The sequence below is a fragment of the Octopus sinensis genome, linkage group LG27 (genome assembly GCF_006345805.1).
Source record: "Octopus sinensis linkage group LG27, ASM634580v1, whole genome shotgun sequence".
NCBI classification, from domain to species: domain Eukaryota; kingdom Metazoa; phylum Mollusca; class Cephalopoda; order Octopoda; family Octopodidae; genus Octopus; species Octopus sinensis.
Genome location: NC_043023.1, coordinates 4,599,788 through 4,671,876, shown reverse-complemented (window position 1 = coordinate 4,671,876; position 72,089 = coordinate 4,599,788). Strand labels below are relative to the sequence as shown.

Genomic DNA, 72,089 nt, shown 5'->3' with positions numbered 1-72,089 from the left:
CATTAAACACATCGCTGGTGTATAGAAATTCTGTAGAGGTAACCTTAAAAAGTGATTGAATGGCACTGCTAACATGGTAGGACACAATATTGACTTTAACCCTTTAATATACTTGCTGATATATTATGGCTGCATAACTAAATATGGTGTCCTTACAAGTATTTAGTATATATATGTGTGTGTGTGTGTGTGTGTGTGTGTATAAATAGACAATTGCAACAGATGGATTGTGGTTCACTATAGCTGTTTCAGACATGTTTTTTATTAATGAACAGAAGAGTTACATCATGGATAAAAACCAAGTGAATACAGGTAGGAATTAGTAATTAGAACTTCTTAAGAACAAGTACATATTGCCAGATGACTCAGGTGACCCAAATTTGGTCAGAGTGAAAATTATAAGTATCAAGTTTATAATGAGGAATTTGCTAAAGGGCCTGGATCAGGGAGGGAAGTAGATTGAGAAGCATAAGGGAAGTGGAGAAAGAAAGACTGAAGAAGAGAGATGAAGTGAATGCATGATTTTGTTTGACCTGGTAAAGACCCTGTAAATAAAGAATGGTAATTTCTAAATAGTTACTTGTCATAAACTTGATGCTAGCTTAAACTTTGCACACTGAGATCAAATTTGGATTGCCAGAGTCATCTGGCATTATGTACTTGTTCTTAAGAAGTTCTAATTGTTAATTATTACCTGTATTCAGTTGATGAAAAGGTTTTATTTTTGTATGATGTTCATCAATAAAGAACATGTTTGAAACAGCTGTAGTGAACCACAAACCATCTGTTGTTATTGTTTCTCCTTCACCTAACTCGGAACTGACAATTTGTTTGGAGTACAATAGGTGCAGTGAGTGTGATATTGATGACTCATTGTATATTCAGTCAGCCATTTGTGAATGTATGCGTTACTGGAGAATAAATTTGTGTTTACTTTGGTGAATATGTATTCATTGTTAGACATTGGTTTCTACACAACAGTGCTACAACTGACTTGACCTTGGTGTTTTCTCTATTTAAATACCGGATTCTCCTGAATCCTCAAAATTTTTTAAACATACATTTATATATATATATATATATATATATATATATATATACACTAGACTTCCTGTGACACATTGGGTCACCAGGAAACTCTGAGTTTCTCAGCAATGGAGTTTTATTTCGTGTTTTTTTCTTTTCTTTTCTAGTTTATTTTGCATGCTTTCAACAAATGTGACATTGAAATCACATGTAAACAGCTCCTTTCCCCAGAAAAGGAAAGATTTGGCTTCTATTTCTTGCACACCCTGCTGCCGCGTAACAGCTATTTCGGGTCCTTTATTGCAAATAGCTGTTACATGGTAGCAGGGCATGCTAGAAATAGCAGTCAAATCTCTAAATAGCAGCCAAATGCTAAAATAATTTTATCATGAAGAACATTTTAGTATATTCTATACAGGGAATACATGTCTCTGATCTATAAACTATATATATGTGTGTGTGTGTGTGTATACATATATATATATAATAAATTAATAAATAAAACATATGCATATATACATATATGTATGAACCTACATCTACATGTATATATACATGCATATATGGGTACAGGACACCAAGAAAACGTCGAACACAATGAGAAACAAAAACAAACACAAAACCAAGGAACTGGACATTTTTCTTAAACAACGAAAAAATAGTATACAGGACAAATAACACAAGGAAAATTCCCCTTCTTCAGTCGCCATGGTTTCATCTACTCTGCGTTTCGAAGGTGAAGGCGATGCGCATCTTCGATAGAAACTTTCCTTCCCACGAAAAGCAAATTAAATAAAATTTGAGATCTTTTTGTGGAGGAGTAAAAATGGTGATAAAAACAGGACAGTAACGACAGTACAAAATATAAACAGTAAAAGACAGGACAAGGAGAATAACAAGACAAGAAGATATATATAGAGCTTATAGATCAGAGACAGGTATTCTCAGTATAGAATACACTTCACAGTGCTCGAGAGATTTTAACTTGCACAATTAGAGTAAATGTAAGGAAAAGCAAGTTAGGTAAGTCCATATACAAAAAATATTAAATACATTTAATATAATTTACATTGGACGGATATGTGTCCTCATCTTGTTTGTTGTTACCACAATGTTTTGGCTGATTTACTTTCCAGCTTTCATCAGGTATCCTGGGGAAATTTTGAACCCAACTCTGGGTTCTCATTTCTAACGTATTTTTTTGCTAGTGTTGTTGTTGTTATTTATTCAAGGCACTGCCTGGAACTGAACTTGCAATCTTGAGGTTAGTAAATTTTAAAATTCACACTATAATTGTCCACAGGTATATAGAATAATAGTTAAGAGTGCGGGCCACTAACCCCAAGATTGCAAGTGCAATTCCTTGAATACATAATAATAACAACAACATCAGCAAAAAAATACCTCAGGAATGAGAACCCAGGGTTGGGTTCAAAATTTGACCAGGACACCTGATGAAGGCTGGAAAGTAAATCAGCCAAAACATAGTAATAAACAAGATGGCGACACATACCTGTCCAATGTAAATAATGTACAGAATTCCTCATCTCTAAAATATAGAACAACATTTAATATAAAAAGTGTAGCACAGGAGTGGCTGTGTGGTAAGTAGCTTGCTTACCAACCACATGGTTCTGGGTTCATTCTCACTGCATGGCACCTTGGGCAAGTGTCTTCTACTATAGCCTCGGGCTGACCAAAGCCTTGTGAGTGGATTTGGTAAACGGAAACTGAAAGAAGCCCATCGTATACGTGTATGTATGTGTTTGTGTGTCTGTGTTTATCACCCCAACATCACTTGACAACCGATGGTGGTGTGTTTACGTCCCCGTAACTTAGCGGTTCGGCAAAAGAGTACCGATAGAATAAGTACTAGGTTTCCAAAGAATAAGTCTTGGGGTTGATTTGCTCAACTAAAGGCAGTGCTCCAGCATGGCCACAGTCAAATGACTAAAACAAGTAAAAGAGTATATGTATACATATAAAAAAAGTCCAATTCACACAGAATAGAAATGATATCAGGAATTAAAGGGGGTTAAGTAGGAGTTTTATGAGTCCAACAGCTGTTTCTTGGGGGTTGATGGTCCAAAATGATGATTTTATCTCGATTCCATCATTAGATAACACCAGCCTCCATCTTCGGAATTTAGAGAATGGAGTTTGAAGCTCCTACTCAACCCCTTTAATTCCTGATATCATTTCTATTCTAAGTCGGACATTTTATATGTATACATATGTACAATTTTTGTATTAAATGTATTTAATATTTTTTGTATATGAACTTGCCCAACTTGCTTGTTCTTACATTTACTCCTATACACACACCGTCATCAACCTTTAATGTTCGTTTCCCATGCTGGCATGGATTAGACAGTTTGACCACACCTGGCAAGCTGTACCAAGTTCTAGTTTGATTTGGTTTGTTTTCTATGGCTGGATGCCCTTCCGAATGCCAACAGCTTCATAGTGTGTGCTGGGTGCTTTTAACATGGTACTACGTGAGCACTTTTATGTGGCATCAGCACACAACTCTTGCAAGCCAATCTTCTTTGTCAGGAAGATTGGCCTTAACACTTCTGCTGTGAAGTCTCCCGTCAGAAAGGTCCAGCGTCGTGAGGTCGTCAGCATTCATCCACATCACATGACCAAACCACACTGCATCTAATTCCTCTATACACAAACACACACATAAATGTATAGTCATATATATATATATATATATATATATATAATATATATATATATTTCTTTACAACCCACAAGGGGCTAAACACAGAGGGGACAAACAAGGACAGACAAACGGATTAAGTCGATTACATCGACCTCAGTGCGTAACTGGTACTTAATTTATCGACCCCGAAAGGATGAAAGTCAAAGTCAACCTCGGCGGAATTTGAACTCAGAACGTAGCGGTATACTCATATATACATACTTATATAGACAGTTACGTACACACATACAACATGGCCACAGTCAAATGACTGAAACAAGTAAAAGAATAAAATAATATACTCACACATAGTCTGCGCCATCATAGTTGACACACCTCTTACATCGTTCATGCATCACAAACAAAGAAACGGTTCACTGACTTCTACGGGTTAGAGTACGTACCAGAATTGACAGTAACATATTCTTTAAATTGAATTTAAACTTTCTTGAAAAGTATGCATTAGAGAAAACCGGCAAAGTATGGGGCGGTCATTGCTGGAATGTAGGTGACCATAAATGAGGTACAAAATAACTCGGATAAGTTTTAAATCTGACTCACACCCATAAATTGTTTTGTGGTGTGTGTGCGTGTGTATACATACATACACACACACACATATATATTTATATATATATATATACACACACACACATGCATGCATGCAATACATTATAAATAGGTATGCACATGTACAGGTGTTGTATACGTACACATATAAGGATATGTGTCACATACAGAAGGGATGTGTGTGCGTATGGATATGTGCCAGAATATACATACATATTTATATATGTCTATATTTATTAAAAATATACCATATATACACACACACATATATATGTGCCTACCCCATTATAATATTAACTGCTCTACATTTTAGAGTGTGCTTCTCCGGATTTGTTTTTCTACAAACGATTTTATATATATATATATATATATATAGAGAGAGAGAGATCAACCTTCTCTATATATATATTATACATATGTATGTGTATATATATATATATATATATAAGTATATATATTCCTCTCTCTCTCTCTCTATATATATATATATACACGGACACCTGTAACTCTAAATGTACATATGAACGTTAGGCCCATTAAACAACACATCTCATAAACGTTTATAACTATATATATATATATATGTATGTATGTATATTATACTTACTCCACTGTGTAGAAGACATCAGTATGTTGTATGTTGGTAGTTATTAAAGTTTCTCTCTTTATCAAGTATTTGTAAAAGTCCAAATCACTTCACCAAGTCAGCCATGTTGGTTAAGGTGTGTGTCAGAGTGTCTTTCTACCTGTGACAAGGTGTGTGTGTTTGTATGTCTGTACGTGAGTGGGTCAGCTCCTGTTTGAGTACCTGTATGTGGGTGTGTGTGTGTGTGAAAGTTACTGCTTGTCTACCTGTGTGCGCGTATGTGAGTGTGTATACGTCTTTGTGTATGTGTGTGTGAGAGAGAGAGAGAGTACCTGCGTGCATGTTTTTGTATAAGTACCTGTCTTTCTGTGTACCTCTTTGTATATGTGACTATATTCATTGAGGGCTAATGCAGAATCGCACCTCTACCGCCACATTTGATTGACTAATATATTTTATGAATAAACGGATAGGGATAAATAAGATAGGCAGACAAATAAATAAATGGATGAAAAAGTTCAAAATTTAAAATTGGGGGAGGGCATGAAATTTGAGCCCTTTATTAAACTTTATAACATTAATTATTAAATATTAATGTTTGTTTCTCATAAAATGGTGTATATTCAACCTACGTTCAATTATTATTTATGATTATTGAAGGCAAACACAAGTAAAACGTAAATTCTTTTCACTTAAATATTTTTGTCTATATATAATTTCGATTTGCATGTTCGTCAATTAACTACAATCTCTTTAAAGTAAACAAAATCAAGATTGTTAGTGGGGTGGGGATGAAAATTAAAAAAAGTTTTTTTTGGCATATTCGTAATCTTCGACATCTAAACCGTAGGAATTCGAAAAAAAAATTTTCCCAAAAAATAAAAAATGCATTTTTCAAGGAGAGGTTCGATTCTGCATTAGCCCTATCTAGGGCTATTGTGTATGTGTATACCTGTATATATGTATGTGAATGCAATTATCTATGTACAACCGTACGTGATTGTGTACATGTATGTGTACCTATCTCTGTGTATTTGTATATTTGTTAACATATATCTGTAGATATGTGCGTGTGTGTCTCAACCCATTTGTGTGGTTATTACATGTGTGTTCCAGTGTGCACCTATTTCTATGGCTGTATATCTATTATATATTTGTAGTCGAACGGAAGAAAACCCTGAAGTATCGGGACCTAACTGAACTATCTGTGGCGTTTAAGACATTCGGATGGACTGGGCCACTAACCGCGAAGTTTTGGGCAGATCACCTCACCGAGGTGTCAGGTGATGCTCGTGAGGGCGCTTGGCTGGTTAATGAGGTCCACTTTGCCTTTCATCCTTTCGGGGTCGATAAATTAAGTACCAGTTACACACTGGCGTCGATGTAATCGATTTAATCCGTGTGTCTGTCCTTGTTTGTCCCCTCTATGTTTAGCCCCTTGTGGGTAATAAAGAAACAGGTTAATATAAAGATCTTCACCCGTTAACAAAAACAAAACAAAACAAAAAGAAAAACTCCAGCCTGCTGGGTGTTAACAATTGTGTAGGAAAGGAATATGCCAAGATAAAATTTGCGCAAACGAACCTGTCGGGTGGGGATAGGACTTTCGGAAAATTCACAAGATCCGATTTTTCCGTCATAACTTTCAAGAAAATGGATATATATATATATTTTTTTTTTTATGGAATCCCACGTTTTCGGTTATGGAGAATCCGATTCTGAAAAAAAACTTTTTCAAAATTTCAATTCTCAGGCAGGCTATCCACATGCTAGAAATAACAACCAAATCTCACAAAACTGCGATAACATAATGAAAGAATTATGTAATCTATCTTCCCACCTTTCTGCAAAGATTTCTTTCAGAGTAATTTCCCGCAGTAATAACACAAAGTAATTCACGTGAAATTAAAGTGTTTTTTTTTAAAAATATTTTTCGATTTTTAAAAATATCAATCTACGTGGGAAAATAGGAGAATATGAATATGGAAAAAATAGACACAAATTCAAATTTTAATTTCCAATTTTTTATGGAAAACTCTGACCCAAAATTCCCCGCTTCCGCCATCCTGCTATCTAAAAGTGAAAATGAACGGTTGTTTTGTCTGTTGCTGCATGCATTATAGTGAAACAGTAAAAGGATCAAGGCAGCGCCCGGTCACTAAAACGGAAAAAAAAGAAAACAGTCTAATATCCATATTCTGTTAAAATGTCTTATTGATGAGTTTCATTTCATCACTTCCCTGAAGAGAAGATTGTTTTACACCATTTTATTCCTTTGGAATAATACCAGTGATATCTTCGAAACATGTGTCGGAAGTAAAAGAATTTGGATAACACCTGCGTTTAACTCCATTTATTTATTTATATATATTATACAAAATATTTCATGTAAACCCAGAGTTTCTACCTTTAAAAACAAGGAGTTATAACCTTTTTACTTGTGCAATTTTTTGCTACCCTGGTAACTATTTATCTATTTTTTCTGTGTTAATTGTTAACAAGGGAAAAATACACACATCTATTGCCTTCGTCTTTTGTCTATTTTCATAAAGCTTCCCGTTATATATATATATATATATATATATAAGGTTCAGTCCTCCTATTTATCATAGTGTAGCTGAAAGTGTTAGCTGCTAGAATAAGAATAGCCTGGGCAAAGTTCAGAGAGCTCTTACCTCTGCTGGTGACAAATTGAACCGAATTCGCTGACTGGCACCTGTGCCTGTGGAGCGCTAACAGCTCCATCTGAGCAGGATCACTGCCAGAGCAGCTGTCTGGCTTCCATAGCAATATCATATCTTCTCCACTATTTTAGTATTACGTGTTAAAAGTGAAACAAAAACATTTCTCTATTTTATGTCAGATACTTTAACAATAAAAATTAGAGATAATAATAACAATTGAATTATATGTAGTAAGTAATAATTAAAATCAAACTAAAGTACAATATAATAGCAATTGGTATAAAATTGCATCAATGACTTGAACTTGAATAAGTGGTTTCATATGAATGGGAATAAATTAAAAATAAAATTAGTGTGCAAAAATGGAATAGTCCAGATGGAGCTGTGCACATACCGTTTACCACAGCTTTGATATTAGATTATCTGCTAATTAGCTAGTATTAAGTATCTATATGAAGTTTGGCTGTATGTAATGTCTGTTTTCTCGAACAGCCGCTTCTACTGAGTACTGCTGTTAGTTTATTTCTTATACATAAAGGACTATAGCTTCAACTGCGTACTGATTTTTGATTCACTGTAAGGTTTGTTGTTATTATTATTACTGTTTAACTATTGTTATCACGTTTGTTGGTTCCTCGTAAGGGAAACGTTGTTGTCTTGCATTTGTTAAATAATTGTAAACTGTAACCCTCCCCCTTTGGGAGAAGGAGCTTTGGTTATTGTTTAAAAATCAAATTGTGTCCCTGTTTGGGGAAATTGACAATATTTTCACCGTTTATACGGAGGCATTTTTGTTAGAATGCCTTCGATAGAAGAAAGTCCAAAAATGAATTTCGCTGCAGCCGTCGGCGGGCGCGACTCATTAAGATTAAAATGAAAGAAATGCAAACCTATTTCGGATTGATCACCGACAAAGACAATGAATCTAGGATAACACCACCAAATGAAATAAAAAATTAAATTAAAGAAAAGACTATTGTCTATAAAGTATACAATGTAGAGAAAAAAAAGATTTGAACACGTGGAGGAAAGCAACATCGAAAAGTGTCTTGGTGCAACTATGAAAGATATCTAACCAGAGGCGGTAAATTTGCCACAATAGAAGCAAGGTTCAAGTCAACGGAGCATGCAAGGGAGTACTCAACTTGAACCTTGCAAAGTGGAAATATTAGATTTTTACCTTTATATCTGGGACGTAGGATGTCCTGGATAAAAATTTAAAATGTTCCCCCAGAAGTAGAGGTAGGCTGGATTGTAACCACACTTCTATACAAGAGGGAGGACAAGATACAATTGATCGAAATTACAAGAGACAGGCCTACAATTCCAGTCTGTTATATATTTTGAGTATTGTTATCATTAGCGATATCAAGATATAACTTTGTATTTTGTATTTTATGTGTAGATGTATATATATAGATGTACATGTAATATGTACACATATATATACATGCACTAGCACTATGACCCGGCAACAACGGGCCATAATGCTAGTATATATATATATATATATATATAATAAAATATATATATATATTATTTATATTATTATATAATCAAACGCCACGCATCCATTTCCAAGTAAGTGTTATCTTAATTCTCATGTGCACTCTACAAATATCTCTTTTCTCCCCCTTTATTCCTCTTTCTATTTGTCTTTCTTCTCCTCCTCCCTTCACCATTCTCTTTCTCTCCTCTCTCTCCCTCACTCTTCCTCCTTGATTCTCTCATTGTTCACACATGACCAGTGGCCATCTCTCCCTTTCTAATGCCAAATATGCCAAAAATAGACAAATTGTCAATAACCATATAATTTATCACTATAAGCATGTGTCTCGAAGTAAGCATATTTTCGGCATATTTGACATTAGAATTTTTTTCTTTTGCCCTTGTTTATAAATTTAACCTTCGAAGGTATTTTTTAATATGCTGGCCATTGATAGAATTTTTTTCGAAAATTTTATCCTATATTAGATGTAAATTTAATAGCGTTCATTAACCCAAATGGTGCAGAGGTGTCATCCACCATCAACAAATTGTGGATGTAGCAACATGCTGTTGCAGCGCATTCCCCCATACTACTACTATATAAAAATTTCCCTGAGTAAAAAATGGGTAAAAGTCCACTATATTGAATTGGGTAACCCTTGCCACTACTGGTTTTTAACAATGTGATTACCTTGTTGATATTGTGAAAATTTTGGTAGGTAGGCCCACACCTGAGACAGAATAATGTCGCTCAAGCAGAGGCAGCACCACATGTGCCCTTAATATTCTTTTCTACTCTAGGAACAAGGCCCAAAATTAGATTGACCTCTGTACACAACTGGTATGTAATTTATCAACCCTGAAAGGATGAAAGGCAAAGTTGACCTTGGCAGAATTTGAACTCAGAATGTAAAGACAGATGAAATACCAGTAAGCATTTTGCCCAGCGTGCTAACGTTTCTGCCAGCTTGCTGCCTTTGCCCTTAATGATATTGCAACATAGAGGTAGTTGTATACAAAGCAGAGGTAACATCAAAGGACCCCAGGGGGTAGTTAGACATGCAGAAATATATGGGCACAACAGAAGGTTATTTCAGAACCAGATTTAACAACAACAAATCCTCCTTTAATATCCAAAAGTGACAAAAATATCACAGCCCTGGCTGAGCATGTATTGTCGTTGAAGGAAAAGCACCATGGATTACAATTTAAGTACAAAATCTTAGAGAATTGCAAGCCTTATTTTAATAGCAGCCAAAAGTGCTATATATATGTTTCTCCACCTACTTAAACTGCAGAAGTGAGATGTTCAGCCTGTGCCCAAATGAGAGAAAGTACATGTTGGCTTACTTACAGACCTTACCATAATTATGAATGCTAGGACTGCCCGGCAAGATTTTGACCAAGCCATATACACATGGACACAAATATATATATGCATCCAAATGCAGGGTTAAAGATTTGGGTACCTATCTTATTCTCCCTCTGCATCCCCTACGCAAATACCAACCCTTTCATCCCCTACATATATTTATCCACCAGGCTTTTGCTATATCACAACTCACTTATTTTTTGTGGGACCTAGGAACATAACTCTCAATAATCCTTCACATAATTGTCTCCGCTACTTTGTTTCATCCTTTTTACAGCACTCATCAACTGAAGGTGACACTTCTTCACTGCCAGTAACAGAGAGCAGTTGCCATATTGTTTCCATCCCTGCCATCTGTGGGATGACGTCAGCAGCTGGGGAGCTGACCGGAACTTGGGGCTGACTGGAAGGGGCAGCAATGATACGCGCGTAGCGAGGGTAGGATTCTGCCTTTTCGAGGCAGGTCGCCGAGTGGGTAAGACGGCGTCAGCATGTTGTTAAGGTTGGGAGAAGCAGCTGCTATTTCTAGCGTTCGGATCAGGCTGTGTTGAAGGATCCATTCCTGCTGAAGGGTCTCCATCTGAGCGAAGAGAAGGTAGGTGCCTTATTTCGAATCTCTCGCATACACCACACCATCCTTGCACATGTATTAGATAACCATATCATTACCTAACATCCATTGTGAAACTGATTGGAAAGAAGATTGGCTGTAATGGATCTATAATATGTATGCTTTGATTAATGTGTTTGTGTGTGTGTGTGTGTGTGCGCGTGTGTGCGTGCGTATGTGAGATTCAAGAAAGATTGCAAAATATTCTTTATAATAATTCTGTTATTGCAATGTCATGATATGAACCAGACATCCTTTGTTTTCAGATCTAATAATACAAACATACAAAGACTACATCAAGTTGAAGTCTAATTGTTGAGAAATAATCTAAAGTTTGTCTATTTGTTTTCGAGTCATAATTATGCCAGCGTACAATAGTAAGCTCTAGCATGACAGTTGCACAATGCAAACTCTGTGGCAATAACCAACACAGACTGAATATCTCTGCTGTTTCTATAATGAACTTGAATCCTGTGCTCCATTTCTCCTTCTTTCTCAGGACAGACCAGGAACCGGTTATACTGGACACCAACCAAAATTTTGAATTCGAGGGTGGTGGAAACTAACTCTGGCGAGGAATCCATTCCAGGTAATGTCAACTGCAACTAGTTCAGCCTGAGGCTCGTTTAAAAGTAGGTATTTCAAGTCCTGTAGTCATGATTCAGGCCACTTCTTCTTCTTCTTCTTCTTCTTCTTCTTCTTCTTCTTCTTCTTCTTCTTCTTCTTCTTCTTCTTCTTCTTCTTCTTCTTCTTCTTCTCCTCCTCCTCCTCCTCCTCCTCCTCCTCCTCCTCCTTCTTCTTATTCTTCTTCCTCTTCTTCTTGTGATGATGTTATCCAATGCTTTCTAATCAATGGTTTTGCTCTTAGCATGTTTGAGGTTGAGGCCCTGAAACTTCAGGTTCTGCTCAATTTACTTCACCCATGTCTTTTTTGGTGCACTGCACTGGATTCTCCAGTGTGTGGGTCGCTGGTACCACAAATCAAGAAGTTTGTCAGAGGATGAAATCGGAAATGGAAGAATACTGGAATAAGATGGTATCTGCTCTATCTCATACTTTGCTGGTCAAATGAAAAGACCAAGTCAGCTGGTGGAAACAGGAAAGCTGATGGCCTGTTTGTATGGTTGCTGGACAAGTGCCTTCAGTGTTGGAGAGATTTCTTTGAGGAACTCTTTCTTTTGATTTGTTGATGATAGAGGTCACTACCCACTACCTGAAGAGGAAGTCATCGAGGCCAAAGTGGCAGAATACTAGCAGCATTGCACCAGAAAGGAGCTCAAAGCTGCTACAAGTGGCATGGAATAACTGTTGTCTGTCCCTGCTAAGTGTTCTTCATTGTTCTCCTTATCCATAGTGGTCAATGAACATTTACGAAAAGAACAGGAGTCGTCCAGGAGTGGATAACCATGCAGTGAACCTCAGTTCATATTACATTTGTAGGGATTTCAATCCCAACTGCAAAATTATCAGTTCACGATCATGAGTAAGCTGCAATTGGATCATATGAGTTTCATGCGATCAACCTAAAAATCGTCCAATGACCCTGAAACTATGCCATAAACAGCATTTAGAATGTTCTTGAGATTCGTGTCCTTTCTCCTTAGTTAACCAGTTTGGTACGTAAATCACAGCAGAGTGATGTTGGCATTTAAGGAAGACAGATCTTTGCTCTTACATGACAGACTAAAGAAAAAAACCCATAATTTGTGGCAGTCTCATATCTTTTGTCTTTCCTTTTCTAGAGAGAAATTGGCCAAACAAATACAGTTCAATCAATTCCTAGATACTATTCTTGTAACCAGTGAGGATTTGATAATTTATATATATGTACATACCTAACATTCTCTTAATAAAATCTGTTCAAGCTGATCTTACATTAAAATACACAATCTTTCTCATGACAACTTAACCTAGTAAGACATATAAAAGAAAAAGACCAGCAGGATTCATAGAACAGTAAATGTTTCTCACTGGCATTCCCCTCAGACCATGCTAAGGATTTCCTGATGTAACCACATCTAGAATAAAGAAGTCACAGAAAGGTCTGGGTTGAGAATTCTCTGAGATATTACTGTGAGATGGTAGAATATGTTTGGCAATGGGATACACAAGGTCATGAAGAGAACAGAGCAGCTTCTCTTCAGGGAAAGCAAGAGGAAGAGATAAGGTAGGTATGTGAAAACAAAGTTGAAAACTATGTCTGAAGACCTAGCAGAAATGGTCTTGTTTTAGGAAAAGACTCATGAAGGGTCATCATAACAGCATTATAGACGTGTAACTGATTATGTTAAGATTGGATTATTTAATCTTCATGAGACAGTGTAACATGCACCATAAAAATCAACTGGCAGAAAAACGTTATTTCTTACAAATTTTATTTTCCTGTGAATTCAACTTTATGGTTTGTATAGAAAAGGCTGAAGTAGTTGGCTGTTTTACAGGGTAAGAGCAATGACAAGGCTTGTGCACCTCTGGTAACAACTGCATCTGTGCAGATGTTAGGAAGAGGGTGTTTTCTAGAAATAGAAAGATGTGTGGAACCTGAAAGTGAAAATGACTGTCCCCTAATATTCTGAGAGGGTTTATATTTATACATGTTGAATGAACATTGAACAAGTCATAACAAACTTCCGTTGGTATTTCTTCTCTTTCTTCAGTATGTCTACCCTTCAACTGGTTCAAATCTTGCTTGTGCTCTCCTATTTGACCTTCTATTATGTACATCATACTGCCTATTCTATTCGTCACTATACCACCCTCCCAACCTTGTCTCCCATTCTTATATATTTTGAAATGAAATTTATCTCCCACATTAAAATACTTTGTTGTGTTTCTTGAGTTTTCCCTATAATTTCTTTTGTAGATAACAATTATCAAAAATTGATTTTATCTTCCAGGCAAACATTAGCTCTGTGGGCAAACATTAGCCCTGAATGGGTGTTCAGGTTAGGTGTTACCCTGTAAACCCTTAAGAATTGAGTTAGTGCTGCATCATTGCCTAATTCATTTCCTGATTTTTTTAGTGTTTGCTTAAATGCATCTACAAACCTTTCTGCTTGCCCATTCGATCTCGGGTAGTAAGGCAGAGTAGAGATGTGATTTACTGCATAATTCTTACAGAAATTTTAAAATTCATATCCCGAAAACTGAGTTCTGTTATCTGATACTATGGTGTCTGGGACACCACATCACACAAAAAGTTCATGAAGTAAACTTATTGTTAATTTTTAGGTTGGTTGATTGCAGTTAATTATCTCTGGCCACTTGGTATAACTGTCTACTATGATCAGATAATACACACCGTTTACTGGTCCAGCAAAATCTATATGTAACCTGGACCACAGACTGTCTGTCTTAGGCAACAATTGGAATTTCACTGGTAGTGACTTTGCTGTGAGAGCACAAACTCTGCAGGATTTCATCAATTGTTCAATAGCACAGTCCATAGTAGGCCAATACACATAACTCCTCATTACTGATTTCATCCTTGAAATCCCTGTGTGGCCCATATGAAATTCACTTAATACATGGCTGCCACTACAACTCTTTGTGCATACATCAACACCTCATCACACAGAGAAAAATGGTTTGCATTTGTGTTATGTATATTTTTCTTTTCTTTTACCTTCAATGTTTCTTTCATCTTTGCAATGAATTTGTCATTCTCCAATTTTAATTTTATAACTTGAACAGTTACTGGCAGCTCCCAAATGACTTACACAAAATGGTTTTTTTATCGCATTTTCTGCTCACAATGTGGCAATCACAGTATCTTCAAATAGTTCTGTCCATTTTGGAATTAGCCTTGATAAACAATCCACAGGGCCTAACCTCTTGGATGGTATATACTCCATCTTAAAGTCATACTTCAACAATATCGTACTCCAGCATTGTAACCTATTTGCAGTATGGGTAGGAATTCCTTTCTTTGACCCCCAAAATTAATAATAATGTTTGGTGATCAGTTTGTAGCCAAAAACTTCTACCATGCAAAAATCAGTGAAATTTCTTCATGGCAAAAATGAGCTTCTTTCTCTATTTGACTATAATTTTTTTCTACCACTATCAGGAAACATGAGGCATGAACCACCGCCTTCATATCACTGTTTTTTATATTTGTGTAGCATTATTGCTCCTATGCCATATTCAGTGACATATCCCTTATTAATATCTTTTTAATATTATCAAACACCTTTTGACAATTATTTGACCAATTCTACTTCACATACTTTTTTAGCAAATTAGTGGAGCTCTCGATTCATGCATATTTGGTATATAATTTTGATAATAATTCACTAGACCTAGAAAAGCTTGTAAGGTCATTATATTAGTTGGAGGTGGCATATTTTTAATCACATCTGTCCTCGACATTGTCATCCATTCCTGTCAATAATTTGTCCTAAATACTTGATTTTAGGTAAGAAAAATTCACATTTTCCCTCACTCAGTGTGAAACCATAATCTCTTAACTTTTCAAAAACACATTTTACATGTTCAACATGCTGATTATGAGATTTACTTTTAATGAATATATCATCAAGGTATGGAATTTCGAATTCAGTTTGCTAATATTGCATCCATAACTTGTTGAAAAATTGCTGGTGTGACCTTTATACCAAATGGTAATCTTATATTTATATAGTCCTTTATGCATATTCACTGTTAGGCATTGTGAGCATTCCTCATCTACTCTAATTTGTCGGTACTCATCAAAGAGATTCAGTTTCGAAAATATCTTACCCCCATTTAAATTCACAAAAATATTATCCAGAGTAGGTAATGGATAGTGACATGTTTTCAGACATTCATTGAAGCCAGCGGAAAAATTGGCACACATCCTGATTTTATCATTCTTATTTTTAATACTGACTGTTGACCTTCATAAATTTATAAGTGCAAATGCTGAGAACAATAAAAAGGATCTGGTAGAAAAATCCAGGCTAGGGTTTTGATTCCTGGCAAAGAACAGGCTTTCGAAAACATTTAGTATGTCCAGAAGATTGACTATACACCTGTAAAGGTATGTTAAAAAGGTTCATTTTCGACCAGATATCGATATCGATCTTCCAGATCTGCACTATTTGGAAGATATAGAAAATATTTTTCTTCAAAATGTTGGAGCCATTTCTGTCTTGCATGTCACACCAAGTAAACGAGAATTATAGCCACAGACATTATTGTCCTGCAAACTCATTAAGATCTTTAAAAAATAATTTCAAGGTCAATGTAAATAAGAACACCACAGCTAACAACCAGTGTTGGTCTGTTGTTTACATTCTTATAACTTAGTGGTTCAACAAAAGAGAATGACACGATTAGTACTGAAGCTTTTCAAAAATGCTCTTAAGTAGATTCAGTCAAACACAAATAAACTCCTCAAGGTAGTGCCCCAGCATGGCTGCAATCCAATGACTGAAGCAGGTAAAAGATAAAAGACTATGCATTGTTCTCATTAATGATTTTGCGCATTCGTACAGGATGGTCATTACTGGAATGCCTTCTGTCATAGTTCTGTTGGTTGAGGTTTGACCTAAAACTAGCAACATAACAAGAAGCACCACCTCCACCACCACCACATGTATGTGTATCTTGATTGACCTGGAAACTTAATTTATGGAGGGACAAGATTCCACTTCACTGTTTTAGTCTATCATTGTCATACCATTAAATGTCTATTATCCTTACTGTCCTGTCCACTTATCCTATCTACTCTGACCTCTCTCTCTTTCTCTCTCTCATTTCCTGCCTTCGTTCTTTCTGTCTAAGGAACTTTTTCTATCTACCTACCTACATAAATACCTACCTACATATCTACCTATCTCTCTACATACATGAAACCCCATTTATCTATCTATCTGTCTGTCTGTCTATCTACCTTCCCATCTATCTGTCTATTTGACATTATATTTACCAATCTATCTAAATAACTATCAATCCATCTATCTTATACTAATCCACCTGCCTAGCTTACCAAGCAAGCTCTATACCCTTCTATCTACCTAACCACCTGTCTCTATCACCCCATCTATCTACACTGGTAATATATCTGTAACGGGGCAATGATTGTAATGGTAGATATTTGATTTGGTACACAATATTATGATGGAATGTTGGAGTCAGCAGTTGTGACGATAAGAGTTTGTTATTAAAACGGCAAGTGTAAGATGAACAATGCATGAAGTTTTAAAGAAATGTTTATTTACCGTTACGTTACAATACCAAGCCTCGACGGGCAGGTTGATAAATCCAAAAGCATGCAAAAGTTAGATGCAGTAGAATATTTGGTTTGGATTCCCTTTGTTACTAGTAATTGCTGAGAGAGATAGAATGATGTTGTAAGAACAGAGTTCGAGCTAGTGAGAGTGAGAGAGTGTGGGACATTGTCTGAAGTTGCTGGTAGGAATTTTAATTTCTCTCTCTGACCATTAAATGCTAGCAGTCCTTTCCTTACTAATTGAGTCATCACGAAATGCCTTGTTCAGTTGCCCACAAGTTACTGACTGATTTTTGCTTGGGATGTGCTTGCTTATATTAAGATCCAGAAGGATAGATATATCATTGAGAACAATAGATTTAGTTGGTGGTCTTGCTATCTAGCTTTTGGATAGTAGAAGAGGTTAGGAAGGGTCAAGTGATGAAGACATTGTATCGGGCCTAGCTAATGGCATCTGGGAAATGTAAAACTGCTGTCAGAGAAAAACCATTGTTCCATCGTGGGAAAAGTTCTGTAGCAGTGTTGATTTAAATTTGGCTATGGTGGATTGAATCCACTTCATGCTTGCAGGATTCGCTACATATCTATCATATTCTATGCTTCAATATCATTTTGATATCCTGTTATTTTGTTATCATTTCATTATATATATATATAACAAAACAGGGGGTGGTGTTTCCACACAGGAAAAAATATAGGAAAATGTGTTGTTGAAAATGCACCTAAGTTTCAAAAACTTGTAAATGTTTAAAATATGTTTATTTACATATATACCAAACTAGTTTCAACAATATTTTTTTTGTCTATCAATGGTAAAAGTTTAAAATTAGAAAAACATCTTCAAATGTTTTAATGTTAACAAATTAACATGTTCAAAACAGAAGGTTTGAATGTTCATAGCAGTCAAAATTAATTTGTTTGAATGTACAAAGTTAATTAATTTTAATGGTGGTCAAAAAGTCACACTGAAAAAAAAAGTGTGAAATGAAAATAGTAAAAAAAAGGGAATTTGGTTTAGAGTTTCTCTGATCCTCTTCTAATGCAAGATTTTGCTTGTAATGGTATGTTTTGGATCAGATGAATTTATAATTTTTTTCTGCAAGAGGATCTGATTTTTGATTTGTTAAAAATACTGGTGATGTTTCCTTTCCTGGTCAAGCTTGTTGTTCTGCTTGGTTGGTTTCCTTGTTGTCATAAGTCATTCCGATTGGTTGGTTCTCTTAGAGGGTCATTTCGTTGTATTCGCTGAAGTTCAGTTTTGATTGGTCTGGAGTGACGTCAACAACTGGTGTTTGTAGAATTTTATTGGATTGGAGGTGGGTGACATCGGCAACTGGTGTTTGTATGGTGATTCGAAGTTGTGTCTTGGAACCTAGGTAGAAGATTGTTACTAAAGTTTAAAAAAAAAAATTTTTTTGTTGTTCCTGGTTGTTTTTGTGTTGAAATTGAGTCATTTTTCTTTTCTTTTTACTGCTTTTCTTCTTTCTAAAGGATATTCAGCTTTGGTTTATATTTTTTAATCAGTCTTGTTTCGATGGGGTTCTTCTCTCTTTCTCAAAGGCTCTCATTACTTTCAAGACAGTACTTCTTGATACACCAAACATTTCGGCTGTTTTCATTATGCTAGTGCCTGCTATATGAGCACAAACAATTTGACCTCTTTGAAAGTCTGATAGATCTGTCATTTTAATGAATTTTAATTACCTTTTTCTGATGATATCTGAAAAGAAACAGCAACTTTGTTGAAACATATTAAGCAACACTAATAATAAAAAAAACAAAAAAACATAAAAATAAACAAGATTTGGACGGTTTTATAGATGAAAAGTGAAAAGATGAAACATCGTTTTGAATCTGATATTTTTATAAGAAATCATACAAAACTGAAAAAAATGAATAAACATGAAAACTGAAAAAATTAAACATCTTGTTGAATCTAATAACATTTTTATAACAAATCATAGCATTCCTTTTGAGGAGGCCAAACATCTACAATGTGTTGAAGTAGGGAATCAAAAGGATCTGACCCTCTTAATCCAATCTCCTGCTGCCACATAAACACAACTTTTTAGTGGGGAGATAACCCAGTTTTTTAATGGCAATTTTTTAATGGGGGTGAGATAACCAAAAAGTACCAAAAGACCAAGAGAAAAAGTAGAAAAAAAATAAGTACTGGAACTGATTCATTCAATTAAAAATTCTCCAAGGCATTGCCCCAGCATGGCCACAGTCTAATGCTTGAAACAAGTAAAAGATAAACGATAATGTGCTTGTGTGTCTTTGTGTCCATGTTTGCCCCCCACCACTACTTGTCAACTGGTGTTGGTGTGTTTATGTTCCAGTAACTTAGCAGTTCAGTAAAAGGACCTGATAGAATAAGTATCAGGCTTTAAAAAAAAAAGGAAATGAGTACTAGGGGCAATTAATTCAACTAAAAGTTCTTCAAGTCGGTGCTCCAGCATGATCACAGTCTAATGACCAAAACAAGTAAAAGATAAAAGAGCCGATAGAATCCAATAGTGAAGAGATAAGACACACAGGGACAACGCAAAAAAAAAAACAGTGAATACCCAGGGTACTTATGTAGGCCAACATTAACATAGAGATGGGAGGGGAGTAATTGTATTGATAAGAAACATTCACATGCACACATGCACATACACACACAAATGCTTATAAACATGAACAAATACACATGTATTCATACACACACACACACACTCATATACATACACATGCACACATATTCACACTTGTACACACATACACACATACATACACACACATGATTAACAGTCCAAACATATACACAGTGTATAAAGGCAGTGAATGGCTTGATAACACTCTCTCTCTCACACACACACACACACACACTCGCATGCACACAGAGACAAGATCAAGGTTAAAGCACAGTATTTATTTACTGACTACTGACAGCGAACATGACAGAAGAGAGAGAGAGCTGATGACTGTTAAATGAGCTGATCTCAGGACTGACACAATATCATTCTCATGGATTTCTACCCTGATTTCCCAAGGCATATAATATACAAGTAATGACAATAAGTGATTCATTCAAGTGCATTCTTTTATTTTACTAAGTGCAGGCATTACAATGTGACCAGACTGGAGTGCTGTTGATACATCAAAGGCTTTTTATTGTTCATTTCAGCCTCTGCTACCTCTACACTTGTACTATGTTGTATATCAATGCATATGTTCTCTTTTTCTTTTCAAATATGGAGTAAATTTTGACTGGCCAGCTATTTGATAGCAAGGTGGTGAAGGAAAGCATTTGTACATCGTCATCATCATCATCGTTTAACATCCGTTTTCCATGCAGGCATGGGTTGGACGGTTTGACTGGGGACTGGCAAACCAGGAGGCTGCACCAGGCTCCAATCTGATCTGGCAATGTTTCTACAGCTGGATGCCCTTCCTAATGCCACCCACTCCGAGAGTGTAGTGGCTGCTTTTTACATGCCACCGGCATGGGAATCAGTTAGGTGGCACTGGCATTGACCATGCTCAAATGGTGCTTTTTACATGCCACCAGCACAGAACCACTCAGGTGCCAATCAGGTGGTACTTGTCATCAGCTACGACAATGACTTCCCTTGCCTCAACAGGTCTTCACAAGCGCAATTTATTGCCCAATGATTGAAGAGTACTATTAAGTGGGCTGGTTATGCTGCATTGGTCTCACTTGGTTTGCCAGGTCTTCTCAAGCACAGCATATCTCAGCCACTTGTCATCACCTCGGTGAGGGCCAATGTTTGAAGGTCATGCTTCACCACCTCCTCCCAAGTCTTCCTGGGTCTACCTCTTCCAAAGGTTCCCTCTACTGCTAGGGTGTGACACAGCTGTCCTCATCCATATGCAACACATGACCATCCCAGTGCAGTCATCTCTCTTGCACACCACATCTGATGCTTCTTATGTCCAACTTTGTTCAACCTGTAATGATATTACAATTTCTAGCAACTTCTGCTATTTTGTGGACAGATCCATTATTCCTTGCTCAAATAATTTCTTGACCTTATTGGGGAAAAATTCTTCCAGATGAATTTTTGCATCCTTTTCAGATCTGAAAGTCTGTCTATTCAATGAATTTTAGAAAAACTCAAGCATCTGAAAGTCCAAGATCAAGCTAATATGGTGGGTAAGGGCTGAGGAAGTGATCGAGGTAGTCGCCGGGTCTCAATGGTCTGCCTTATGAGTTAAAGATTTTGGCCAAGGTGCTAGTGAAAAGGTTGGCGCAGGTCCTCTTGTCAGGGAAGTGCAGGATGATCCACGACAATCTCCACCTTATACACTACTCCTTCGAGAGGGTAGGGAAGCTTTCTGGCGCGGGAGGGGGGCACAGGTACATTTAGACTAGTCTAAGGCGGTGGTCCTTGAGAAGGCTGGCCTGGGCCTGACCGTCCGCGGTTGGATTGCTGCGTTGTACAGTGACATCGAGTCCATTGTAAAAGTGAATGGTTTCCTTTCAAAGCCATTCAGGATCAAGCGCTCAGTGCGTCAGGGATGTCCCCTGTCCCTGATTTTGTATGTATATATATATACATATATATATATATATACATATATATATATATATATATATATATATATATATATATATATATATATATGCGTGTGTGTGTATGTGTTTGTGTGTCTGTGTTTGTCCCCCCAACATCACTTGACAACCGATGCTGGTGTGTTTACATTCCCGTAACTTAGCGGTTCGGCAAAAGAGACCAATAGAATAAGTACTAGGCTTATTGACTGGGGTCAATTTGCTTGAGTAAAGGCAGTGCTCCAGCATGGCCACAGTCAAATGACTGAAACAAGTAAAAGAGTAAGTCTCAGTAACTGCAAAGACATGTGCACTCTGGCACTATTGTGATGAAAGACAATATCCTGATGATTAATAACTGTTGAGCACTTCTGGTAATTCACTGCATTTAATTTGTCCTGCTGGTCTTGGTACATGTCCAAATTGATCGAAAGAAGCTTGCATAAAATAACATCCTTCCAATCCTACCAAATTAAAAGCAGAACCTTCTTTGAGTGAAATCCTGCCTTGGAAGTTGTTTGTGGCAGTTCACTGTACTTCACCCATGATCAGGGCCAGTCCTAGGGTCGCTGGCACCCTAGGCAAGCTTGTACACACTGATGTGTGTACAAGCTGATGGTTGTGGAAATTTCCTTGTCTTTGTCACACCCTCCTTCGGTGCCCCCCCTGCCTGAGTTGCCAGTACCTTGCCCATGATCATTTGCACTTCATACTGTTATGTAGACAATCCAGTTTCTCCTCATCTCCTGTCACCATTCTCTTCAAAGCAAAAGGATAATTTTCTTCATATTTCTGCAACAAATTACAGATGGAAATCCCTTGGGCAAGGTTAGCCTCATTCAACTCCTGTGGGACCAAAACACTGAACTTGCTGGCTCAACCAAGGTGATGGAGATGATTTTCAACACTCAGTTAAGACAAAAGAAGAATATCTGTGATCATCTTGGTCATATAATTGGGGGGAAGAGGGGGGTTAGTGTTGACTAACTCGTTCATTTTATTGCTCCAGAAAGAAGTGCATCTTCAATCCCAAAATTTCTTAATTAAAACCTTGCAAACCACTTCTGGCACACACATTCTGTAACAGCATCCTCTTCATACACAGCAGATATCTTCCTGCAGATTTTCACTACTTTCTTGCTTTTCCTAAAATAAAAAAGCATGAGGCTGTTGATAATGTTTGTTTCGGTTCATTTTCAGGGTGATCCCAAGCACACTAAATACAACCTGTCTTGTCACAAGTTTGCTTCTAACTACATTGAAATATCAAGTATCTAACAATTGCATACTGGTTGTCAAGCAGTAGAGGGGTACTCATACATAGACACAAAGATACACACACACACATACATGATGGGCTTCTTTCAGTCTACCGAATCCACTCACAAGGATTTGGTCAACCTGAGGCTGTAATAGAAGACACTTTCCCAAGACATCAGACAGTGGGACTGAACCATCCCATTCCTATAAAAAGGATAATTTTGTCCAAATTGGTGTGCTAAACTCAAATTGTCATCTCTGCAAAGCTTGAAAATTTCTGAATGAAACTAATGGCATGCACTGCTCAGGCAGTAAGGTAACATTGCCAGCACCACCAGCTCCTCCTAAACCTCTTATAGATCCTCTGGGAGGCACTTCCAGCCAGTCAAAGGATTTTCTGAATAATATCAGACAATACAACTCTGCATTTCAAATGACATCATTTGGTGCATCTAAGGAGATGGTTGAATGTGGATTTATACCAACGTTAAATGTTCAACATTCAAAGTTCAAGTTAACTGCAGTTCCAAGAGGTGTGAAGAAAGAATTTGCATGTAGTCTGTTTCTGAGAGCTATTCCATTGGATGAATGTCTATTCATTAAAATGTTGTTTTAATGATTCAGCATTAGGTGCTGCAGCATGCCCTTACCAATCTTGGGAAAGTCACATCTCACTTCTCTCTTGAGACTCCATTTGATGTGCTGCAGCATGTGTTTGCTGATCTTGAGGAAGTCTCATCTCCTTTCTCTCTTCAGACTCTCACCTTTGCTTTTCTACAATTGTCCTTTACTTGTTTCTAGAGAGATTACGTCTTTTCCTTGGTGACATATTTTTTCAATATAGTAAGCCAAAAATTATGAACATAGAAGAAATTCTACAGTAATCTCTATTATTGTAAGCAGTTGTATGTGTGTAGCATGTTTTTATTTTTGTATGCAGTACAAATTAACCAAATATAAGCAAATTAACCAAATATAAGCAAATTAACCAAATAAAAGCACATGTATGAACTGCTAATTTAATGGTAAATACCTTGCAACTTTGTAACTGCTGCAATAATTATTAATTGGTAATTGAATGGTAAATGTGTATTTTTATATAACCTTGAACCTGCCACCTCATTTTTTTGTCAAGACTTTCACCTCTAGCTGTTCGTTATGTCAGTCAACACACACTGACACACCTTTCCACTATTGTGGCTGTAAAGATGGAAAGTTGCAGATGTGAAATGTTGTTCACATTAGGATATAAATTATTCAATTATTTCAAATACAACAGAAATAAGAGGCAAATCCAGCATGTGCCTCTTGCATATATATTATAATTTTTCAAATCCACCACGCAAGCGCAGTTTTTTATCGACAGCAAAAAAAAAAAAAATGCCGGTAATTTCTTTGAACTATTTTCCAGAAATCATTATACATAATTAATAATATCAGAGTAATACATAATTAATAATATCAGGGTAATAAAGATAAGTAAGAGGCACATGCTGGATTCACCTCGTACTTATATGTTTAATCTTGGCATACCTGTTGATGAAGACTTCACCTGGCAAATTATTTTATTTGCTAAAAAAAGTCAAACCATGGTCCAGGAAATAGATGGTAAATGTTTTTATTTTTCATCCCTAATTAGTGGTTTGGACTTTAGCTGTTCCTTCTTGCGTAAGGGAGTCCTATGATGGATACCTCTTAATGTGTTTAAATGTACATTGTATTATATATATATATTTACACAGTGTGCTTCTTTCAGTTTCTGTCTATGAAATCTCCTCACAAAACTTTGGTCAGTCTGAGGCTATAGTAGAAGACAGTTGCCCGAGATTGCACACAGTGGGACTAAACCCAGAACCATGTGGTTGGGAAGCAAGCTTCTTATCACACAGCCATGCCTGTGCCTATACATGTGTATGTATGTGTGGTGTGTGTGTGTGTGTGTGTGTGTCCTTGTGTCTGTATTTGTTTTCCTCTTCAATGCTTGACAAGTGGTGTTGGTTTGTTTACATTGCACTAACTTAGCAGTTTGGCTGATGGCATTGATAAAATGTGTATCAGGTTTAATAGGGTTGATTCATTTGACTAAAAATTCTTCAATGCCCCAGTCCAATGACAGAAACAAGTAAAAAGTAGAATATGTCTGTCTGTGAGTCTATCAAGACAACTGTGAAGATTGTTAGAAGAGAGGTTGCTATTACACTATAATCAAACACTGAAGTACTTGAGCTGACATCTTGACCTTGTTGTGACCTCTGCTGACCTCAGTTTATCTCAATATTGCCATAGTAGCAGCAGTAGACATAGTGTAATTTGGTGGTGGTTTATAGTTTTAGTTGTGATGGTGGTTGATGTAGTGATGGGGGTAGTGGGGGTGATAGCAGCAGGGGTGGGTGACAGTGGTAGTGGGCATGGTGGTGGTGGTGCTGATGGTAGTGGTTGTGGTGGTAGTGATGATGGTGTTGCTGGCAGTGGTGCTGTTGATGGTAGTGGAGATGACTGTATTTAAGAAACTGTGTGTTTGTGTTTGTATAAAGATTGTTGAGGAAAATGGAAGCTTGGCACAGGGTGGAGTGGGGGGGGGGGCATGGGTTAGTACAGTTGGTGTTCCTGTGTGTTTTCCTATGCTAGCATGGGTTAGCTGAATACATATTGAAGCATTAAAACAGCCTTCTCTGTATTATACTAAATGTAAATACATGGTTGAAAGGCAAATTTACTGCAGTATTCATCCAAAGAAAACATCTCTTATATGGATGTGCTGTATTGAAAAATGCAATATATATTGGAAGGAAATGAAAATCCTCCCAGCAACAGCAGCAGCTGCTGAAAATATCATCATCATCATCATCGTCATTTTTATGCCTATTTTCCATGTTGGCATGGGTTGGATGGCTTTGACATGAACACTGGCAAGTCAGAAGACTGCATCAAGCTCCAAGTATCATCTTTGGCATGATCCCTACAGTTTGATGTCCTTCCTAGCACCAACCACTTTACAGAATGTACTGGGTGCTTTTTATGTGACATCAGCTCCGATAAAGTCACTGGGTAACTTGCAGGACAAACCCCATCAAAGGAAGGGGAGTGGTATTGAGGAACAGAACAGATGGAGAGAAGAGAGAGAGAGGGAGGAGAGGAAATGGTGAAGATGTAACAGGGTGGGGACAGGGGCCTGGAGAAGGTGAGTGGATGGGTGGATGAGTTCACAAGAAAGGAACATAGGAGCTAGAAGTGTGTGTGTGTGTGGAGGGGGGCGGTGATGTAATGAGTGGGCACTGGTAGAGGGAGGGGATATTAGGAGGATTATGTTGTGGGGAAGGGATCTAATAGGGACATGATTCAGAACACTTGGGTAGAAAAGGCATCACATGTAGTGATCAAATTCTGCTAGAGATTCAGCAAAAGAACCAGGTCACCAGTGTAGAGTTGCTCCTAGGGGCAACCAATTTTAAATTCCTTTGTTATGGCCTAAAGGGAAATGATAAACAAGAAGTGGGGGGGGGGGTGAGAATCAATCCTTGGTGAACTACCTGTACACTAAATTCGTAATGGAGAGCATAGTAGGAGGTGGAGGGAAGATGGTTTGTGGTGGGAGATGGGGTCAAGGATATATGCCTCTATGTCCTTGATTTAATTTACCTGGGTGGGTCGTCTCAAGTACAGCAATTCCTCAATTGTCTTGTCCTTTGTCATCTCTGTGAGGCTCAACATCTGAGGATCGTTTCACCGCTCTTGTATCTTCCTGGGTCTACTTCTTCCACATGTTCCCTCCACATTTAGGGATTGGCACTTCTTTATGCAGCTGTCCTCTTCCACATGCATCACATAACCATATCAGCACAGTCTTTTCTCTTGCACACTACTTCTGATGCCTCTTATACCCAATTTTTCTCACAAAACATTTACACTTTGTCCTACATGAATACACGGCACATTTAGTGGAGCATGCTGACTTCATTTCTTTCAGGCTTTTACATGTCCTCTGCAGTCACAACATGTGTTTCACTGCCTTATAGCATAGCCGTGGGAGAGGCCCTTTGTAACCAACAATGATAGCAGCTCTTTGAACTTTGCCTTAGTGGTTCTTATTCTAGCAAACATGCTTTCAGAGCAAACTCCTCCACTACTAATTAGGTCACCTAGGTAACAAAAACTATCTACTACCTCCAAGGAACCCCAGGACATTTGAGGAGATCTATTTCCTGTACATTCCTGGTGTTTATTGTACCTGTACATCTGCCACACACGAAGACTACTTTCTCTGCTAACCTTCCACTGCACTTCTTATATGTTTATAGCTTACACAGAGTACACCATATAGAATTTCTACATACACATTTTCTACAGTACCATTTCCCTGAAGGGATTAGTAATTTGTCTGTTTTCCTATTTACTAGTACTATGGTCTTTACTAAATCAACTCTAAGGCTCTTGGATCCCAAGTCCTTGCTTTCACACCCTTGAAATTTTTTCTTTAATTCTGGTAGAGATTCAGTTATGAGAACAAGGTCATCAATGAATAGGAGCTCCCAAGAGCAATCAGTCTTGAATTCCTCTGTTATGGCCTGGGGGACAGTGATTAACAAGACAGGGTTGAGAACAATCCTTGATGAACACCTCCCTGCAATTTGAATTTGTTGTTATACTCATTGTCAACTTTTACCTTACTGACAGCATCCTTGTACATAGTTTAAACAGCTCACACAAGCCACTCATCTACCCGTAGGTTCTGCAACAATCACCAGATGAGGAAGTTAGGGACATAGGCTTTATCCTTGTTAATAAATGCCAAGTACAGCAATTTGTATTTTGTTAAATGCTTCTCTAGCAACTGTCTTACTCGGAAGATAGCATCTGTCGTGCTTTTCCCTGGCATAAAACCAGACTTCATCTCATCTGGGTTAACTCTCTTCCTAATTAATTATGCAATGACCCTTTCTGTATTTTCATGACCTGGTCCAATAATTTGATACTTCTGTAATTTTGTCTTAAGGCACCTTTATTTTTGCAATATTTAACTATGGCACTCATTTGGTATAACTTCAGCATGGAAAATACAACTAGATATGGGTGACTAGGCCGTATCCCATTCCACCAGATATTTTAAGCATCACGGTGGTAATTCCTGATGGCTTTTCCAGTCTTCATATACTTAATTATCTTCTCAATCATGATACTATCAACTCTGATAGCTGGTCTCTCTGTTGGGTCCACATTAAGAAGATTCTTCCCCACATAGCTTGATCATGTGAGCAGCTAAGTTGTTGATCAATCAGAAACCATACATCGTGTGAAAGATGATTCTGGAAGGCTCTAAAACATTTCCCTTCAAGGGTTATAAAGTCCTTTTCGGCACCAAATTGCAGTGTTCTTGGTGGTAGTTTGAAATGCACTCTCTTTTGTAGTTGTTATAATGACTGCATGCTTAAACTGACGTGTAACCATAGTGGCTGACAAGCAGCAGCACATGGATACATAGATTCCTTGTGTTTAATCCAGCCCCAGGGGTCAATTTGGATGTTCAGTTACTTAATATGTTGCATTATATTTCTTTCATCTTGCACGCTCTGTGTGTAGATTTGTAAAGCATCACCAACTTCATATGACTTGTGCATTATCGTTGTCATCAACATCAACAAGAACAACAAAAACATTCAATGTCCATTTTACATGTAGTAAAGATTGTTTGCCAACATAACATGGCAGTCCTGGTTTAGGACGAATGTTGCTGTAATTTAGACCCACGAGACATCGTCTCCAGTTAGCTATGCAACATGATCTGTGTCCTTATATTTTCGAACAAGGGAAAATATAAGGACACAGATCATGTTGTACAGCCAGCTGGAGACGATGTCTCCTGGGGCTAAATTACAGCAACATTCGTCCTAAACCAGGACTGCCATGTTATATTGGCAAACAATCTTTACTACAAAGTACTGTTGCTGGATATCTCTTGTTGTGAGATTTAAAAATAGTAATTTTCCTGTCTATTTTCCATGCTGACATGGGTTGGATGACTTAACAGGACCTGGTAAGGCCAGGGTCCTTACCAGGTCCCATAGTCTGTTTTGGTTTGGTTCCTTCAGCTGGATGCCCTTCCTAATGCCAACCACTTTACAGAGTATACTGGGTGCTTTTGATGTGGCGCCATCACCCACACCAATGCTTTTTATGCAACACCTTGGTTTTAGGTGTTAATAAATCATGTTTAAATATTTTCTTGTTGTCAAATTATAACACGGAGCCTTTGGCAAATTCAACCAGCAACCATCACAAAAACTGTATCCCAGCAATATTCATGTGAACCAAGTAACACATCACTTCCACCACCAAGAGAAAACAAAAATCTAATTTTTACTTTTATTTCCAAAAATATCTAAATATATTTTTATTTATGTATAAAAAAATTAGATAAAAATGTAAAAAATGATGTTGAAGAAAGACGAAGAAAATAATTTGATATTTAAAAAAAAATAAAAATTAAGATATGCATATGTTGATAATAACAATAATGGTTTCGAATTTTGGTACAAGGCCAGAAATTTCGGAGCAGTGGGTAAGCTGAATATATCGACCTCAGAGCTCAATTGGTACTTATTTTATTGACCATGAAAGGAAGAAAGGCAAAGTCGACCTTGTCAGAATTTGAACTCAGAATGTAAAGACAGATGAAGATGAGATACCCTAACCAGTCAGTCGTGTGCAGCAGAAACAGAATCATGTCTGTGTCTCTGTGCATATTCAGGCATCTGTTTCAGTCGCTTTGCCCTGCTTTTCTCTGATTTAGTTGCCTGTCTTTCTTTCTGCTGTTGTGTCTTTGCTGCTAAATTTTCTTTTTCAGTCGCTTATTATATATATATATAATATATATATATATATATATATACAAATGAAAGCATGTTAAAAACTATCTTGTTTAGCGTGCAATCACATAGTTATTATTGTAAGGTTTATAGCATTCCAAGTAGCCATGCCAACATTTCTTCATTTAAAAAAAAAATTATACCAGTATATTGAAGAATTTTCATTTTATCAAAAATATTCATTTAACAAACTCCGGAAATTGATAAGTGTACCTCGTAACAAAGTTATATAGCTATTTTGTGTAATAGCATGCATTCATTCAATACAAAATCACTTTAAAATTATACCGGCATACTCTTTTACTTGTTTCAGTCATTTGACTGCGGCCATTCTGGAGCACCGCCTTTAGTCGAGAAAATTATAGACAATTTCTCAGAACATGAATTTATAAAAATATTTCCAAACGGTCAAGCTTTTAATATCGGTTTCTTTTAGTACTTTTAGTAATTGTTACATACCTAATTAATAAGCAGCTATCTCCATTATAGTACAGATCCCAATTTGGGAATAAAATTGATAATATACTCTTTTACTTGTTTCAGTGGTCATGCTGGATCACTGCCTTTAGTCAAGCAAATCGCCACCAGGACTTATTCTTTGTAAGCCTAGTACATATTCTATCAGTCTCATTTGCTGAACTGCTAAGTTACGGGGACGTAAACACACCAACATTGGTTGTCAAGTAATGTTGGGGGGACAAACACAGACACACAAACACACACATACATACGACGGGCTTCTTTCAGTTTCCGTCAAGGCTTTGGTTGGCCCAAGGCAATAGTAGAAGACACTTGCCCAAGGTGTCATGCAGTGGGACTGAACCCGGAACCGTGTGGCTGGTAAACAAGCTACTTACCACAGAGCCACTCCTAGCTCATTACTAACAATATTAACAACAACAATAATAATAATAATAATAGAAGTAGCAATACTAAGGAGAGGGATTGTAATAACAGTAAAAAACATATTTAAGGTAACCTGATACTAAGCATTAACACTACTACTCATCATTTAAGGCCGGTCTCTGTCCACAGACTGCCAAAATTCCTTGGACAGTTAGGCAATTTGTTTTTAGACATCACTATGTGTATTTCTATTTTGGCCTGACTTGTATTTAATTTAGATTCTATCTGAACAATGTAGTTGACTCCACCCTGAAAATGTGACAATTAATAATAGGTGTGCATTAGCTGCTGCAGAAACGAAAAGAAGTAATTCACTGCTGAATAAAATTGGATATAAAGCTCTGTTCTCCTTTATTATAAATTTGTTATATATATATATATATATATATGGATCTTTTCTGTTTGGTTGCCAGTGGCTGCCAGTAACAATTTTCTGTTTGAATTGATTTTATATTCAGTGTAATGATACACTTTTATAGGCTAATTAATGATGTGAAAGTAATTTTCGTTATAAATCAATAATAAAGAGTTATTAGTAATTAAAGTTTGAAAATTTTGGTAATTTTAGCCAATCGTAAGCCATGTCTGTTTCGATAGTAACATGAGAACTCTTTTGCATGTTGCCATAGTAACAGTCTTTGAAAAGTCTGAAAGGAAGCATGTGTTGACATCAGTGTTGTTTATTCATTTCTTTTTGTCATTGAGCATTGAGGTGGTTGTGAGATGTGCTGAAAATAACAGCTAAATAAAATTTTTCTGATAAATCTTTTAAATTAAAGTTTGTTTGCCAACATCTTGCCCAGAGATTTAAAACTAACTGGTTTTCTCTTTGAAATTAACATAAACCTTTATTTACATGAAAGAAAATTACCAGAGACATAACACGTGCTGTTTACAAATATTGACAACATGTGCTATTTTCAGGATGTTGACAACAAAATGTGCAGTCATGCACAAAATGACAGCTTCCAAATCCTGTTTCCTGACTGGGTGAAAATGATCAAACTTTAAACTTCTATAATGGATGGCAAGGTTTACAATATTGGGAGAATATCACCTTCTTCCATTATCTCTTTTTGTTCTTCGTGTAGTTCAGGCTTCTGGCAGGCGAAGAGAGATGACTTAAAGTACAAATGCAATTTACAACTGCTTTATTTACAGGTTTCACAGGATAGGTGAAGTGTGCTGCTCTCAGCAACCATCTTTAGCTGTGTGTGTTGTATAGTAGCTCCGTTAGTGCGGACACATTGCCTCAGGAGGTACAACATACAGACAGGCCCTGCCAATGGAGTGTGCTCAGCAAGTGCTGCTGCTAAGAGGCGGAAAGGAGAGGCAACAAAAGAGAGAAAGAATCTCAATCTGTTTTGCCCTTATATACAGCTTGCTATCGCAAGCCTCATTGTGATTTTGTACATGGCAAATGAATGAAGGTGAGGTCTTGTCCCAGTCTTGGAGATGGCAATGGCTGCCGCAAGATCTCATCCAATATGGCAGTGACTGCTTGTGCCGCTACACCTCTATGACTTTTTAAAAACATTTTTCTGGAAAAAATTAAATAACTCCAGCAACTCAGTTTGGGCAAGAGTATTATTGTGCCAAATTAAAAAATTTTTGGTAAACTTGAATTTTTGGAGCTGCTGGCAACCAAACAGAAAAAATCATATTTATATATATATATATAATCATCATTATCATTTAACATCCACCTTCCATGCTATACTATTACTATATATATAGTAATCCTAGGTGCTCCATACAATTGTAGTTGTCTTTTATATATATATATATACATACGCACACACACACACACATGCATGCACGCATGTAGATAGAGAACAGTTGCCATATTTCATTCCAAAATGGCTACCTCACATGAGCACAGAGTAAATAATCAGACCTTACACTCCATTGGGCCCCTAGTGTGAAACCAATTGGTAAGAGCCATAATGGATATATAATACTGTATGCTTCAATTAATATATCTACATATATAAGAAATTAAAAAAGGAAAATATGCACACTTACATAGTTTTAATATAATTTTTAATATATCAACCGGTTTCGCTATCACTATTCATGATATTATGTTTTACTTATTTGAATATATATTTTTTCTGAAGAAGAAATTTTTCCATGTTGTGTGTGATGAAATTTCTTCTTCAGAAAAAATATATATTCAAATAAGTAAAACATAATATCATGAATAGCGATAGCGAAACCGGTTGATATATTAAAAATTATATTAAAACTATGTAAATGTGCGTATTTTCCTTTTTTAATTTCTTATATACATTACAACTCACCACGTGGGGATAATCGAAATTCCTCTTTTCTGTTACTACTACTATATATATATATATTATTATTATTATTATTATGGATCCTGCCATTGTTAGATGATGGATGAGAGTTCCACGGCATCTTACTGAACAACCTGCACAAATGATTTGCTTATAGCTTGTGCTGTACATTAGCTCTCCTCCTCCATCAAATCCTCAGAACCTAAATAGGTACACAGGTGTGCTACATGTCAGAGGTTGAAATGATTGCAAAGTAAAGTGAGGTCAAGTGTTTTGCTCAAGAACACAATGTACAGCCTAGTCTGGGAATGGAAACTACGATTTTACAATCTTGAGTGCAACACCCTAACCACTAGGCCATGTGTATGTGTGTTTGTTTCTGTGTTTGTCCCATCAGACTGCTTCACAACTAGTGTTGGTTTGTTTACATCCCCATAACTTAGACATTTAGCAAAGAGATTGACATATTAAGTACCAGACTTCAAATGAAAAATTAAGTACTGGGATTGAGTTGTCTGACTACAACTCTTCAAAGTGGTGCCCCAGCATGGCCACAGCCCAGTGACTGAAACAAGTAAAAGATAAAAAATTAATGGGACAAAGAAAAGACTATGATTAGATATTGTGGTGCTACTGTTGTGGTCAGTAGTGGAATTTAGAGTTTGTATGGAGTCCAAGGAGAGAGAAAGAGCTTACATGTAAGAATGTGAAGATATATTTGTATTTCTGGTGGTCAAACATTAGCACCTTGTGTTTGTTTAGTCCCATGTCAGTCCCGATTCAACAAACCTATGATCAAATATGTTCCAGCTACAATGATCATGTCTTTTATTAAGACACAATATATCTTGGACTACGTAATCAAATGTATCATATAGTATTTAGTATAAGTGGTTATAGATGTTGTTTAACCCCCAAGTCATTCATGGTCCAATTGACTGATGATCAAACATGTTCCAGCTGTGACCATCCCCTCTTATTTAGACATAATATATCTAGGACTACATCATCAAATGTATAATATAGAAGTTAGTATTAGTGGTTTTGTTATTATTCCTGGTTATATCTTTCATTCAGGCAGAGTGTATCTAGGACTACATTATCTAATGTACTGTACAGTAGTTAGTATTAGTGGCTACAGTTGTTACTGTTTAGCCCTCGGTCCATTAGACCTAAGATCAAAAACATTCCAGCTGTGACCATACCGTTTCCTTTGGAATGTATCTTAAACCATACCTCATTATCCAATGTGTCCTAATTTGAGGGTTGTTTGGATGTCATATCTAGCAGTTCAAGTGCCTATGTTGACGGCTCTATTGTTGGTCAACCATTGCTGTGGTTAGCTGTTGCTGCTGCTTTGGTCAAGCATAACTGATTTTGTCTTTGATGTACTGGTTCCGGTTGGGTGCTTCATGTATGACAGGGGCTGCTGTACCACCACCATTCTGGGTGTAGAAAGATATCTCCTCTGGACGAGGCAAGAGTCCGATGCCTCCTTGGAAATTGGCAGATGGGGAAAGGAATGAGGGCTCTGATGGGTCAGCATGCATTTGCGCAAGCAAGGGGAAAGGGTTGTCTGGCAGCCGGTCATAGGTGCTGCGTGTCGTAATTCTATTGATTGTTTTTCTTGTTATGCTGGGGTTGTCGCTAGGGCCAGGGTCTGTTGGATCTGGAACCTTCTCAGCCCACATCACCTGAGATGTTTGGCAGCCAGTTGTTGGGTCAAATCCTGACCGTACCATTGCTGACCGTTGGCCTGGTTCAATTGCTGATATTCCATCGATAGCATGGGGGTCAGGGACTGACAATGGAAATCTCCTGGGTGGTGATCCAGATCTATTTGGCAAACTCTTTCGAGATCTTGGTTTCGGTTTTACTACTTCGCCCCTCTGGCCATGGCCACTCTTTGGGGAAGAAGATGCAGCAGGTGCATAAGGATCAGCTGGAGTAGAAGTGTATTCTGGGGGCAGCCTATTTCCACCCATGCCATTCACTGTCCGAAATGCACTAGGTGGTGTATTGGTGTGTTGAGGTGAGTCTTCATTCCTCTGTGAGGGTTGCGAAGTCTGCATGAAAAACGCTGTTGTATTGATTGGTCCAGATTTGGTTGGTGTCGATTCCATGTACCATGCTGCTTTTCCACTGACCGAGTCTTCACGGTGTGGGTCAGAATGCGAATGGTAACCATATGCAAATGATTTATTTGGATTAGGATTGACAGTTCGAGACATTATCTCACTGAATGCTGTTGGGAATCCGCTGTAATAGGGATCACTCTGGTCCTGATGCGATGAATTCTGGACAAGGTCTGGAATACCAAAATGCGGATGGACAGGGCGAGAGTGAATATCATCATCATCCTCATCGGCTTGAAACTGTGAATGTGAATCTCGTCTTCCAGATGGTTTTGTTTGTGATTTCTCTGTTGCTGTCATCATGGGGTCCTGCATGGACTTTTTAATGTAGGTATTGTTAACAACAGGGTTGGTCATCTGTCGTGGCTCCTCATCTCCTGTTTCAAAGTCAAAGGAATTGCCGATGCTGGTTGAGTTACCATTTTCAGCAAGTGTGTGGAAGTGCTTGACTTCCAAATCATCTTCATCTTCTTCATCTTCCCCATATCGCCTACCATCCTCTCTCTCTCTACTTCTTCCTCTATTAGAACCATTCTTTGACTGATGTTTCTCCCTTTCTTGTTTTTGTTCCTGCCGTTTTTGAATCTCTTCCTGAAGTTCTTCTTCAGTTATACTAACTCGATTGATGTTGTTGCCCCGTGATGGAACTTTATCCTCTGAGATCTTGTTTTCTGCAGTGGAATTGCGATCCCTTGACTCAGCTGATGGTGCCTTATGCCGTATTTGTGCATAGGCCACATTATCTGCCTGTGGACCATTTGTTGTGGGGCTTTGATTATGACTGGACCTGTGTTTGGAATTTTTGTTCATCTCTGACAAGGGGCCATCATCATGTTGTTGGACCCCAGTTTTCTCTGCTGGTTCTGTGACATTTTCTGTTAAAAGACAAGAAAAGAAAATAAAAACATATAAATAAAAAAGATGAATAGGAGTGAAAAAAGTAAGGGACCAGTAATTAGAGGGGGTCAATGACATCAGCAAACATTATCCCCTCAAAATTGCTACTTTGTACTAATTGTACTAATATCAGAAACCATTATAATATAAAGAAAGAAAAAAAATAGAAAATCCATAAATAACACAATTTCTGTCCCAGGGTAGCAACTGTTATTCCCTATTTGCTGACCCCTAAAAAGTATGAAGCTTATGTTACATTTATTCAAACCCCCAAAGAATCCCTTTCAACACATGGCTATAATGTGCCCCCACTGTACCTGCTCATGATCAGAGATGCACATATTGTCAGTCACTAAGGGACATGCTCAAGTGATTATAGTCAAGCAAATGACAAGCAAGCAAATCTGTGGTATTGAATAGAATATTTGCTATAATGAGATTTGTGCTTCAGCAATTCACTGAATCAGTCTGAAATGTAAAGAAAATTAGGTCAGTTTCAAAACACTGAAGTCTAGCTAACAAAAGCAAAGTAGCGATTTCCTTTGGTTTCTAAATAGAATCAAAGAGGAAATAAAACTTACTGACCAAAGAGAGAAAAAAACAGATTTTGTTACACTGTGCTGTGGTAGGTTCAGGAATTCAGAATTTGTCTTCAGTTTGGTAGATGCAAGAGAGAGTGGGGGGAGTGAATGAGAAAGGGAGGATGACAGGGAGAGAGAGAGAGAGAGAGAGAGAAAGAGAGAGAGAGAGAGAGAGGGAGAAATATAGCTCTTAACAATTATCATTCCCCCAATAAGCTTGATAATTGTTAAGTAATATACCTTAATAACATGAAGCCAATGGTAGCCTAGTTAACCCACAAATAAAGAATATTTATCCACTGATGTGGTGTTGAGCACTTATTCTTCCTGTTCATCAAGTGCCTATATTGATGGCTCTATTGTTGTTCAACTATATCGATGGTATTAACACACAGACATATATATATAAATATATATATATATATATATATATATACACACATACATATGTATATATCTATCTAAACAAACATATATATTCTTTTATTCCTTTATATGTTTCAATCATTTGACTCTGGCCAAGTTGGAGCACCGCCTATAGTGGAACAAACTGACCCCAAGACTTATTCTTTGTAAGCCTAGTACTTATTCTATCGGTCTTTTTTACCAAACCGCTAAGTTATGGGGACATAAACACACCAACATCGGTTGTTAAGTGATGGAGGGGGGACAAACACAGACATATTTATATATATATATATATATATATATATATATATATATATATATATATATATATATATAAATAAATACAAAAATGGGACAAGAGCGCAAAACATCTAGACAGACGATACAAAGAAAACAAGGATGGGTCATTCGGAGTTTTCTATCCTCAGTTGAGTTCCAGATTATCTTTGCAATTTTGGCTGGTTATACTCGAGATTGTTCCAATCTGGCGAGCCCCAAGGAAAAAGAGCATTAGATTCCTTGGAAGAAAGCAGCAAATGCATATGGAAACAAGGACAGAAAAAAACAGAAATGTCACACAAATACAAATGCAATTAACAGGGCATAACAACAGGTGTCTTTCGACTAAGGATGAATTAAATTAAGCTGGCGTGTGTGGAAGTAAAGCCTTACGGTAGAAACAAGATTTAACAGGCACAGGGAGGAATATAGATGTTGCACGGATGGTAGTTGAACCAAGAAAGAAAGGTCAGGCCTGGCTGACCACTGGTCACGTGGGGATAGAAGAGAGAGAGAGAGGTAGAATCAAAGGGATAGAAGGATTAAGGAGGGATGAGAAAAAAAAATGAAAGAGACTCAGTGAAGTGAAAGAGGGAAAGTGAGCATGAAGAGAAGGCCAGGAAAAGTGAGAGAAGTGGAATGAAGTGTGAAAGGGCTGATGGAAAGAAGGAAAGAATAGAAAGAATAATAGAGTCATACAAAATTTAGATACAAATATACTTATATATATATATATATATATATATATATATATATATAATGTTATATTTGGGGTTGGTCATATTTTTGCCAATTAACTACAAACACTATATACTTGTTCATCACTTCCACTCTATCTTTATTCTTATTTTAGTGCCCTTTGCCCAAACTCTTTTGTTCTGTGACCCTCCATTCCATGTGTCTCTGCCTTTCTGTAAGGTTGGAGTGTTGCTGAAGAGGTTACTGTATGTATTATGAAAGATTTCAGACAAAGGACATTAAAATATGAATAAAAATAAAGCTAAAGTGAAGACAAATATATAATGCTTGTGGTTAATTGGTAAAAGTATGACCATCCCCAAATATAACAATAAGTATGTGTGTGTGTGTGTGTATATATATATATATATATATATGCATGCATGTATATAAATGGATGTAACAAGAACAAAAATGTGACTCAACTTACTGTTGTTGTCAGTGGAGGGATTGTAGCGGTAGGAAGGAGTCCGTCGCTTTGGAGACTGGTCTCTGCTGGAATCCCGTGGGGACCGTGACTTCTGTGAGTGTTGGGCCTTGCTCTCTGGGTCATTGACAAACAAGTCAGGCAGCTGTTGTATCTCATTGTATGACGTTGCGCTTCGTCCACTGTGCCGGTCAGTGTTAGGGCGTGCCTGTGACCTTGACCCCGACCCTCTGTGTGAACCATGAGGGCTTTGTTGTTGTTGTGAGAGACCTCCATTAAAGCTTCTTTCAAAGTGACTTGGCTTTGTGTCAAAGGTCACAGTGTTCAGCCGTCCAGAACGTCTATGGCTCACTGGTTCCAGGTACTCAGCATCTGGTTCCTGTTCATCTGAGCTGTGATATTTATTGTATTGCTTGCCAGTAGTATGAGGTGGGGTCAAAGCTGGCCTGTCTGCAATATTTATACTGCTACCTCTACTAATACTCCGGCCCAATTTAACATTACCTTCTCCATCTGATCTCCCCTTTCCCTGAGATGTTGCCAACATGGAATTCAACACAAGGGTATTGTATGCACGGTTCACGTGCCCTCCCCCATCACTTCTGATTTGTGCATTTGTCTTTTCCTGTCCCAAAACTGACTCTGACCCAGCAGTTACCACACTTGCCATCGATCCATTGGTACCTAGTGGTACTTTAGTCAGGCTCTTGGATCTGTTATGTCGGCGCCGCTTGCCTGTTAATATTCCTGTATTATACATGTAGCAGAGTGCAAAGGCAAAGGCTATGAGTAGAAGCACAGCAATAACAATGCCAATGATAGCACCAGGAGCCAAACGTGACCCTCCAAACACAGCTTCAGGTTCATCAGGATCTCCTGTCAATAGAAACATTCATTAATTAAAAATAACTAATTAATTAAAATAAAATAAACATATTTAACAATAACCACACAAACATTCTAAATCAGTGGTTCTCATCTGGGGTTCATGCCAGCAAAATAGGAAATTGGAGATCTACAGAAGTATTTTAAAGGTCTGTAAAAAAGCTTTGCTTCAGATGGATTTATTGAAAGGAACAGCTAGGTTTCTTGCTCTGATGGTTTATTACATAGTTCAACCTATACAAGTTAATGTGTGGAAACAAAATAGGAATTTTGAAAGCAGCGCATATGAAACTAGTTTTTAAACATTGAATGGCTATGGGTTGGGGCGTCTACCAGAATAAAACAGTAAACAAAGGGGTCCATAGGTAAAAAATGGTTGAGAACTATTGCTGAAAATAACAAATAACAGCATGTATTAGGCTGTTCTGAAAATAATGCCTGCTCTAAGTGTTGTGTTTTGAAACGCAATTCTATCATAGTATTTTAATTATATTTTAGATGAATTTCAATATACTTAATAATTGATGTATGATCTTTACTAATTTTCTACTTTTTCAGACGGAAAACATTCTTGAAGCATAGGCGCCCTTAATTACGAACATGACAAAAAGAGGACCATTGCTTACTTTCCTTGCATGAGTTCAAGCTTTGGGCACAATGCCTCCCCAAACTGCTGTCAATATCAACAGAGCATGGGGAAAGGGGTCCACAAGTGATTGCATAGTATGAAGGTAGCTTCAAAAATTCTGTAGTGGTGATGAGAGCTTTGAAGATGAAGGACGGTAGAGGAAGGTGATGCAGTCTTGACAATGAACAATTGAAAGCAATTGTTGGAAAAAACCCACGTCAAAATGTCAGAGAAATGTCTCAGGCACTTGGTGTCAGTGTTGCAACAGTCTCACACAATCCGCAGAAGATTGGTAAGGTGAAAAAGCTCGATAAATGGGTACCGCATGAGCTCAATGAAAATCAAATAGTTCGGTATTTTGAAATGTGCTCAACGCTCTTTCTGTGAAACACCAATGATCCTTCTCGAGTGAATAGTCACTTGTGACGAAAAGTGGATCCTTTATGATAACCGTAAACGATCAGGTCAATAGCTTGATCATGATGAGTCCCCCAAACATTTCCCAAAGCCAAAGTTATATCAGCAAATGATTATGGTGACTGTCAGGTGGTCTGCAATTAATGTTGTCTATTACAGCTTTCTGGAAGCCAATCAGAGCATTACAGCAGAGGTTTATTGCAATCAACTCGCTGAAATGCATGCTCACTTGCAAAAAATGAGACCTGCATTGGTGAATCGGCGTGGCCCAATTGTTCTCCACAGTAATGCAAAGCCACATGTTGCAAGAATGATGCTGCTGAAACTCAAAGACTTGGGATATGAGACTTTACCACATCTTCTATATTCTCCTGATCTTTCACCCACAGACTACCATTTTTTAAAGCATTTAAACTCCTTTTAAGTGATAAAACTTTCAGGTCCAAACCTTAGGTGGAATCAGCTTTCAAAGATTTCTTAGCATCAAAGCCAATAAGTTTTTATCAACAAGGCATAAATAATCTTGTTGATCGATGGCAGAGATGCAGAGATGTTCACAGCTCATACTTTGACTAATCAAAACGTTTCTATTGCTAATTTTTCCAGAATAAAATTATGTTTCTGAAATCAGCCATTATTTTCGGAACACCCTGATACATATTGGGTTGAAAACCCCTTTAGGATTGAAAAGTCAAAGGTTTCTTGTGGGACATGTACTGCTCTCCCATGTAGCTATGACAACAGCCTTCAACTTTTTCTATCCAAAAAGGGTCTTTCAACCCCAAATTACATATTATAAAGTAAAGTAGTAGACTGTTAGAAATGGTGGCAAAATGCTGGGCATACTGACAAGGAACAAGGATCAGAATATAAATGGGATGGTTGAGTAAAGGAAGAGAGAGATATAGATGGTGGCAAGTGCCAGGGCATACCCTTGGGGTTCAAATGCCATAATATAAGTGGCGGGATATTGTAAAGGGGGTGTGATTGAAGAGTGCGAGTAAGTGGCAAAAGACCTGGGTATGTATAGAGTTGTGGGAGGGCTACTGGATGGCAATGATACAGAGGAACGAGGGTGTGAGGACAGGATTGGTTTGTGAGAGCTAGGCATAGTGTATGAAGGAGTTATGTGTGGATGGAACACACAGGTCAGGGGCTAGCAGATAGCAATAATAGAGTAGAAAAATAGCTTGTTAGAGCAATGTACAGCAGTGCTGTCAGCTGGGTGAGAGTTGGCCATGAATACAGTGATGAATTTAGTGTATGAGTAGGGGTTCTCCAGGGCTCAGTTCTCAGTCCACTCTTATTCATCACAGTCCTCCAGGCTATAACAAAGGGATTCAAAACTGGTTGCATATGGGAACTATTATATGCAGATTTTATAGAGAAATCTGTAGTAGAACTGGAGAAGAGTATGGAAGCAAAACCTGAAATCAAAGGGCCTTAAAAATAATCTAGTGAAAACCAAAGCTGTTGTTAGCAAGACTCTCTTTCTGTTATATAAATGGCCCTGTCAATATGCAAGAAGGTGATGGAAAAAATTCTACTTATTGCACCTGGTGCAAGTTATAGACACATAAGAGGTCTAGCAGAATCACAGGTAAGTTAACTGTTGTAAAGTGGTCTTTTGCCACTGTTGTATCTGACTTTTGATGGTGGTTGTCGCTCTGACAGATATTGTTATATTCTGAAGTCATTGATAGAATGGTTCTATCTGACACTGTATGATCCCCTAAGTCATACAGTTTTTATTATCCTCAAAAGGTTGGATTGTTATAACATCCACTCAGTATAACAGTATAGTTACTATGTCAGCACAGACACAACTATCAACACAGTCTACACGTACTCTCGACCTTCTGACCTTCTTTCTGACGACTGGCTACTGAGAGGGGTGTGCAGTTTCACTATACAGCATTAACAGAGGAATTATTTACATTTGATGGATATTTGTCCTCATCTTGTTGTTAACACAACGTTTCAGCTGATATACCCTCCAGCCTTCATCAGGTGTCTTGGGGAAATTTCGAACTTGGGTTCTCATTCCTAAGGTATTTTTCGATGTTATTATTATAACTGCCTGGAATTGAACTCGAAATCTTGGGGTTAGTAGCCTGTGCTCTTAACCACTATACCAAATGCTCGTGGGCAATTATGGAATGAATTTTAGGGCTTATAAATCTAATATTTTCTTATCCTTCCTCAATACTGGCTCCCATATGCTATTCATATCTGAATAATGATAATAATAATAATAATAATAACACCAAAAAAAACACTGAAAAATACCTTAGGAATGAGAACTCAGCTTTGAAATTTTCTCAAGACATCTGTTGGGGTATATCAGCCGAAATGTTGTGTTAACAACAAACAAGATGAGGACAAATATCGTTGAATGTAAATAATGTACATAATTCCTTATCTCTTAAATATAGAACTGTATTATTAACAGAGAAAGTTGTCTTCGTATGTGGCATTTGTGCAGGAATAATAAGCACTGAGGCTCCTTTGAGATTGTAGAAAACTTGTGTTACCTCGGATACATATATACTTCTAATACAAGGATAAAATCTTATTAAAATCTGTTATCAGTGGCCAGTAAATGAAAAATACCTTTTAAGGTGAAAATTATAAAAACATGTGGTGTAATAATATAAGTGAAAATATTTTATATAGTTAGATGATTTAGCATCTATTTTTCATCATATTGCCAAAGAAAACTTTTTTCTTTAGCTCATATTTATTATTGTGTGTGTATATATATATATATATATCATCATCGTTTAACGTCCGCTTTCCATGCTAGCATGGGTTGGACGTATGACTGAGGGCTGGCGAACCAGATGGCTACACCAGGCTTCAATCTTGATCTGGCAGAGTTTCTACAGCTGGATGCCCTTCCTAATGCCAACCACTCCGAGAGTGTAGTGGGAGCTTTTATGTGCCACCGGTACGAGGGCCAGTCAGGCGGTACTGGCAACGACCTCGCTCAAATCTTTTACACATGCCACCAGCACGGGTACCAGTAAGGCGATGCTGGTAACGATCAAGCTCGAATGGTGTTTTTTAACATGCCACCAGCATGGAGGCCAGATAGTCACTCTGGCAATGATCATGCTCGGATGGTGCTCTTAATACCCTACTAGCATGGGGCTCAAGTGCCAGTAGTGCGACACTGGTAATGATCACACTCGAATGGTGCCTTTTAAGTGCCACTGGCACGGAAGCCAGTTAGCTGTTCTGTCAATGATCACATTCGTATGGTGCTCTTTGCACCCCGCTAGCGCCAGTCATCGAATTTTATTTTTATTTTTGATATATATATACACACAATAAGTTTCTTTCATATTGGTAAAACTGTTAGAGCAGTGGTTTTCAACCATTTTTTTTATATATGGATCCCTTTGATTCCTATTTTATTCTGGTGGACCCCCATAAGTATTTGATATTTAAAAAATAGTTTTATAGCTATTTCTTTCAAAATTCCTATTTTGTTTTCATATATTCATTTGAATATGTTAGCAAGAAACATGTTGAACTCTTTTAAGTATCAGAGAAAAAAAAAAACAGTTGTTTCTGGCAATAAATATACTTAAAGCAAAAAATTATTTCATGGATCCTTAAATGAATTCTGTAGGTCCCAAAATTACTATCTTGCTTGTGTGGACCCCAAAAAATTTTATACAGACCCCTAGAGGCCATATGGACCCTGGTTAAGAGCCACTGTTTTAGAAGGTTGGGAATAATGCCTTGTGTCTCTTCCAGATCTTTATGTCCCAACAGCAACACTAGCAATAACAAAAGTTCCAAGTCACAAGAATTTCTCGACAGGCATGGAGTAAGGTAGGGGGAAATTTACCTGTATAGGCAACTACCAAGTCTTCTCAAAACACCTTACCAAGACTTGTGCACAGACCCCATTGGGGTAGGGTGTGTGGATTAATGCTATTTATTTTATCAACCCCCCAAAATGATGAAAGGTAAAGTCAACCTCAGTGGCATTTGAACTCAGAACATAAAGGCAGACAAAAAGCCTCAAAACATTTTGTTCAGTAAGCAAATGATTCAGCCAGCTCACTGCCATAATAATAATATTAACAATAACAATAATAATAATAATGATAATAATAATAACAATATCAACAATATCAATAATAATAATAATAACAACAACATCAATAATAATAACAACAACAACAACAACAACATCAATAACAACAACAACAACAACAACAACAACAATAACAATATTAATAATAATAATAATAATATTAATAATAATAATAATAATAATAATAATAATAATGATCCTTTCTACTATAGGTATAAAACCTGAAGATTTTGGGGAAGGGGACCAGTTGATTACATTGATTCCAGTGCTTAACTGGTACTTAATTTATCATCCCCAAAAGGATGAAAGGCAAAGTCGACCTTGGCGGAATTTGAACTCAGAATGTAGTGAGGGACGAAATACCATGAAGAATTTCGCCTGGTGTGCTAAAGATTCTACCAGCTCACAGCCTTTATCATAATAATAATTCTTTGGGGTTAGAATAATTCACCTCTGGAAACATCAGTGTTTCATTCATCATCCCTAAACAAACCTTATTCAGGGACCTTTTGAGCAGGTTGTGATACTTGACCTGAAGAAAATTGTAACTGGGCCTTGCCTGCAAAGTTAGGCACTGTTTACCTTGATAGGATATCACCATGTCACACACATATGGTTGTGCCTGGTGTATCCTTATCAGACATTTAGTCATGATGGGTATATTGGGCTTTGTATATTTGTAACCCAGTATCACTTTGATGGCATGTACTGCTCTCTCACTCAAAAATAATAATAATAATAATAATAATAATAATCAGTGGTGGGCATGGTTCTGCCAATCTGCTTACAGCTAATTAGCAAAGCCAACTTTTCGTTTAGTGGATTAGCGTTTTCACTAACTTTAGAAACCATTAGTGGAGCAATTAGCTTCTGCTAAATTTAGTTCCATTAACTTTCAGTCCACTAACAAAATTCAAACATTTGTTCCTGTCTGATGTGGGCATGTCTCAAAGCATCTGTCAGGCATGCTATTGGCTGACTAGGTGTACATGTGACAAGAGGTGATTGGTCAATGCAGCAGCAGCAGCAGCAAGCTGAACAGCATGGTGTAAATCTGCAGTTTTGAGTTGTGTTCATTTATGACGTTGTCACATTACAGAGTCAGCGACAGCAGTATACATTATCGGCATATCAAGTTATCACTTATCGTTATGGTAGCAAATTGTTGGATCATATGATGAAAGTCATGGAGAGAGTCATAGCCCAACTAATTAGGGAGAGTTAGCCTCGATGAGATACAGTTTGGTCTTGTGCCAGAGAGAAGCACCACTGACGCTATATTTCTGGTAAGACAGCTGCAGGAGAAATACATAACCAAAGATAAACCTCTGTATTTGGCCTTTGTTGACTTGGAGAAAGCCTTCGACAGGGTTCCTCGATCCCTTATCTGGTTGTCAACAGGGAAACTAGGGATAGACTAGTGGTTAGTTAGAGCCGTACAAGTTATGTACAAGGATACTACCAGTAAGGTGAAGGTTGTCAATGAGTACTGCAAAGAATTCAGGGTACACCAAGTAGGGGTTCATTAAGGATTGGTGCCCAGCCCCCTCTTGTTCATTATAGTCCTCCAGGCAATAACAGAGGAATTTAAGACAGGCTGCCCCTGGGAGCTTCTCTATGCTGATGTCCTTGCTCTTATAGCTGAATCACTATCAGAACAAATTCCAGGTATGAAAGCAAGGTCTAGAATTGAAGGGCCTTTGAGTTAACCTAGCAAAAACCAAAGTCTTAGTAAGTAAGAAGGTAGACAAATCACAAATCCCTTCAGGTAGATGGCCCTGCTCGTTCTGTAAGAAAGGTATAAGTAGAAACTCCATAAGATGCACCCAGTGTAAGCTTTGGACGCATAAAAGATGCAGCAATATTAGAGGAAGGTTAACAGAGAAACTAGCTTTTGTATGCAGAAGATGCACGGGTACAATAAACGCTGAAAATGGGCAGAAGATAGACTCCCTCAACTGCCAGTGGAGCAAGCTAGAGGTAGTAGATAACTTTCGTTATCTAGGTAACCAAGTTAATAGTGGAGGTGGATGCTCTGAAAGCGTAGCTGTGAGAATAAGATTAGGCTGGGCAAAGTTCAGGGAGCTCCTACCTCTGCTGGCAACAAAGGGCTTCTCTCTCTCTCTCAGAGTGAAAGGCAGATTGTAAGGTGCCTGTGTGTGAACAGCCATGCCACATAGCAGTGAAACATGGGCTGTGACAGCCGAAGATATGTGTAAGCTTGAAAGAAATGGAGCCAGTATGCTTTGCTGGATGTGCAATGTCAATGTGCATGTTCAACAGAAAGTAAACATCTTGAGAGAAAAACTAGGCATAAGAGGAGTCAGATGTGGTATGCAAGAGAGAAGACTGTGCTGGTATGGTCATGTGATGTGTATGGATGAGGAGAGCTGTGTGAAAAAGTGCTGATTTCTAACTGTGGAGGGAACTCGTGCTGGAGATAGACCCTTGAAGACATGGGACAAAATGGTGAAGCATGATCTTTGAACTTTGAGTCTCACAGAGGCAATGACTAGCGACTGAAACCTTTGGTGGTATTCTGTGCTTGAGAAGACTGGTCAAGCCAAGTGAAATCATAGTCACGGCTGATGTTGGTGTCACGTAACTGGCACTCATACTGGTGGCATGTAAAGAGCACCTTTCAAGCATTGGGCCTCAGAGAGGAAAAGTGGTTGAGTTCCTTTTGAGCGTTGGGCCCCATGGAGGCAAAGTGGTTGAGTTCCTTTTGAGTGTTGGGCCCCATGGAGGCAAAGTGGCTGAGTTCCTTTTGAGTGTTGGGCCCCATGGAGGCAAAGTGGCTGAGTTCCTTTTGAGCATTGAACCTCACGGAGGCAATGACTGAGACTTTTGGCATTATGTTGTGCTTGAAAAGACTCTTGAAACAGCCAAATTGCAGTCCTGACAGATACCAGTGTCACACAAATGGCACCCATATTGGTGGCATGTAAAAGCACCCATTACACTCTCGGAATGGTTGGCATTAGGAAGGGCATCCAGCTGTAGAAAACTATGCCAAATCAGACTGGTGCAACCTTCCAGCTTACCAGCCCTGGTCAAACCATCCAACCCATGACAGCATAGACAATGGATGTTAAATGATGATGAAGGTGAAGACATTTTTGCTCAGCCTGAGGGATAAAGGGCCTGTTGAGGAATCTGCAATAGCTGTGCATGAAGCAGAAGTCACTCAAGTTGAGAGCCAGTAGTCTCAGAACTCATGGCCCCACCTGGAGGACTACTTTTTTCTTATGACAAGGAATAAGAGGAATGCCAAAACCCTGTACTTCCAGTGTGTCATGTGCCAGCCGAAGGAGACCACCATCAAGGGACAAGCAGTAAGCCTCTACATTTTGAAGTCGCATGTCAAGAGGAAACACCCAGCGCATGCCATCAAGTTTGAGGACAGGATCAAGGCTGGCGCTTCCCATGGGAAACACAGGAAGCAGTGCCAGTAGCCAGTCATCACAATCACAAGCAAAGAAAGCACACCAGCTCAGCATTGGCGAGGTGTTTACCCAAACTGCTGGCATTTGTGCCCATCAGTCTATGGTGGACAGAAGGATTGTAGACCTGTTTGTTGACAATATTCTAACACTGCTTGCAGTGAAGTCCTCCACCCTTGTCAGCCTGATCTAGATGCTGAACCCCAGCAAGGCATCGGTGTTCCACTGCACCCTGAGCAGGATGATCTAGGCCAGCCGGAGGAGTGTCTTACAAGGTATTTATAAATTAAAATTATAGAAGTTTATAAAATCACTATTATGGTGTACTTCATATTTTCCGAATTTAATTTAATTATTTATGAAATAATTATTTTCTTAATGTAATAAAATGTATACTAGCTGACTGAAATAAATGTCATAATATATAATATATGGTATATATATTAATTTATCTTTATATATATATATATATATATATCACGTGATCATCAGATGTTGTTACACATCGCTGGTCACAATGCGTTCGCATTGTTTTAGCCATCGAATGACGCCACCCCGCTGGCTAAGCGAGCAGGCCATATATATATATATATATAAATTTATATATAGAGGGCATTATACATACATGCCAGAAGGCATTATACATACATGCCACACGCTAAGAGGGACAATTAGTCATTTCTACCAAAAATATTACTAATCCCACCGAATGCAATTTTTCAAAGTAAGACATTTAAAAAAATATAGACCTGTATCACAGTGATTTCATACTTACGTATTCATCAGCAGGCCTGAATGTATTATAAATAAACAACGACCCTGTATGTATAATGAGCATGTATGTATAATGCCCTCTATATATAAATTAATATGTTCAATAAGAAATAATTATTTTCGAAATTTTTTCTCTTATGAGGTTTTCACGCTATCTACCTGACAATTTCTTGTTAAGTTTTCCTTATTAAGTAGTTGTCCTTAATTGCTAAATTTTTATTCCAAAAAAACTTTTCCTCTCCTGAAATGCAATTCGTAAAAGTTTGCCATTTATCCGGATGTAATATATGTAAACTCACCCATGTGCTTCGTTGATGTTGATCAGTTAGCTGATCGGCTTAAGCGGGGCAGGGTCGTTGTTTATTTATAATACATTCAGGCCTGCTGATGAATACGTAAGTATGAAATCACTGTGATACAGGTCTATATTTTTTAAATGTCTTACTTTGAAAAATTGCATTCGGTGGGATTAGTAATATTTTTGGTAGAAATGACTAATTGTCCCTCTTAGCGTGTGGCATGTATGTATAATGCCTTCTGGCATGTATGTATAATGCCCTCTATATATAAATTAATATGTTCAATAAGAAATAATTATTTTCGAAATTTTTTCTCTTATGAGGTTTTCACGCTATCTACCTGACAATTCTTGTTAAGTTTTCCTTATTAAGTAGTTGTCCTTAATTGCTATATATATATATATATATATATATATATATATATATTCCACTCATGATTAAGTTTGCACAGCCAAAACTGCAGTCTTTAATGAAATAACAAATTAACAAACCTTAAGTTCTGAACTTACCAAATTCCGACCATCATTACATCCCTCATCTTGGTTATTCATGCCCCCACCCACAACACGTCACCTATCAAGGTAATGTCACTATTTTCGAAAGTTTAATAATAATCCTTTTTAATCTGTGGGTTAGCAGTTACTGAAGCCAACTTTTTGGTTAGCTGTGCCCACCACTGATAATAATCCTTTATACTAAAGGCAGAAGGCCTGAAATTTAGTGGGAGGAGACAAGTCGATTACATCGACCCCAGTGTTTCACTGGTACTTAATTTACCAACCCTGAAAAGATAAAAAGTAAAGCCAATCTTTGTGGAATTTGCCCTCAGAGCATAAAGAAGGACGAAATGCTGCTAATGATTCTTCCAGCTTGCTACCTTACAATAATAACAATGATGATGATGTTGATGCTGATGATGTTGATGATGACGATGGAGGAGATGAAAATGAGGATGTTGATGATGATGATAATGAAGGTGATGATGTTGATGCTGCTGCTGATGAAGATGGTGATAACGATGTTACTGATGATGATGATACTGATGACAATGATGTTGATGAGGAAGATGATGGTGATGACGAGAAGGACATAGACAACATAAATACTGTTACTTACGGTATCCTTTTATCTCCAAAGAAAAATCATTCTCTGTATAGTATTGTGTTTTAGGTCTATACAATGAAAGAACAGCAGTGCTAGATTTGGTGACTATCATGTCAGTGGTCTTGGAGCCATGTCCCAACTGTCTCTGATGCCAATCAGTTGATGAAAAAGAAAACAAAAAGAAAACAAAATGGAGATATATAAAAAATAGGTAAAGGTGACCTTTGATCACAAATGTGCATGTGATAGCACCGAGAAAGTTCCCCTCCAAGGCACAAGTCCATGCAAGGTTGTTTATGGAAGACCAGCAGTTTCCCATGTTCAAGGGAGAGGCAAAGGGGCTGATACAGCTTGGCACCAGTGATGTCACAACTCATTTTTACAGCTGAGTGAACTGGAGCAACGTGAAATAAAGTGTCTTGCTCAAGAACACAACACACAGCCCAGTCTGAGAATCAAACTCACAATCTCACGATTGTGGGCCTGATGCTCAAATCACTGAACCATATGCCTTCACAGACACACACACACACACACACACACATAAAGACCTCCTTCAGTCAAAATGACCAGGGGATTGCATCTACAAAGATCCCCTCTGAGGCACAAGTCGGGGCAAGGTTGTTTATGGAAGACCAGCACTCACCCATGCATACCAGCCTCCATGCCACCAATGTAGTCCAAGGGAAAGCAAAGGCCAATACAGTGGCATCAGTGATATTGCAACTCATTTCTACAGTTGATTGAACTAGAGCAATGTGAAATAAAGTGTCTTGCTCAAGAATACAACACACACATACACACATATATAAATATATATATTTGAAAGAATGATTAGAGATGGCTTTTTTGAAGAAATAATTTTTATTTAATCTTAATAATAATGTTTACAGTGAGTTACTCTGATATGAGTTTCAAGCTTTCAAGTAGTCATTTCCAAACTGCTTAAACAGCAGAAGATCTTTTCTTACAAGTAAACATACAAAAAAATATTCACAGAAAAGAGAAATATTTATTATCTTTTTATATTCTTTTCTCTTTTTTGTGTATATTTTTTGTATGTTTACTTGTAAGAAAAAGTTTTTGCTATTTAAGTAACCAGTAAAACATACATTCTTCAGTTTGAAAACAGTTACTTGAAAGTTTGAAACTCAGAGTAACTCACGGTAAACATTATTATTATAAAGATTAAAATAAAAATTATCCCCGCAAAAAGGTAATCTCTACTCATTCTTTCAAATATATATATAATACTGTACCAAGAACTTTTTCTTCATTTTTCTACACACACACACACTTTCAGAAATACTTTGCATTGCCCAGGTTAAAGAAAATAACGAAATTTAAAAACACCGTCTAGATTATGCAGGTCTCAACTGCTAGTAGCTGAGATATCAACTTTCCACATTAATAACTCTCCAACCCATGCCAGCATGGAACATAGACGTTAAGTGAAATGTTAAGAGAAAGTTTTCAACTCATATATGTATATAAAGTAAATACACATAATTCAAAAACACGTTTTGTGTTGCTTATTTCTTAACCAAAAAACAGGTACAGATTACAAACAATGAAAGGCCGCATGTAGAGTACACACACACACACTAACAGACAGTGAATATATCATGTTTTTTTCACTTTTATACACGCAGAAGCATGTCAGCGGAAAAGTAATGGTTTTACACTTCTGTATATGACATGCACATACTATTCATGTAAGTATTTCTCCACATACTATGATTTCTGTTTTGTCATGTTTATCATTGAAAATGTAGAGATTCTTTGCATCTCCAACTCTAGAACATCCAACATATAGCTGACCATGTGAGTAGCAAGGCTGAAGGAGGTTAAGTTCCACCACCTTTAGAGATTGACTTTGTGCTTTGTTGATAAACACTGCAAAGCTAAGTTTGACAGGAAATTGCAGTCTTGAACTGAAAGGAGAGATCATTTGAGATGAGAGCTATCCTTGGAATGAAGACATTCTCACCCATCATGTTGCCTGTAATTATTGTTGCTTTCAACACATGGGGCCTGGCTGTTTTAACAACCAACCCTCTTCCATTGCAGAGTCTACAGTAGAAGGGAGTTGCCCAAGGTGCCATGCAATGGCACTCAATCTAAAATCATGTAATTGGAAAGTAAACTTCTTACCACACAGACACTCCTGAGTCTGCTTTTGTATGTACATACATGCAGGGACACACAAATATATACATTTATATACTTACATATGCATATACGCCTATATATTTATACACACATATATACACACATACATATACATACACGCATATATACACACACATATACATATATATATACACATATACATATGTGTGTGTGTATATATATATATATAATAGAAATATGTTACAAAAAGAAAATAGAAACTACACATGGAAATGTAAGGGGGAAGTAAGAAAAATCAATAAAAAATGCATATTGTAAATAAAAAAAGAAAAGGCTTTTTATGAAAGGTAATGACATATATACATTTAGATGAACTGAACTGAGGTAGTAATAAAAGTCATTATTATGAGATAATTAAATAGATTCGGCATACCACGGTTTCATCATGAGCTATTCATTGCTTTGAATGAACACCGGCTAATGAACGGTGTCAGGTCTAATAGTTCTTGAGTAAAAAGATTATTTGTAAGGGAGGTAAGTAGTTCTGGATTTTGTGCAGTTAGGTTAGAGATAGAATTGTAATGTGAGTGGTGTAAGGGATGTATGGGGGTTAGTGGTATTAATTACGTATGTAAGTTATGAGGTTCATATTTAGTTGGGGAAAATATTTATTGATGAAAATTGCCTTTTTATTCAATCTTTGTTGTATTGAGGTGTTCTGTGAACATTGATAGAAGGGGAAGATTTGGAAATTAGGATTCCTAGCACACCTTTCACTAACCTGAAACTGTTTGTATCGTGGGTGGTGGATTTGTTCTTTGTGGATGGTGGTTCTTCGACGGAGTGATATTCCTGTTTGTCCAATATAGTGGTTACCACATCCACACACACCCATATATATATATATATATATATATATATAATATATATATATATATGCACATATACATAAACACATAAAATCAAAATAAGTAACAGAATGTCAAGTAATAATGGCACTCATTGGTAAGATCGGCTGTAATGGAAATATAATACTGTACACTGGATAAAATATATATATATATATATATATATATATATATATATATATATATAAAATGCAAATATATATAAAATAAAAGAAGGAAAATGCTCACACTTTACATAGTTTTAAAATATTTTTAATATATTTGATATTATCTTTGTTAACCGGTTTCACTTTCGCTAATCATGACACTGAAATTATTGTAATTTTGTATTTTTTAACATTACAATAATTTCAGTGTCATGATTAGCAAAAGTGAAACATAATATAAAATATATTAAAACTATGTAAAGTGTGTGCATTTCCCTTCTTTTATTTTTTTAATATATATTTTTTGCATTGCAACTCATCACACTTCAATCAAAATTCCTCCCTTTCTGTTACTATATAAATACATACAAACAATTATGTATGAAGAAGGAGGAGGAGGAGGCAGAGGAATTGTTGCTAATGTGATGAAGACTGACAGAGAAAAAACTATAGGAGTCAAACAGAACTTACGAGAAGGTTGCCATTTCTGGTACCATCTATGATTCTGAGACGAAATGCAGAGTCTTTGATGGCCACACTCTTGATGATGATCTGTAGTCGGTAGGCATTGTCTGTGGAGCTGGCTTCCAGGTAGAGGTCACAATACTGGCGAGGATTTGATGGTGTGACTGTTGATTTTCTAGCATTAACGATGATTGGCGTTTCATAGACCTTCACCGTCTGATCGCAGGTACTGGGCTCATCCATATTGTCTGATGATGAACCGAGACAGAAGTCAGAGTTGTATTTGAAGATGAAGTTTTGTGAAGAGATTTTGAAGAATGAAAGAAAAAAATAATATGTACATATAGGCATAGACATAGCCATGTGGTAAGAAGTTTACTCCTGAACTATTTGGTTCTGGGTTCAGTCCCGCTGTGCAGCACTTTGGGCAAATGTCTTCTACTAGAGCTTCAGGCTAACCAGAGCCTTGTGAGTGGATTTGGTAGATGGAAACTGAAAGAAACTTGTCGTATACATATATACATGTGTGTGTGTGTGTGTTTTGTCCCCCACTGCCACTTGACAATTGGTATTGGCAAGTTTATGTTCCTGTAACTTAGTGGTTCAACAAAAGAGACCGATAGAATAAGTAACAAACTTTGCAAAAGAATAATAAGTGTTGGGGGTTGCCTCATTCGACTAAAAATCCTTCAAGGTAGTGTCCCAGCATAGCCACAGTCTAATGACTAAAACAAGTAAAAGATACAGAGTGGCCTGGAAACATGGGAAATATTGCTATTCTTGTGGAATGGACTCCTTACTGGATATTAGTCCCTTTGATTTCAGCATACCTTAGCAAAGGGTTATTTTGAAGGAGGGGTACTTAAGGAAAGTCACAGATATAAATCATCTGAAGGAACCCATCATGAAAGAATGTGTTGAAATTGATGGAAATGTACAGTTATAGCAGTGGGTCCATGTGAATCTCACAAGGCACATTGAACTGTATCAGGGCAGATGAACTATTTCACCCTGCGTAACAACACACTGGTACTGCATTGCATTCCTCTGCCCTTTGAAAGCTAGCAACGGAGGAATACACATGATGACTTCCACTCTGCCAAAGGGCACAAAGGCTTAACAAACTTTCAGTAGCTGCCTTGAAGCTGGAAGGTTAACGTACAAAAACAATTGTTGTGAAGCCTGTTCATTCCATCTTTATTTATTATAATTATAAATGTTCATGATGAGAGATGCACATATTGTCAGTCTCTAAGGGACATGCTCAAGTAGTTAAGGTCAAGGAACTGACAAACAAATCTGTGGTATTGGGCAGAAAATTTGCTAAAGTGATATTTCTGCTTCAGCAACTCAGCTGTGAATCTTTCTGAAATGTAATGGAAAATTAGTCAGTTTCAAAACATTGATGTCCAGGAGACAAAAGCAAAATTTGAAGGGAATAATTTTCATTTGATTTCTAGATAGAAACAAATAGGCAGTAATACTCACTTACCAAAGCCAAAAGAAAAAAGAAAAAAAAAATTGTTACACCGTGTTATACGTGTACCTGCTTGATTGAAACACTGCCTAAATCCAATTTTCATAATGTAGCTTTAACATCTCTGCCTTTAATTGCTGTTCTCATTGGAGTTTTAGTCATCATGTCAACTATGAGCAGTAATTCCATTTACCTATTAAACTTATGTCATCAGAAGAAATGTTACCTGAATTATATATATAGGTACGATTGGATCAGCTCAGTGCATGACAATTGAATCTCATAGGTTTCAGCTCTAATGTTCATCATGTTCAAATCTCACTGTCATAGCAATAATAACAAGAAAAAAGAACATGTGCATGACTTGTTACTAAAACATGACACAAGTGGAATAAACAGGTGTAACAAGTTATATGCATCATCAATATCATCGCCATTCAACATCCATTTTCCATGCTGGCATGAGTTGGACAGCTTGACATGAGCTGGAGAACTGCCCAGGCTCCATTTCTCTGTTTTGGCAGGGTTTCTAGAATTGGCTGCCTTTCCCAATGCCAACCACTTTACAGAGTGGACTGAGTACTTTTATGTGGCACTGACATGGGTGCTTTTACATGACACTGGCACAGGTGTCCTTACATGGAACCAGCATGGATGCACTTACATGGCAATAGCACAGGGGCTTTTACATTACACCAACACAGGCACTTTTATGTGGCAATAGCACAGGTGCTTTTACATCACACTGACATGGCCACTTTTACATGGCATCGACATATATATATATATATATATATATATATATATATATATATATATATATATATATATCTCATCATCATCATCATCCTCCTCCTCCTCCTTTAACGTCCGCTTTCCATGGGTTGGATGATTTGACTGAGGTCTGGTGAACCAGACTCCAATCTGATCTGGCAGAGTTTCTACAGCTGGATGCCCTCCCTAACACCAACCACTCCGAGAATGTAGTGGGTGCTTTTATGTGCCACTGGCATGGGGGGCAGTTTGGTGGTACTGGCAACAGCCACACCCAAATGGTGCTTTTTACGTGCCACCTGCACAGGAGCCAGTCCAGCGGCACTGGTGACGACCTCGCTCGAATATTTCACATGCCACCAGCACAAGTACTGGCAAGGCGACGCGGTAATGATCATGCTCGAATGGTGTGTTTAACGTGCCATTGCCACGAAGGCCAGCTTGTTGCTCTGGCAATGATCTCACTCGTTATGGTACACTTAGCGCTTCACTAGCAACAGATGCCAGTCACCGAGTTTGATTTCGACTTTGATTTCACTTGCCTCAACTGGTCTTTGCAAGCAGAGTTTAGTGTCCAATGAAGAGAAGGCACACATAAGTGGACTGGTTACACCCCTAGCATAGGCCACAAGGTTATATATATATATATATACAATAGGAAAAATTTTTTAAATTCCAGTGCTTTTTAGGCAAATCCCCCTGTGATATTTTCTCTCTGTTACTTTTCTCAATATCACAAATACAGCAAATAACTTATTGGTCCTCACTGTGAACCCTCATAAGGTGTAGTGCTATGTTCAGAGATTAGTTGAGTTTTTATCTTTTGAATTGTTTCAATCACTAAAGTAATGCCATGCTGGTTTAGTTGAACAAATCAACCCCAGTATTTATCAGTAAAGCCTGCTATTTATTCTATTGTTTTGTTTTGTTGAACTAGTAAGTTGGTGGGAGACACACACACATACACACACACACACTGATGTTGGCAGTTCATTCATGACTGATGAAGACCATCACCAGCTTTTGAGAACGTTCTGCACTCAGACAAGATTATACTTTACACTTGTGGCTCCACTAGTGACACACACACACATACATACATAAAAACATGAGATGACAAAAGAATAAATGATTATCTTAGGAACTTCATTAGCTTACAGCTGTTTCTGCTATAAGATGCAGTGCACTCATAGGTGAGTGCCAAGTAACACATTATAGCATTATCAGAGCCTTGAATAGGAAGTGCAATTTATTTCATTCTGAAGCATATGTATATTGAGTTCTGCATTGTATACACACACTCACACACACACACATATATTCACAATGGGCTTCTTTCAGGTTCTGTCAACCAAATCCACTCACGAAGCTTTGGTCAGCTATAATAGAAGACATTTGCCCAAGGTGACCCGCAGTGGACTGAACTCAGAAACCCTTGTTCTAAAGCAAAATTCTTACCACACAGCCATGCCTGTTGTACAGAAAGTTTTAAAAAATCCAAACAAGTAATTAAATTACTCACATATTGAGACTGGTAAAACTGTTGGCAGGAAGAACAAACAGCACAATATTCCAATGAAGCTTGTAATCTGAGACATCATTGTTTAGAATTATCAGTTGAATTTAGAATAATATGGTCTGTTTCAAAGAAATAACTGAAAAGAAAATAAGATTGCAAAAAAAAAAAAAAGTGATATATAAATATTGGGTTAAAAAAGCCCTTTTGGATAGAAACATTTGAAGACTGTTAATGGGACTTGAACTCACATCTCCTGTACTCATGACAGGCATTCTACCAATATTCCAAAGCAATCCTGGAAAATTCTCTATCCAGTTCAGAAACTTTATTCCTATCAGTGAAAATTGTATGTTATTGATATCATAAGAATAAACTTTTGAGAGAACACGAAATAATTCATTTTTAACAGTGGAACTCAGAGTAGATAAAGCTATAAATAATAATGTTTAAATATTGGATTGAAAATTTCTTTGGCATACAAAGAACCCACGTCTCCTGTGTATGAGACAGGTGTTGTACCATTGGACTAAAGCAATCTTTTCAAATTCTCTCTCCATTTTAGAAATTTAATTCTTATCAGTGAGAATTGTATGTTGCTTTTTAACCAATATTTACTTGTTGTTATTTATAGCTTTAGCTGCTTCGAGATTCTCTATTCTAAAAAAGTAATTATTTCATGTCCTCTCTCAGTTTCCAAATTCTCATAACATCAACACAATACAATTCTTTGTGGTAAGAATAAATAAAATGCAAGGAGAATTTCAAACCTGACAGTCTTCAACTTTTTCTCTCCAAAAGCTTTTTCAACTCAATTTAAACATGTTATTATAGAGTCATCATCTGTTTCAACAACATGCTATTCCCACTGGTGTGAAGGCATATGGCTCAGTGGTTAGGGTAGTTGGCTCACAGTCGTAAAGTCATGAGTTCCATTCCTGGCAGTGCATTGTGCCCTTGAGCAAGACACTTTATTTCACATTGTTTCTGTCCCCTCAGCTGGTAAAAATGAGTTGTACCTGTATTTCAAATGCCCAGCCTTGTCATATTTATGTGTCATGCTGAATCTCCCTAAGAACTATGTTATGGGTATATGTGACTGTGGAGTACTCAGCCATTTGCATGTTAATTTCATGAGCAGGCTGTTATGCTGATTGGCTCAACTGGAACTCTCATCCTTGTATCCAACTGAGTACCAGTATTCTCACTGGAGAGATGGATACAAAAATTTGGAAGATCACTTTGGTTTAATGGTAGAAGATCTATCATGTTTACAGATGAGAGTTTAAGTCCTATGGATAATTTTTGACTTTTTTTAACACAATGCAGGGTGTTCCTGAAGTCTTGGGCACATTTCAAGTCCTCATATCTGCTGGTAGTAAGATGAAACTGGAACCATTTTAAAGCTAAATTCATTAAGTTTTTTTGTAATGCTAATGATTTTTCATATTTTTTCAGATCCAGTAATGGCGTTCACTCACCAAAAAAGGTGTTTGCAAAAACTGAATCATGGACACTTGTTCGATGTGCATTTTGCACAAAATTCCAAAAAGAGGCACCAGAAAGGAAGTCCATATTGAGATGGCATGGTAAATTCATGAAGGATGGGTGTTTGTGCCCAACTAAGAGAACGGGACGCCCCTCAACTTCAGATGATACGGTTGAGTGAGTTCGGACAGCCTTTGAGCGGAGCCCCCGTAAATCGATCAGAAGAGCCAGTAGGGAACTTCAGTTTCCCACAACAACTGTTTGACGTATCTTAAAAGGACGACTGCAGATGACACCTTACAAGCTACAGTTAGTCCCAACAGTTGCAGAATGCTGATAAACCAGTTCATCATGACTTTTGCATTGCAATGCAAGAGAAGTTGGAAGATGACGGATTTGACGACCAGCAATGAGGCAACCTTCCATGTAAATGGCAAAGTCAACAAGAATAACACTCGCATATGGGGTACTGAAAACCCACATGAACTTCTTGAGCATCAGCGAGATTCCCCAAAGGTGAACGTGTTTTGTGCCAGATTTACTGCAGACCCGAAAAGCAATGGATTCAATAGGACCGAGGCACAGATAGAATGTAAAAAGAACTCAGCCACTCCTATAAACTTGTCAGGCCATATCTGGACAAGTTGGACACCATTTTAAAATTTCCAAATGCTCATTTGCCTGAGAAATTTGTTTGCATGGAAAACACCAAAACTGATGCCCCAAGCAAGAGGCCCAGCTCTATGAAGGTAATCGCAGTAATGTAGAAAGTGAAGAGGAGCAAGAAAAGAATCCCAAAGCTCTCAAGAGAAGCGACTCCAGCTCCCTCTCCTAACATGGCAGCTCAGCGAGAGGAACCAGCCACAAGACAGGTGCAGCAGGGTTCAAACCTGCAAATTCTACATAAAAGGAGTTTGCTGGTATTGAGAGAAGGGGACACACTGCTTCTTTGAACATCCAAAGCTTAGGCAAGATAAAATACACAGCAATTACCTGGTAATCAGGATAAGCATCCATGCCCAGGAAAGTTTACACTCTTGTGCACACCAACAAAAAAAACTGCCAAAAAGCTGTATGCAGATGCAGTGCAAACTGCAGCAGCTGAACAGCAACATTTTTCAAATATTGCACCAACAATAATGCAGCAGTTATCATGGCTACAAATGAAATAAAGCCATGTACACCCCCACACATGACCACTGCAAGTAATGGATCCAGGATGGCCACCACTGCTGCCGAGTCCTCCATCACACCAATTCTACTGATGAACGTCAGAGGCCTCTTGCAAAACAACAGCAAGTGCAAAATTGCATACCTGGGAGAACTGTCTGCATGCAATCAAGCTATATGTATTGCACTCACAGAGATACATCTGTCTGCAGACATACAGGATGCAGAGATATACATACCAAGGTACACTGTGTTCCGCACAGAAAAGAAAGAAGTCATGATGAAGTTGTGATGTACATCCATGAAGATGTCCCAACATTGACATTGCTGTCACATTCGAATGTGGTCAGTGACACACTCATAGTATATCTAAAGCAACTTGACATGGTAATATACACATTATAACACTCACCCAATGCCTCATGGCAAGCTTGAGGAATGTCTTACAAAGATAAAAGAAGTACTCACAAACCTAGATCAATGTCTTAATGTACTTCTGATGGGTGACTTCAACTTCCCCACCATTAGATGGCCTGAAGGTGTCATAACCACAAGGCTGACATGAAAAGAATGCAATCAGGCAGAATCTTTAGTAGATCTCATGAAAATGATGTTCATGGAGCAGACCATACTTTCCCCAACCAGAAATTACAACATCCTGGATCTCTGTTTCAAAAACAACATGGTCCTTATCCACAGCATAAAAATATCACTGTCAACTCACTCAGACCATAACATGATAGAACCGTCAATATATGGTCCAAAGCTAATTAAGAAATTATACAACACTGCTGGATCCAAGCGCTAGCCAACTTGAACTTCTACAAGGCTCACTGAAAGTCTATCAATGAAGGGATATGCCAGCAAAACTGGCTTAAAAAATTCTATCCTTGCAAGACACTGACAGGACATTCAATGAGTTCATGTCAATAATGCAAGCCATATGTATTAAGTTTGTCCCAGAGAAGAAAGACATCACACATAAGACATTATTCCCTGAAATAGGAGAACCCTAATGAGATGGAGGATAAAGATCTTAAATCACTTAAATAAGGAGCCTAATGACAGCAAAAAGCCATACCTCAAGATGGCATTCTTAGAGACTGAGAATAAAATCAGACTCTCCTATGAAAAAGAAAGGGCAAACAGAGAAACCAGTGTGGTGGAAAATATATAAAGGAACCCTAAAGCCGTCTACAAGTTCATAAAAGAGTTTGCCTCAGTGTGATATAGGACAGGGCCACTGTTTGATGAAAAGGGCTCACTGACTGCAGACCCCCAAGAGGATAAGTGAAGCACTCGATAAACAATTCCGTAGTGTTTTCACCTCTCCACTGAAAAACATGAAAATAAGCAGATCTGACAAGTTCTTCAACACCACAAATCTACAAGAGAAAAAGGCAACCATCAATTACATTGGGATTACAGAAAAGGATGTATTGTCGGCAATTGATGAGATTGCAACTCTGCAACAGGCCCAGATGGACTCTCAGCAATTCTGTTAAAAACATGCAAGAAAGCTCTTGCAAAACCACAGCAAGTGCTTTTCCAAACTTACCTTGAATGCAGTACGTTTCCTCAAATGTTAAAAGAAGGAATAATCTGCCCTGTCCACAAAGGAGTAAGCAGAACAGATGCTATAAACTACAGGCCTATCTCTCAGACCTCACATATTAGCAAGATCATGGAACGCATTGTCAGAAAAAGACTGACCACGTTCCTAGAAGAAAATGACTTGCTGACAGACATGCAACATGGCTTCCATCCTAGAAGGAGCTGCCTAGCACAGCCACTACAGCACTTTGACTGGGTACTAAAACAACAGCTCATGCACTCAAATGTGGATGCGATATATCTCGACTTTGCCAAGGCCTTTGATAAATTCAGTCATGGGATGATGTCACAAATTGCGTGACCTTGGTATCACTGGTAGACTGGGGAGAGTGGCTGCAGAAGTCAGGCTGTCACAGCAAATGGTGCTCTCTCTGAAGTGACACTAATCCTCATCGGAGTTCCCCAAAGAACAGTGCTGGGACCACTACTGTTTGTGGTTGCTCTCTTGGACATGCCCTCAGCCAAAGAGTCAGCCACACTCACCAGCTACGTCGATGATACAAAAGTATCGCAGTCAGTCAAGGATCCTACTGGCATCCTAAGATTGAAGAATGACCTGAACATGATATATAAGTGAGTAGAAGAGAATAATATGCAGTTCAATGCTGCAATATTTCAAGTACTCCTCTATCAGCCCACAAACTACAATTGAAGTACATGGGACCAGCAGACAATGTAATCCCAGAGTTAGAGTCAGTGTGCAACCTGGAAATCCACATGAGCAACAACGTAACTTTCCATGTGCACATTGCTCAGATGGCAACACTATGCAGGCGGGTGGCAGGTTGGATCTTTCAGGAGCAGGAACAGAGACACAATGCTTCTGCTTTGGAGAACCTTTGTCCTCAATCATCTGGACTAAAGCTCCCAAATGTGGTTACCACAGAACGTAAAACTAATTGCGGAACTAGAGGCAATCCAAAGTCACTACACAAATAAGATAGACTCAGTAAAACACATGGGCTACTGGGAGAAATTAAAGGAACTAGAACTCTACTCCCCAGAGAGGAGATGTGAGACATATGCAGTGCTATACATATGGAAAGTAATGGAGGATCTAGCTCCAAATTTCGGAATCAACAATCCCTGAACTGGATGGCACTGCACAGTACCAAAGGTCCCATCTTCTCTATTGAAGATACGAACCCAATATTATAATAGCTTGGGATTCCAGGGACCACAACTATTTAATGCCCTACCACAGAACATCAAGAATCTGCAAGGTGTAGACATGGAAGTCTTCAAATAGCGTTTTTTTTTAATCTGCAATACTGGATGAACCCACATCACAGTAGGAGGCACAAAGAAGAGCAGCAATGTCCAACTCACTACTTCACCAGAAGCAATACTGGAAAAATTCCCAGATGCAGTAAAGGCGGTGCACTAGCATGGTCTCAGCTTCTGGCTGAAACCCGTAAAAGATAAAAGATATATATATATACACACATATACAACTGTCAAAGTATAAAATACGTTTTGAGTTTTTGGGCATGTAATTGTAAATGTACCTGTAAAATATGTTTGCTGTGCTAACGTGTTTGTGTTTGTGTATAACTTGTCTGTGTGTGAATCTTGGTTTATAAGTAGGTAAGCAGGTAGGTATACAAACAGACAGACAGACATATATATATATATATATATATATATATATATATATATATATATATATATATAGATATATATATAGATAGATAGATAGATAGATAGGAAGAGAGACAGAGAGACAGACAGATAGGCAGAGAGACAGACAGATAGATAGATAGATAGTATAACTAAGTTTGTTATGTCTTGGGAGAGTCATTATGCCAATAATATTATTAGTGTAATATGGCCATGAAATGCTTCGTCTGTCTTTATGTTTTGAGTTCAGATTCAGCCGAGATTGGACTTCGCCTTTCATCCCTTTAGCGTCGATAAATGAAGTACCAGTTACGTACTGGGGTTGATCTAATCGACTGGTCCCCTCCCCCAAAATTTCGGGCCTTGTGCTTAGAATAGAAAAGAATATTATTGGTGTAATGGCTGTCCCTAGACGCAACAAAATGTTTCAACACACGAGTTCACATCAAAAGTTTTGGAAACCAAATACAAAAACGAACTCAACTAACTTTTCTGAACACAATCTATGGTAAAGATTGTTCCTGTTGGTGGTAGGTAATTGCTTCTCCAGTGTGTCCCCAGCAACCATTGGATTTCGTTGTTTTTCTTTTTCACTTCCTCTTCTTCGTCAACCTATATGATAATGATGATGGAGACGATGACGGACGGCGGTAAGATGTGAATATTAATTTTAAAAAATAGGAAATAACGATAATTAGTGAAGCGTTAATAACTGGTCAAACCAGGAGCTTCTTTCTTCACTCAGGCACTTTGGACATTTGAAACAGTCGGCCGCCATTTTGAACAGGTAAAAAATATCAATTAAATAAGAATAAATATATAAATATCAAGGTAGATCGTAACAGGTAGACATGCGGACAGTCAGGCAAACAGATTGATTATACACACGAGAGAAAAAAAGAAAGAAAAACAACAATAGACTTTAAGGTGCGGTGATGGTAGTAGTGTTGTGTGACTTTATAAGGGAAGGCGAACATTTTTTCCCACATTCACCTGTCGTGCAGCAGCAGTAGGAGGCGCAATGGCCCAGTGTTTAGGGCAGCGGACTCGCGGTCGGAGGATCGCGGTTTCGATTCCCAGACCGGGCGTTGTGTGTGTTTATTGAGCGAAAACACCTAAAGCTCCACGAGGTTTGGGCAAGGGGTGGTGGCGACCCCTGTTGTACTCTTTCGCCCCAACTTTCCTGTTTCTTGTCCCCGACTTCTAACGCAACCGCTGAGCGTGGATGCACATTCATCCATCCGTCGATGCACTCGGTGTCGGAGGTTGACCTGCTTTCTCTTTTGCGGGTCTTACGAATAGCAAAGGACCACGTTTAGGACTTCTCCCACTACAGACAATCCTGAGGCGCGATCTTGCGAACTCTGGGACGAAGACCGCTTCGCTCAGCAGCAGCACCACCGCCGCCACCACTACCACCGCCGCTACCACCACCACTGCCGCTACCACCACCACCACCGCCGCCGCTACCACCACCACCACTGCCGCTACCACCACCACCGCCGCTACCACCACCACCACCACCGCCGCCGCTGCCGGAACCATGTGGTTGGGAAGCAAACTTCTTACCACACAGCCACACAGATACGTATTCTGTATTTTTTAATGAAATTTTCAACAAATACCTTTCAGATTGTGTAGATTATGATTATATCGAATTTGTGGTTCAAATGTTTTATTTTAAATTATTGAAAAAAATTAATGTGATGCATCCTTCCTTTTATTGTGACTAAAGGGTGATTTGACTGTTGTTCTTAGCGGCCCAGGTAAACATATGGAAGTTGACCCTTATTGCCGAGTTGTTTTGTTATTATTATATAAATAACATAGCTGTCCCCACCTACACGTAGAATATTTGGGTTAAGCCAAATTAACGGTGACCTAAATAGACAGTGACGTGTATACGCACATAACGAAGTCACACACACACACACGAACTTTGATCTTAACCGATAGGCTGAATGTGTGTGTGTGCGCATGTTGGTTGGTTGAAGTGGTGTATAGATTTTATATATTAAAAGGAGGTAGGCAGGATTTGGGATACTTATTTATTTAGAACTTCAATCTCGTTTCTGAGATTTATCGGGAATGATGTAATTTTTATCTAAATAAATTTTCCTGATACATCACTGAAACAAGATAAAGACGCTCTAAACAAATAAATATCCAAAATTAATTATCCTTTTTCTTAGTATGAGATTTCCTCACAGATAAAGAGCATAGGTATAAAATCTTCTGGGAAAGAAACACTGATGGGGCTGGTGGTGTGGGAATTGGGCAAACTTCTTGTTGAGAATGGGTTGATAAGGTAATTGAGGTAGTGTGAGTGTGATAGGATACTTAGACTAGTTTTGCAAAGTGGAACAGCATCCATTATCTCAGCTTATGACACCCTTTTGCAGACTACCTGATCAACAAATGACAGTGACTTTTTGTTTGTGGCTGGTGACATCAATGGGCATGTTGGGCAGCCATCCAAGTGGCTTCCATGGTATGCATGGTGGCAACGGATTTGGTTCCTGTAATGAGGAGGGAACTAGGTTGCAGGAGTTCTGTGATGCAAATGACATTATGATCTGCAATACTAACTTCAGGAAATCTGCCAGTTACCTGTTCACCTACCAGTCTGGTGGGCATACTAGTCAGATTGACTACATTTTTGCCAGAAGCATCAGATGTTCTGTGCAAGAGAGAAGACTGTGCTGGTTTGGTCATGTGATATGTATGGATGAGGGCAGTTGCATAAAGAAGTGCTGAGCTCTCATTTTGTTAAATGAATAAATTATTCAACATGCGCTGGAGTGGTTGTGTGGTAAGTAGCTTGCTAACCAACCACATGGTTCCGGGTTCAGTCCCACTGCATGGCATCTTGGGCGTCTTCTGCTATAGCTCCGGGCCAACCAATGCCTTGTGAGTGGATTTGGTCGACGGAAACTGAAAGAAGCCTGTCGTATATATATGTATGTGTGTGTTTGTGTGTCTGTGTTTGTCCCCCTAGCATTGCTTGACAACCGATACTGGTGTGTTTACGTCCCTGTCACTTAGCGGTTCAGCAAAAGAGACCGATAGAATAAGTACTGGGCTTAAAAGAATAAGTCCTGGGGTCGATTTGCTCGACTAAAGGCGGTGCTCCAGCATGGGCGCAGTCAAATGACTGAAACAAGTAAAACAGAAAAGAGTATTCTAATATCCGAAAGTTGATGAACGAACTAAATTTGTTTCTCCATTTTCTTATTTGTATTATATATATATATATCTGTAAAATAATATGTGACAATTATTCAATAGCCAAGATAAAACTCTGAGTTTCGGATGCTGAGGTGGTGTTGTGGATTTCCACCTTGGCATCCGAAACTCAGAGTTTTATCTTGGCTATTGAGTAATTGTCACATATTATTTTACAGATAAATTTCCTCTATTTACATAATATTGAGGTCTCTTTCTTTCTTTTGTTATCATACCGTTTTTACCAATATATATATATATATATATGTATGTATATATATAAGGAAGTGATTCGCTATATTCATATATATATATACATACATATTCTTTTATTTGTTTCAGTCATTTGACTGTGGCCATGCTGGAGCACCAACTTTAGTCGAAGAAAGTGACCCCAGGACTTATTCTAGTGGTCTGCTTTTGCCGAACTGCTAAGTTATGGGGATGTAAATACACCAATATGGTTGTCAAGCAATGGTGGAGGTGGTGGTGGGGGGAACAAACACTGACACACAAACATATACATATATGTACATATATATGATGGACTTTTTTCAGTTTCCGTCAACCAAATCCACTCAAAAGGCAGAAGACACTTGCCCAAGGTATCACACAGTGGGACTGAATCTGGAACCATGTGGTTGGGAAGCAAGCTTCTTACCGCACAGCCACTATATATATAGTGGCACCATTTAATTTTAAAATGCTAATATACTAATATTTAAATGGTAATTTTTATATATTCAAGTTGTAAATTGTGAATTCAAATGTATATCAAAATAACGAAAATTTCACAAGCTTTATAAAGCATACAACTTGACAGTGTAATATCAACATATTAATTTAAAATTAAAAATAAACTTTATTTTGTGTAATTTACATCGCCACTTAATTTAAGAACGATTTGCAAAACTTCATTTTTTTTGTCTTATAGACTAATATAAATGTAGGGTAATTTGAATGCTGTTACAATTTTTAAGTTACTTAATAGTTATGATGAGTAAAAGACAAAACTTAACACCAGAAACCAGAGAGAGGGTCGTTCAGCTTAGCAGGCAGAAATGGTCATATAAAGCTATTTCAAACGAAGTTGGATGCTCTAAAACAGCCATCTTCAATGCTGTCCATTTTTATAAAGAGACTAATGATTATAAAGACTGCTCTTGACCTGGGAAACCAAAAGAAACAACAACGAGAATGGATAGATACATTCATGGATTGTCCCTAAAAATTTGGCAAAAATATGGACTTATCGTTGGAGTGTTCACCATAAAAAACCATCTCAAAGAATTTGGACTTCTAGGAAGAGTCTCTTGCAAAAAGCCATACATTTCTTTAAAGAATCAACATGCCCGAATACAGTTCACAAGAGAGCATTTGAATTGGAGTCCAGCAGATTGGTCAAATGTGTTGTGGTGAGATGTTGGCAGGAAGTATATAGGAAGACGTATAGGTGAAGAATATCATCTGGAATGCATCTGACCTACAATTAAGCACTGGTGGAAGTGTGATGGTGTGGAGGTGCATGTTTGGAAAAGGTGTCGGTCCTATAATCTGAAACAAGAGCATTATGGTTAGTGAGTCCTATCTAGAAATACTGGATAAAAATATGCTTCCATACTCCCAAAAACATTTGGGCCAATCTTGGACTTTCCAACATGACAATGAACCAAAACACACCTTGCACCTCATCAGAGATTACATTAGGTCTAAGAGATTTTGGTTGATGCAATCACCCAACCTAAATCCCATGGAAAATCTTTGGGAAAAGTTGGGTAGAGCTGTACAAAGTAGTAAGCCAAAGAATAAGGATGATTTTTTTAAACATTATTAGCCAAAATTGGGAAAAAAATCTCAGGAACAGTGATAAATGATCTGAACAATTCTATGTTTCATAAATGCAAAGCTGTATTAAGTAATTTTGGATACCCAACCAAATACTGATTGTGTGAACTTCTTATTGTTTTTTTTTGTTGTTGTTGATCTCAGAATAAACTTTTTAAAGGAAATAAATGAAATCTTACAAATTATTCTTAAATTAAATGGCACTATAAATTATGATAATTAAGATTTATTTTTAATTTAAAATTAATATATTGATGTTATGCTGTAAAGTTGTATACCATATTAAAGCTCGTTAAATTTTCTTTATTTTGATATGCATCATAATTCACAATTTACAACTTGAATATATAAAAAATGCCATGTTAACATTAGTATACTAGCATTCTTAAATTAAATGGTGCCACTGTACACACGCACACACACACACTTATATACATAAAGAAAGGTGGTGACAAAAGATGGAAATCTCCTGAAGATCAAGAGAAGGTTGGGCAGCTTTTGAGAAAGTGGAAAACCTCATGACAATTCCTAAGGCTTCCATGGAAATTAAAAGAAAGATCTTCAATGAGTATATTCTGCCAGTGATTATTTATAGCAGTAAAACATCCACCCTCAACACTAGCATCAGAAAATTGAATGAATCATGTTTGGCATCAAGTTCTGGGACATGAAAACCAACAGCTGGATATAAGAGGATATGAGAGTCAATGACATCATAAGAAGCATGAAGGAGAAGAAATAGAGATGAGCTGAGCACATCATGCAACTGAAGGACAACAAATGGACAGAATGGATGCCAAGATGATCTCATCCAATGGCCTATATGGCCCGAGACAGACAGCAGTGGAAGGAGTCTAGAGAGAGGGTTCCTTCTGCAGGAGTGATGAAGCCCTGGAAGTGAAGTGATGTGATATATATATATATATATATATATATATATATATATATATATATATATATAATTGAGATTCATTTGAATTAGGTACTTAAGTTGAAGCACCAAGTCAGTGAAGTATTATCCGTACAACTCAAAGTAAGGTGAATAAAATAAATAAAAAAACAGGATATCAAGAAGTGATTCACTACAACCGTTTCAAGAAGCTCCATTTAATTGAACAATGCAATCATTACATCAATTTAACCCTTTCATTACTTAATTTATTTTGAGATGTTCTGTGTTTCTTTCAATTACTTTAAATATAACAAAGAATTTAGTAAAATAACATAGTTATCAAGAGAAGGAACATAAAGTTAGGAACATAAATTGTGACTTAGGTTTGGTGGAAGATTTTAATTCAAAACTTATGAAAACAAGACATTTGTACTCAGAGCCAGAGCCGGTTTCAGCCGGGTTGGTAATGAAAGGGTTAAATACAGGGTGTGTCTGTGTGTGTATGTATGTATATCTTTTTACATCTTTTATTTTTTTAAATCATTAGACTGTGGCCATGAAGAAATTTTAGTCAATGAATTGGCCCCAGTACTTTTTTTAAAGTCTGGTGCTTATTCTATCACTTGCATTTTCTGAACCACTAAGTTACAGGAATGTAAACACACCAACACCGGTTATCAAGCAGTGGTGGGAGACAGATACAGAGACACACATAAACATATATACACATACGAGTGGCTATGTGGTAAGTAGCTTGCTTACCAACCACATGGTTCCGGGTTCAGTCCCACTGCATGGCACCTTGGGCAACTGTTTTCTACTATAGCCTCGGGCTGACCATAGCTCTGTGAGTGGATTTGGTAGGCGGAAACTGAAAGAAGCCGGTTGTATATAGGTATATATATATATATATATATATATATATATATATATATATATATATATGTGTGTGTGTGTGTGTATGTTTGTGTGTCTGTATTTGTCCCCCCCCCCCGAACATCGCTTGACAACTGATGCTGGTGTGTTTACTTCCCCTTCACTCAGCCTAGATGACAAGCCAACTGTGATTGTCAGTTTATATTCCTCTTTTTTTATGATAACTGTAGCATAGAACTTTATCAAGTACTTTATCAACAATGGCTTTACTCTCACCTCTCACTATATCTATGTATGTGGGTGTCTTTATGCATTTCTAGATGTGACACAGGCATGACTGTGTGATAAGAAGCTTGCTTCCCACCACATGGTTCTGGGTTCAATCCCATTGTGTAGAACCTTGAGCAAGTGTCTTGTTACTGTAGCCTGAGGCTGACCAAATCCTTGTGTGTAGATTTGGTAGACAGAAACTGGAAGCAGCCCCTTGAGTAGATGTATATGTGTGTGTGTGTGTGTGTATATAGAGAGAGTTTTGAATGGAGAGAGGCTGCTTTTACACAGGAATGTATTTTATCCAATCATACACCAGTTTAGCTCCATATCAATTAATATACCTGGAATTCATTAATTTGTGTTTTCATCCATCTGATATAGGAGAACAGAATTTTAATAATACAGTATAAAGAAAATGGAGAGTTTGGACACAGAAAAAAATTAATTTATTTATATAATACTCAATTTCATATAGCCTGTGTATGTTTCAATTTCTTACCTTCATTCATATTTTACAATTAAGATTACACTATGCATTTAAAAGCTAAAAAAATCTCTTCAGGGCAAAAATTGGCAAATACTCATTCACATCCTAATGGATGGAGAGTTGATTACCAACTAAAATAGCAGCATGCGTACGTGTGAGCATGTGTATCTTTTGGACTCCTTTCTAAAAATGCTTAAGGTTAAATTATGACCATAGTAGACAATGGCTAGTTGTAGTCGTGAGGAAATAGGTCACCCTTAATTGAATTTAGATTAGTTTAGAGGCTAGCTGCCACTCCTTTCTCTAGTCACTTGTGAAATTAATAAAAATAAAATATATGAGTAAGTATCCAAATCAATCTATTTATTTAATTGTTAGAATTTCTATTCTTATTACAATTTATATTTAGATGTTTTAGTCTTATTTGTTGATAGTTTGGGTTATTACATATTTAGTTAAATTAAATTAATTTTTATATATATATGTGGGTATGATTCACTATGTGTCACATGTGTGGAGTTGGACTATTTTCAAATGGTGAAGATACATGTCATTTTGAGGTTATTTCTTCTTATCATTTTTTTTATCATTTATGGCGTGTTTATTTAAATATAATTTATTTAAAAATTTATTAAACACACACATTTATATACATACACACATATATATATAAATAAATGAAAGAATGGAGTCGAACGAAGATGTTAACAAAATTCCTTTACTCTCAACACATGTTTCGAAGACAGCATATTTTCATTCTGAAGGTGCATTATGCGATCTTCTCATCAGGAAAGAAAAGGAGCCTCTCTCGACAACAACACAAACAAAAATTTCGATGATTGCCTACATGGTAAACAGAGCGATAATGAGTGTTTTTTAAAAAAATCCGTTAGGAGAATTGACG

At 37.6% G+C, this 72,089-nt stretch overlaps 2 protein-coding genes across 2 annotated transcripts in view; both read right to left on the bottom strand.

The window, feature by feature from the left end:
* The window catches only part of LOC115225459, a 40,351-nt gene extending 36,126 nt beyond the window's left edge, over positions 1-4,225 (bottom strand). The window contains exon 1 of the mRNA XM_036513850.1: positions 4,043-4,225. The gene's annotated coding sequence lies outside the window, so the exon portion shown is untranslated. The remainder of the gene's footprint in view (positions 1-4,042) is intronic.
* Positions 4,226-33,842: 29,617 nt separating this feature from the next.
* On the bottom strand, positions 33,843-64,716 carry LOC115225383 (general transcriptional corepressor trfA). Its single transcript, XM_029796341.2, has 7 exons — positions 64,581-64,716; positions 64,076-64,199; positions 57,702-57,834; positions 53,935-54,176; positions 50,289-50,421; positions 38,619-39,491; positions 33,843-36,160 (listed from the first exon to the last, which is right to left on the bottom strand). The coding sequence occupies exons 3-7, from the start codon at positions 57,778-57,780 to the stop codon at positions 34,512-34,514; spliced, it is 2,976 nt and encodes a 991-aa protein (XP_029652201.1). The 5' UTR covers positions 57,781-57,834; positions 64,076-64,199; positions 64,581-64,716; the 3' UTR covers positions 33,843-34,511.
* Positions 64,717-72,089: the final 7,373 nt, after the last annotated feature.

Coding starts and splice junctions, on each gene's coding strand:
- LOC115225383 (XM_029796341.2), bottom strand. CDS start 57,780: ATGATGTCTCAGATTACAAGCTTCATTGGAATATTGTGCTGTTTGTTC. Junction 39,492..50,288: donor TTTGGAGATAAAAGGATACC/GTAAGTAACAGT, acceptor TTCTATTGACAG/GAGATCCTGATGAACCTGAA. Junction 36,161..38,618: donor TCCCTCCACTGACAACAACA/GTAAGTTGAGTC, acceptor GTCTTTTAACAG/AAAATGTCACAGAACCAGCA.